Here is a 71619-nt window from a genome sequence, read left to right on the forward strand (position 1 = left end):
ATATAAACTGGGACCTTCATAGTGCAAAGGATTTAGATGGGGCAGAATTTGTTATATATATCTAGGAAGGTTTCTTAAATCAATATGTAAACTGCCCAACAACTGACCTTTCAGTGGGTGAACTGTTAGGGATGTTACGTACCCGTGACACATGACAGTGGTACCCTTGTCACGTGACTGGGGTTGAAGTTATACTGGACTTGAGGTAATGGTCTTGTGATGGTGGAGTGACGTCATTTTCCCGCCAGTAGAGGTCATGTGACAGGTTTTTTTTACAGGGTATAAAAGGAAGACCCACCCTGTCAGGTGGGGCAGTTCGTGACGGGATTTGCCAAGCTGACTTCATGTCCCTGCGTGATTTAATGTGATGACGCAGTTTAGTTAAAAATGAAGTTTTATATAATGCCTAAAGTTTAAAAGTTCATTGCCAGTGGTTTCTTTCCTGGTGGAGAGTGAAGATAAGAATTTGGAAGATAAAAATCGGGGAGAATCGATTTTCGACGGTGGATTGGTTTCGACCTTATTTGATCCTCATTCGGAAGGATTTCGTTGACTGTTCTCGTGTTAATCTCCGCTGGGATAGCGGGAGATTGAGAATAGTGTGGAAGAAGAGGTTAGTGCCATTAAACCATTACGTTTTATAAAATTCTTCGTGGGAAAGTTCGACGCCGGGGATAGGACAACGACGTGGAAGAGAATTTAAATCGCCTTAAAAAGTCTCTCCTTTTAAAAGGACTGTGAGCTTTTGAACTTTCGGCATACCGCTTTAAAGAATTGTTTTTTTTCAATACCGCTTTAAAGACTGTTTGAACTGCAACTGCAACGCCGATGGCATGAAAAGTCATCGGCAAGTAGGATTAAGGTGAATCCCAAGGCATACATACCTCAAGAGCAAGAGGGTGGGACGACTCAGGGATGAAGGAGTCAACATTTGCTTGGATGCAGAGAATGTGAGTGAGAGACTTAATAAGTACTTTGCTTCAGTATTTACCAAGGAAAAGGACATAGAGGACCAGAAGATCAATGCTGAGTCTATAAATACATTAGGGTGCTTAAAGGTCAAAGAGGAGAAAGTGTTGGGTCTCCTCATGAGTATAAAGGTGGATATGTCCCCAGGGCCTGATGAGATTTACCCCAGGCTATTGAAGGAGGCAAGAGATGAGATTGTTGGGCCCTTGACTAGTATTTTTTTGTCCTCTCTAGCCACAGCCAAGGTCCTGGAGGACTGGGTGATGGCTAATGTTGTACCTCTATTTAACAAGGGAACCAGGGAAAATCCTGGGATCTACAGACCGATGAATCTCACATCAGTTGTAGGGAAATTGCTGGAGAAAATTTTTAGGGATATGAGCATTTGGAAACCCCTGGCCCAATTAGGGAGCGCCAGAATGGCTTTGTGAGTGGCAGGTTGAATCTTACCAGCTTGATTGAGTTTTTTGACAAGATGACGAGACAGATTGATGAGGGCAGGGTAGTGGACATCGTCTACATGGATTTTCATAAAGTGTTTGACAAACTCCCTCATGGGAGACTAATCCAGAAGATTAAGGTACATGGGATCTGTGGCAAATTGGCTCTTTGGATTCACAATTGGCTTGCGTATAGAAGACAGAGGGTAGAGGCCGAAGGGACTTATTCGAGCTGGAGGTCTGTAATTAGTGGAGTTTCACAAGGATCTGTGCTGGGACCTCTGCTGTTCGTGATGTATATAGATGACCTGGATGAAAATATAGATGGGTAGGTTAGTAAATTTGTGGATGACATCAAGATTAGTGGAAGTGTGGATAATGTAGAAGACTAGCAAAGAATACAGTATGATATTGATCAGTTGCAGATATGGGCTGAGAAATGGCAGATGGAATTTAACCCAGATAAATGTGAGGTGTTGCACCTTGGTAGGGCAAATGCAAGGAGACAGTACGTTGTCAAGGGCAAGATCTTAATAGTTTTGCTGAGCAGAGAGATCTTGGGATCCAAGTTCACAGCTCCTTGAAAATGGCCACACAGGTCAATTAAGTGGTTAAGTAGGCTTATGGAATGCTTGGTTTCATTAGTTGAGGTATTGAGTTCAAAAGTCAAGAGGTTATGTGCAATTTTATAAAACTCTGGTTTGGCCACATCTGGAGTATTGCATACAGTTCTGGTCACCCCGCTGTAGGAAGGATGTTGAGGTTTTGGAGAGGCTGCAGAAGAGGTTACTGTTTGGTTTAGAGGGCATGGGTTTTCACGAGAGGCTGGATAAACTTGGGATGATTTCTCTGGAGAGCCAGAGGCTGAGGGGAGATCTGACAGAGGTTTATAAGATTATGAGAGGCATAGATAGGTCAGGCAGGGATTATCTGTTTCCCAGGGTTGAAACGTCTAATATCAGAGGGCATGAATTGAAGGGCAGAGGGGGTAGGTTTAAGGGGGATGTGAGGGGTAAGTTTTTTTACTCAGAGAGCCACAGATACCTAGAATGTGCTGCCAGGTATAGTGGTAGAAACAAATACATTACAGGTTTATGGATGTAAGGAAGATGGAGGGATACGGACACGGTGTAGGTAGGATTGGTGTTCGGGCGTTTTTGATTTGCTGTTTAGCTGGTTTGGCACGATATTGTGGGCTGAATGGCCTGTTCCTGTGCCGTACTGTGCTGTGTTCTATGTTCTATTATTTGTTAATTTATTTGTGGTAATATTACTTTATATACACTGTTGTGCACCTTGGTCCTGAGGAACATTGCTTTGTTTGACAATATACGTACCTATGGTTGAATGACAATAAACTGAATTTGAATTTGAACTTCTCCTGACCTGCTGTGTAATTACATTCTCACTCTGCACATCCAGATCATCTTGCACCCTTATCACAATCGATAATCCCAACCAGTACTGGGTCACCTGCAAATTCTACTTCCCTCATCCAAGCCATTAACCCAAGAAATTCCGCAGATGCTGGAAATCCAGAGCAACACAGACAAAATGCTGGAGGAACTCAGCAAGTCAGGCAGCGTCTATGGAGAGGAAATAAACAGTCAATGCTTCAGGCTAAGACACTTCATCAGCACTGCAAATCATTGATGTGTATTGTGAATAGCTGGGGCCCAAGGACTGATCCCTGAAATACTTCCCCAGTTACTGCCTGACATTTTTTCTTTTACTCTGGTTTCTAATGCCACGTGCTTTATTGTTCACACTTCCTCATTGTTCCATATTTCTTCACAAGATATAATGAGAAGGTCATTCGGCCATTGTGTATATGCCAGCCCTCAAAATAATTTCCCATTGTAACCTATTCTCTTTCATTCACCCTTCATCACCACTCCTTCTCTCCCTACACAAGAGGTAATTTACAGAAGACAGAATATACCGGCCAATATATCCTTGGGATATGAGATGAACGCGTGGAAGTGTCGCACACAGAGAGTAAGCTGAGAGAGGAAAAGTCTGAAAGATGTACGAGACAAGTGTTTTACACAGAGTTGTCGGAGCCTGGAGCACACTGCTGGGGCAGGTGGCAGAAGCAGAAATGTTTAAGAGGCATTTAGACAGTCACGAGAGCAGGCAAGGCAAGGAGGGATACAGATCGTGTACAGACAGATAGGACTAGTTGGATTGTCATCAAGGTTGGCACCGACACAGGGCCTTTCCCTGTGCGGTACAGTCCTAGATTCTAAGCCCATCCGTCACATGGAGGATGTACAGCTTTCACATAAACAACACCCAAGCTCAGGATTGAACCCAGGTCGCTGGAGGTATGAGGGCAGCTCCCTCTGCTGCACTGTCACACCCCCCCCCCCCCCCCGTCAGGGATGCCCTGAAGCATGACTTTATCCAAAAATCCAAGAACACCACATCCAGGAATTCTATGCTGTCTGGACTACGTATTACAGCTTCTAAACTCCTGCAGCATAACATGAATAGACGTGATGTTATCCACTTTCCCTTTCCGTACTGAGCTCAGACTATACCAGGTTTTGTTCCGAGAATGCTGTTTTAGCACCTTTACCTTGAAAGACCTTACATGCCTTTAAGCTTCCATGTGGCCCCCAAACTACTATAGCCAATAAAATTGCCTGGATTATCTTCCTTGTTAGAGTCGTAGAGTCAAAGGTTCATTTATTATCAAAGTACACAACTCTGAACTCCCTCTTCTCCTGAAAGCCACAAAACCAAGAAAGAAGAGAACAGCAGCACAAGCGGCAACTCCCAAATCTCTCCTCCCCGTGCAAAGAAAATGAGTAAGAATGGAACAGGCACATCGACCTCCAAATCCCCCTCCCCCACACACACAAAAATGAAGAGAAATCGGGTGAAAAATACAGAATACAGAATACAAAAAAAACATAAGCCTGAAAAAAAAGTCCACAGTCCAACTCCACATCCAAATGCAGAAAACCTGGCAACAGTCTCCCTGTCCATAGTGGAGCGATCTCGCCAGTGATTTTAAAAAAGGCAGTTATAGAGCACTAGAGCACAGAAACAGCCCTTGCAGACGATCTAGGACATACTGAACTATAATTCTCCCTAGGCCCATCGACGTGCACCTGGCTCATAGCCCCATCCATGCACTGTACTTACCTAAATTTCTCTCAAGTGTTGAAATCAAACCCACATCCACCAGTCCCGTTGGCAGCTCGTTCCACACTCTCACCGCCCTCTCTGTGAAAGAGTGCCGCCTTATGGTCCCCTTTGGTATTTCACCTTTCACCCTTAACCTATGACCTCTAGTTCTGGTCTCACCCAACCTCAGTGGAAAAAGCCTGCTTTCATTTACCCTATTTATACCCCTCTTAACTTTGTTTGCCACTATCAAACCTCCCCTCGTTATCCTACCTCTAGGAAATAAAATCCTAACCTATTCAACCTTTCCCTACAGCTCAGGTTCTCAACTCTGGAGAATTTGTGGCTTTTTGTTTAAATCTGGCAGATTTGCCTGTCTAAAGCACACTTGTGACCAAGATGAGCCCTAATGATCATCCACCAGTTTCCTGATCACCAGCGTTTCCGGTATAATCGGGTCTTTCTCGTGGCATTTTTGATTATTTAACTGAATTTAACTCTCCAGCTCGGGGGTGGGACATGGATTCCTCCCCAGGTCACCTAGGCATTCTGGATTGCCAGTCCTACACTATCTTCTCCAATAATGTTACGATTACATTCACCGCACAGAATGCGATACTCCACTCCCCGTCACCTCCGTGTGACCACGCAGCGGAGCGTGAGCAATAAGTCTGTCCTGGCCTATTAATTGCTTTTGATAATTGGTTACAATAGAGTCCTAGGGCAGCACGCTGGTGTAGTGGTTGCTGCAATGCTTTGCAGGGCCAGTGGTCAGCCATCGTGGTTCAGTTCCTGTTGCTGTCCGCAAGGCATTTGTGCCTTCTCTCCGTGACTGTGTGGGTTTCCTCTGCGTGCTCTGGTTTCCTCCCACATTCCAATGACACCTAGGTTAGGGTCAATAACTTGTGGGCTTGCTACGTTGGTGCCGGGAGCAGGGCGACATTTGCGGACTACCCCCAGCACATCCTCAGACTGCGATGGTCGTTGGCGCCAATGATTCATTTCACTCTACGTTTTGATGTTTTTGATGTACCTGTGACAAATAAAGCTGATCTTCAATCTAGAATGATAGAACAAGGGTACACATCCTTTGGCCAACCAAGACTCACACCTAAGCTTGCCATGAGCCCTGCGGCTTGCCGTAGAACGTTGAGCACCCACGTTTACTGATCAATATCTTAACAAGAGTTGTTAAGCCCTTTTGATTTTGGTTTAATCTTGTCCAGTTCATTGCAGCTGGCACATGTTTCCCTCTTTCTATGCTTATTTAAAGAGGACTCTCAGTGCATTGTGGGAGGGTGGGGGTCATTGCGTCAGAGAGAATGAAGTGCCTTGTGGTGCCGCTCCCCGAGGCTCTGTCGGTATCCTGATGTCTAACCTTTAGATCCGTCTCTTCCTGGGGAGCCCGCCATTCCTCCGAGAGCACACCGTGACAAAGCCAGTCCCATTTACCTACCCTTGGCACCCATTGCTCTGAATGATTCCTATCCACCTCTCTGCCCAAGTGTTGGTAATGTAGCTGCCTCGGCAGCTCATTCCAGGTGCTGACTTCCACCGGGGTGAAGAAGTTACCCCTCACGTTTCATTTACCTGTTAAAGTTCTCTCCTCTCATTCTAAAACTGTCTTTAGTTCTTGATTCTCCAGCCTTGGGTGGGGGGGGGGGGGGAACTGTTCATTGACCTTGTCTATGCCCCTCCTGATTTTATGCCCCTCTATAAAATCAACCCGTATTCTTCTATGCTTCAGTGAATGAAGTCCCAACCTTCTCAACCTCTCTCCATAACTCAGTCCTTCGGGTCCCGGCAACATCTTTGTAAATCTTCCCTGTACTCCTTCTAACTTAACAGCATCTTTCCTATAGACGAACAACAAAACAAATGACCACAATATTTCAAAAGTGGTATCACAAACATCTTGAACAAATGCAACCTAACATCCCAAATTCTTCACTCAGTGCCCTGAATGATGAAGACCAGCATGCAAAAAGCTGTCTTCACAGCTTTGTCTGCCCGAGAGCCATGCACTCGCTCTCTTAGAGCACTCTGTTCTGCAGAATTACCCCCATGTATCAGCCCGTCCTGGTGAGAATAGACTGTGCTGTGGAAGTGGGGTGGTCCCAAGCCCTTATCATCGTAGTTGGTGGAAACCGCAGTTTTGTAAGGAGCTGTCAAGTACACCACAGTGGATGGCACAAACTTCAGCCAGCGCTAGGTGCTGGTGAGAGCACACATGCTCAATTTGATTTAATGGCTGCTGATAAGGAGACCATTTTCTCCTGGATGACAAGTTTCTAAAATGGCTAAGAAGCTTTACCTGTCCAGCCAACAGGAAGGTATGAGATCACCTGATGGTTCCTAAATCATAAATTAACCATCAAATAACTTACATGCAGACATCAAGAATTAGACAAAACCCAAGCTATTGTTAAACAAAATGAGGCTGGTTTATTATATGCACGCAATAAGAGGGCGGTCTTTGAATTGCACCAGAGGATGAAGTTGAAAAGGCACGTTAGTGTTCAGCCTCATTTGAGATTCAAGATTGTTTAATGTCATTTCCAGTGCACATGGTAAAGGAGAACAGAATTACTGCTACCCCAGATCCAACACCGGAAGGTAAAGAACACGATAGTGAAAAAGGAGGCAAATTGCTGAATTTTTGGTCAAAAATAGGCCGTGCCAAATGTGATTAATCTATATGGAAACTTAATTAAAGTCATTAACCAGATAATATTGGTTGTGAGTTTTGTCCTCAGTCTGCAACACTATTTCAGCAGATCAGATGCTGTAATCACAATCAACTGAGGACAAATTTCAATCTGATTTGTTTCAGCACTGATGGCTGAGGGATAAATAATTGAGTGGAGCCTGGGAAGAGCTCATCAGGTAATGCCCCGTGACCTGGAATGGAATTTTAATTAATGCTTTATGGAAAAGAAAACACTTCTAATAGTTCAGTGCTCTTCAGCATTGTACTAAAGTGGCATGCTGGATTTTGTGTGCGGATCTCTGGAATAGGACTCAAGTGTACAGCTTTCTGACTGAGAATGCTATTCATTCAGTCAAGACTAACGTGAAACGAAATTAGGTGACTTTAAAGAAACATTGCTAAAGGTGGATCCAAATCCCATTTCAGTGATGGCGTCAGTGTGACGTTGAAGTTAATAAACCCAGTCGATATAAACCAGGAACTGAGAACACAGGAGCTCAAAGACAGACAGCAGCTCTCAGCAACCACCGACTGGGGAAAGAAAAAGTTCGCTTTCACTTCATGAGCTGTTCCTTGTAGGTAAACGGAGATTATTAAATCAAAGTGATTTCTGAGATCCAACTTCAGCGGATGTGTTATACGCTGATGATGGAGAAAGTAGGGTTATTGCTCAGTGCATTAATAGAAACAGATGATTTTTCTCGTGCTGGGTTGTTGCTCCCCTGCTGAATGTTGTGCCATTACCCTGCAGGTATCATGGTTAACGCCGTGCTGCTCTACGCCTGTGCTCTACAGGTCATTCTCTGCTTCGGTGCCATCAGAGCTGAACTGGATCCCAACGCCGTTAGAGATGCGACCACAAACACCGACTTTACATCCCTGAGCAGGGGCAAGACCCTATTTTCTGCTGCAGGTGTGTATTAACCATCTCCATTTAACTCTGCACTCCCTGCATTAATCCTGGTCTGAGGCTCTCAGCATGAGGAATTATCTACAGCTTCAGTCGCAGTTGACTGTTGCATTTTATCCAAGAATATTGAATGGATTTATGACTCCTGTGGGAGTGCATGGTACAAGTTCCACATTAGAAACCTAAAAAATATATTTCATCGGAAGAAAAACGAGTGAGTAGCTGTGTGTTTACAGTGAAGCCAATACTCTCATTCAATGTACATAGGCAGTTTGTTAGAGCAGTCGCTAATTAGCAATGTATGACTCATTTTGGATATCCCTGACATTACATCCAGAACATGCTTCTGTTGTGCTCTGTTACCTTTAGAAATAAGTTACTCTTAGACCTCACTTTACCATTGAGTCAGTCTCCTGTACGGCTGAGAGTCTGTTGGAGATTGACTCTTATTCTTTGTTCTTACAGTTCACTCTGTCAGTTTTGTTTGTTACTACTCGCTTAATTCTTTTGGTCCTTCTCCAAACTTCTGAGGAATGTTAACGTTATAGAACACAAATCCTTTGAGTGGTTCTCATTATTTCCAGTTGGAACAGGTAGAAAGGTGGAGGCCGCTTTGTGAGGCAGCTTTTATTTTAGGTCAATATTATTGCAATCTACCAAGTCACCATTTCATGCTCTGAAATTTAATGTTTGCCTGAACAACAGGATAGACATTTGACGAATTCTGTTAATGTTTTGAATTCAGGTCCACTGACTAAACCCACGTTGGAAAAAGAACACCAAATGTCAGAAATGATGCTCAATCCTGAGGTAAATCCAGTTTAATATATTATTGTTCCAAACGCAGAGTGACTGATATCCAGTAAACTGATTAAGTTTTAATAACATATAAAATTTGACTTTTCATAACAAATACTGTAAAATATAATACGCTTTAAAGCTGAAGCATCAGCAGTTCAATTAAATTCTGTTATTCACTGTTCTGGCCCAACATCTGCTATTTCATATTTAGGATTCTTTAATATGAATTGTATTTATTTATTATAAAATAGTTATAAATTTATTTATTATAAATTAGTTAAAATAAAATAAAATTATGAATGAGGAAATATTCTCACACAATCTTTAATCCCAACGTCACTCTGATACTGGAGTACCTCAGATGTTTCTACAATCATGTTCTGTCTTGTCCAGCACCAACAAGACCTGCATTTTTCAGCCTCAACTCATCTGGTATGAGGTCAGTTCCGTTGCCTTGTGTTTCTTAAAGCAGAGTAACCTGGAGGCATTTGCCTATTGACAGGCTTAGCTCCACCGAATGCCATGACACCCTCCTTTCCCAGGCTAGCTCAGGCTGGTTTAACCACTCCCTCACTTGTTTACGGAAGAGGCAATGCTGGTTTACATAGTACCAGGTTTACGGCATTCTATCTCCTTAAAGAATGAGGAGACCATTTGGCCCACAGGGTATATACTCTGTAGTCCATGCTTAAACGTTAAATGCAACTAGCTATTCTCACTGCAAAATTGGAAAAATTAAAAATGGTACGTGACATTTCATATTCTGTAAACTTTAACATTTTCTCTTGCAGCTGATGTTCGATGCAGTCAAGATGGATAGATCAGAGCGTTCGCCCAGGAGATGCGTCCGACACCTAGAGTCCTGCTTTGGCCATGCCCTGCCTTGCTGTGATCCGTGTGCCATTTGTTACTGCAGATTTTTTAATGCTATTTGTTACTGCAGGAAGATCGGTAGTGACTGTGACCAGGGCAAGAACTAGCTTTGCACTTGTCCTGCTAGTTGGCAACTCCTCTGCTTTAGATGTAAACAGATTTATATTATGTTATGTTGCTTTCCATGTGCAACTTGTAAGTTTGCAATTGAAATAAACGTTTTACTTAGATGAGTGGAGTGCAGCCCAGCTCTTAATTTAGTGTCAGAGAGTCATGGAGCACTTCAGCCCATCGAGTCCATGCCAAACTGGTCTTTTGCCTAGTCCCTAAACAATGCCCTCTATAGCCCTCTCATTCACATACCTCTCCAAACTTTTCTTAAACTCCTGTTGTGATAGGAAATAATGGATCTACCAGTAATTTATCACAGAATGCCCCAAAGTTTCTAAAGACAGAGAGAATTTGGTCATTTATTTGGCCAGTTTAAAGCTCAATTTTTACCGTACGGTTAAAGGGCAATTACAAAATTCCTTAAATTTGCTACCAGTTATTTGAGGGGGGGGGCATTGTTACGTTTTGTAGAATACAAATGTATTACACAGAAGTGTCTTTCTTTGCACTTTGAGCAGAAACTTTAAGAATATCTATTTAAATAAATGAAAGAAATGTAATTTCAATTCTGCAATATCTTACCAATTAAACGTTTAAATATTGGTCATCCTTAGTTGATAGCAATGACCTAGAGGGCACTCATGTTGCTGAAATATATACTCCTGTTTGCGGAGGCTGCTTGTTGAATCTCAGTCTGGTACAAATTTAAGACCAGAGATTGATTATCTCATGGGTTTGGCCTTTTTTCCCTTTATGTTCAATGTAACGCCTCCATGATTTCTGAAGTTACATTTGTGTCGTGGGAAAGTGGTGGCATTAGTCATTTAATTTTCAAAGCTTCATAAGTCATCAAAAGCTTAAAACTTTATTTGCATCTCACTTTACACTATTGAAGGAGGTCATTTGGCTCATCCAGTCTTTAGCAGCTCTCCTGACATTCTCCCATTTATCTCCCTGTAACCAGTTCATTCTCCTACAAAGGGCATGATGCACTATCAATAACTCCAAAAGACTGGAAGTAGAGTAAATACTGAAAGGCTTTTACTAGCAGTAAAATGGAACACGTCCATGCTGGATGACTGTCCTGGACTGTGGGAGGAGCAGAGACACAATCACCTTTATCCAGGGGTCTGTGGGAGGAGCCACAGGAGCAGTCAGCAGAGGGGCGTGTCCAGACAGATATACATAGTTTACCACATTCACCACTCCTTTTTAAAAAGAGAGTCCCGCGGGGTGAAGTAACTGACAATATTTACAGGTTAAGTCTATCAGGCGGTCGAATCTGTCGCTGCGATCTACGTAACACCGGTGGTGATTGCACCGGTGACGGTGGTTGTGCTGGCTCCGGCCTGACTTGAGGTGCCAGCACGCTAGGCATCGGTAATCCCTCATGCGTGTGCGTGGCGCCTGGTATGGGAGTGTCGTGAGGAGTCTGTGTAGGGTTTGGCGTGCACAGTGTCTCGTGGGTATATACATCGGTGGGTACGGGGTTCATAGTTACCGTGGAGTGTTCGGGGTAGCGGTCTGCTGCTCCTGCGGGTGCCAGGTCGCGGACAGAGACCGTGTCCTCCCGCCCATCAGGTAGGGCCATGTAGGCATACTGGGGGTTCGCATGAAGTAGATGAACCCTCTCGACCATCGGGGAGTATTTATTGCTCCTCACATGTTTCTGGAGCAGCACTGGCCCTGGGGACATCAGCCAAGCCGGTAGGGTGGTCCCAGTGGCAGACTTCCTGGGAAAAGAAAAGAGTCGCTCATGAGGGGTGGCATTGGTGGACGTACATAACAGGGAGCGGATGGAGTGGAGTGCCTCGGGGAGGACCTCCTGCCAGCGAGAGACCGGCAATCCCTTTGACCTGAGGGCCTTCCACACAGTGGCATCCTCCCTCTCCACCTGTCCATTCCCCCGGGGATTATAGCTCGTGGTCCTACTAGTAGCAATACCCCTAGCCAGCAGGTACTGGCTCAGCTCGTCACTCATAAACAAGGACCCTCTATCACTGTGGATATAGCAGGGATATCCGAACAGAGTGAAGAGCTGGCGCAGGGCTTTTATGACGGACGTGGCAGTGGTATCGGGGCAGGGGATGGCAAAGGGGAACCGCGAGTACTCATCGATTATGTTGAGAAAGTAGACATTGAGGTCGGTGGAGGGAAGGGGGCCCTTAAAGTCAACACTCAGTCGCTCAAAGGGGCGGGTGGCCTTGATAAGTTGTGCCTTTTCAGGACGGTAGAAGTGCGGTTTGCACTCAACGCAGACTTGACAGTCCCTGGTCATCGTCCTGATTTCCTCAAGGGAGTAAGGCAGGTTCCGGGCTTTCACAAAATGGTAAAGTCGGGTGACCCCCGGGTGGCAAAGATCTGCATGGAGGGTGTATAGCCGGTCGAGCTGTGCGCTGGCACACGCTCCCCGGGATAGGGCATCAGGGGATATGATACAGGATATCATAGTTGTAGGTGGAGAGTTCTATTCTCCATCTCAAAATTTTGTCATTTTTGATTTTGCCCCGCTGTTGGTTGCTGAACATGAACGCAGCTGAGCTCTGGTCCGTCAGCAAGGTGAAAGTTTTGCCGGCGAGATAGTGCCTCCAGTGCCTAATAGCTTCCACTATGGCCTGGGCTTCTTTCTCCACCGCGGAGTGCCGAAGTTCAGGGCCTTGAAGGGTACGAGAGGAGAATGCTACCGGCCTTCCTGCCTGATTGAGGGTAGCAGCCAGCGCGAAGTCGGAGGCGTCACTCTCTACTTGGAAGGGAATGGTCTTGTCCACCGCATGCATCGTTGCTTTGGCAATGTCCCCTTTAATGGGGCTGAAGGCTGCGCAGGCCTCGGCTGAGAGGGGAAATGCAGTGGTCTTGACCAGGGGGCGGGCCTTGTCTGCGTAGTGAGGGACCTATTGGGCGTAATAGGAAAAGAAGCCCAGGCACTGTTTGAGGGCTCTGAGGGTGGTGGGAAGAGGGAGTTCCAACAGGGGGTGCATACGGTCGGGATCAGGGCCAATGACTCCGTTCTCCACGACATACCCAAGGATAACAAGTCGGGTGGTTCCGAACACACACTTGTCCCTGTTACAGCTGAGGTTAAAAGCTTTGGCCGCTTGGAAAATTTTTTGGAGGTTGTTGTCGTGATGCTGCCAGTCGTGACTGCAGATGGTGATGTTATCCAGATATGGGAACGTGGCCTTCAGTTGGCACTGGTCCACCATCCGGTCCATTTCCCTCTGGAAGACAGAGACACCATTCGTGACACCGAAGGGGACGCGCAGGAAGTGATAGAACCTGCTGCCCGCCTCGAAGGCGGTGTAGGGGCGGTCCTCCGGGTGGATGGGAAGCTGATGGTAAGCGGATTTCAGATCTATGGTCGAGTACACCTTGTACTGAGCTATCTGATTGACCATATCCGCGATGCGGGGTAGGGGGTACGCGTCAAGCTGCGTGAACCTATTGATGGTCTGGCTATAGTCCACGACCATCCTATTTTTCTGCCCGGTCCGAACAACAACCACCTGGGCCCTCCAAGGACTTGTGCTTGGCTCAATGGTCCCCTCCCTGAGCAGCCGCTGCACCTCCGACTTAATGAAGGCCCTGTCCCCCGCACTGTACCTCCTGCTTTTAGTTGCCACAGGTTTACAGTCGGGGGTCAGGTTGACGAACAGCGGTGGGGGAGGGATCTTGAGGGTGGAGAGGCTGCAAGTGGTGTCAGTAGCGCGGCTGTTGGCATGGTGCTGGGTGGGATGTGTGGGTCGGTGTGTGTGTGTGGTCAGTATTGGGGTATATGATGAAGTCCCACAGAACTGGGGATTTCTGACAGTAATTGGTGGGAGGGGCCCGTCATACTCCATTGTCACACTTTTCAGGTGGCTCTGGAAGTCGAGCCCCAATAGCACTGGGGCACACAGTTGAGGCATGACCAGTAACGTAAAGTCCCGATATTCTGTGCCCTGCACCACCAATGTCGCTACACAACCCCCCCGGATGTCTGTTGTATGCGACCCAGAAGCCATGGTGACCTTCTGGCTTACCGGCCATGTCAAGAGTCCGCAGCGTTGCACTGTGTCTGGGTGAATAAAACTCTCAGTGCTGCCCGTGTCAAACAGGCAGCTAGTCCTGTGCCCCTCCACCAGGATGTCCATCATTGACCTTGCAAGCTGGTGTGGGGCGCTTTGGTTGAGGGTCATGGAGGCTGAAGTTGAATCGCTGTCTTGGTCCGGCCCGGTGGGGTACCCGGTAAGCACCGGTGGGTCGTAGGCAGTGCGAGGAGGCGCCAACCGAGATGGCCGCCCCTATGCCTTGCATGCAGCAGCAGGCAGGCAAGATAGTGATGGCCAAGATGGCGACCCCCATGCCTCGCACGTGGCGCTGCTTGATCCCGCTCACAGTTTGGACTTACAGGCCTTGGCGAAGTGGCCCTTCCTTCCACAGCTGGAGCAGGTAGCTTCTCGGGCTGGGCAGTGTTTTCGGGGGTGTAACACTTTGTGGACTCATGACTGGCAGCAGCCGTGGTCAATTCGCCGGCAGGTTGTGGGGTCTGTGGCGTCCACGAGGCTGTCGGGAGGTCGTGTGCCTGGAGAGCGTCAGTGTTGTGCAGAACGGCCTCCAGCGTGTTGGCCAGCTCGATCGCCGAATGTGAGGTAAGATCGGCGTGTTCCAGCAGCCGCTGGCGCACCTACACTGACCTGATCCCTTTGATGAAGGCGTCCCTTACTAGGAGCTCCGCATGCTGTTCGGCCATGAGCCCCTGGCAATCGCAGGCCCGCACGAGTGGACAAACTCAGCGCTCGACTCTCCGGGCCGCTGCCGCCGCGTGGCTAAGCGATGTCTGGCATAGACGGCATTTACCGACCGCAGGTATTGTCTTCTGAGGGCGCTCATCGCGCCGTTGTAACTCGGCTGGTCTCTAATCATCGAGTAGACCCGTGGACTGACCCTGGAGAGGAGAACTCTGCGCTTCACAGTGATCTCGGTCACTTCAATCTCCTCCAGGTATGATTCGAAGCGGGCTAGCCAGAGTTCGAAAGCGTTGCTGGCCTCAGGTGTTCGCGGTTCGATGTCCAATCTGTCGGGTCTCAAAACGCTCTCCATGCTTTAAAATTACTGCTAATAAAATTGATGCACTATCAATAGCTCCAAAAGACTGGAAGTAGAGTAAATACTGAAAGGCTTTTATTAGCAGTAAAACGGAGCTCATCCATGCTGGATGACTGTGGGACGACTGTGAGACACAATCACCTTTATCCAGGGGTCTGTGGGAGGGGCCACAGGAGCAGTCAGCAGAGGGGCGTATCCAGACAGATATACATGGTTTACCACAGTGCATTTTTCCACGTCCTCACGGAACTCTGTGTATCTTGCATTTCTTTGCCAAGTTGCGGTAGAGTAAAGGTTGATTTATACTTGTGCATATGGGCTATGCCACAGCCTACACTGTAACCCTGATTTTCACTTCTGCATCGCTCTATGCCGTAGCGAGCATGCGTTGGTGTGCACCAAAATGCCAATTGGCGGTGGAGTTTCCATGCCACTGTGTTGAGTTTCTTCGTGAGAGACATGGACGAGGAAATGCATTTCAAACATTTTCGTGTGTCGGCAGGTAGATTTGACGATTTGGTTCATCTATTTCGTATCGGTGTACGCACGGCCTACAAACATGGCGGAGAAGAAGCAACCGGAAATGCATAGAAGGAAATGCGATGCTGCCAAGTGGGCCAATCACAGTTGTTGCAGTCTGCGTTGCCGTGACGCGTGAGTAACTTTTTTGGAGAGGTGCACGTCACCCTACAACGTAGGGTACGCATTACCTACGGCGTAGATGCGACGCACAAGTATAAATCAGCCTTAAGCACTCACCAAATGCTCTGCCTTTCTGCGGAGTGCCCCAGCTTTTCCTTATTCTTCAGGCAGCCTGTCCCACGCTCACCCCTCCTCATTGTTCAATGCCCCCCCCCCCACCAGGTCTACAAGCGACTCGCATTGAAAACCCTTCTGAACTTGCATGGCTTTCTCTACAGGTTGTTTCATTCAAAGCAACACCGGAAAGCACTGAACAGTTACAACTTCAAGTTTATTGTCACGTGGATAGAGCTAAGTGAAACAATGTCCTTCTGGACCCAAGATGCCAAAAACAGTACATATATCACATACATCACAAATATTAACAGGCAGCATATACGACATATGGTTAAATATACAACAGTACAATGCTACTGGCACTGTCGTACATCATGTGTCCTGGGTGGTAGCAGGGTGTTCAGAAGTCTCACAGCCTGGGGGAAGAAGCTGTTTCCTAGCAAAACATTCCTTGTTTTTATTCTGCGGCACCTTCTACGTGATGGTAGGAGGTCAAGGACACTGTGGGACGGGTGGGAGGTGTCCTTGACAATGCTGAGGGCTCTGTGAACTGTCGAGCAAAAGCCACCAGGAAAGCAAGGAACCTGCAAGTAATTCCTTTCATTATTGTGGCGAGTGCTTCAACCAGGCTCTCTAACACGCGTTCAACCGGACAGCAGTAATTGTATTGTTGGGGTCAGGTCAGCACAGCATCGGAACCGACTTCATGACATAATTCTCCTCAGATTTCCAATGGGGCACACTATCAAAATGGCAGCCAGTAATACAGATCTGAGGTTGTCCAATTAACCCTTACATACTGTTCAGGTCAAATTTGACCCATTTTGACATTTGACAGCAGTAATAACACCCTAAATGCCATTTTTTTGGCTGAAATTTGATGATTTTTCCTGAAGTGACCCAAAATGCACAAAGAATGAAAATATTTAAAAATTTTATACTTTTGTACAGCTGCTACAAATTTTTGTATATTGAGGCTGTTCTGGGTGAAATTTGACCCATATCTATTGAAATGGATTTTAGATCTCTGAAACATGAATTAAGGATTAATCACCCATTTATTAATGTCAGCTCCAGGACCCGCTCTCTATGGAGTTGGTGGTTGCGTGGAGCCTCCTGATGTTAAAGAGGTTGCCATCTAATCTGACGTCCACTGCCACACCGCTGCTGTCCTCAATCTCGTGGAGAAGCTTGGTAACACACAAGAGGAAGATGTTAAAGAGCACTGGTGCTAGCACACACCCCTGCCTCACCCCTGTGCGTACAAGGAAGGGCTCGGACTCTTGTCCCCCTATGGTCGCCTGAGCAGTCATCCCATCATGGAACTGGCGGAGGATGTTAACAAATTTATTGGGACAGCCAAACCTGAGGAGGACATCCCATACGAGCTCTGTTTGCACAGTGTCAAATGCTTTGGAGAGATCGACAAAGGCCATGAACAGGTCTTGATGTTGCTCCCAGCGCTTTTCCTCAAGCTGCAGGGCTGTGAATATCTTGTCGATCGTGCTCCTGTTCTTCCTAAATCCACACTGTGACTCAGGCAGCATTGACTCGGTGATGTTGCTGATGAGCCTCTGAAGCATCACCTTAGCCAGGACCTATCCTGGCCAATTCAAGCTTCTGTAATCCCCTTTACTCCACTGCAATATGGAAACACCTGACTTTAGCATCTCCCTCTCAAATTCCAGGGTGAATTCTATCATATTATGGTCACTGTCTCCTAAGGGTTCCTTTACTTTAAACTTCTTAATTTAATCCTGTTCATTACACAACATGGAATGCAGAATAACCTATCCCCCAGTGGGTTCAACCACAAGCTGCCCTGAAAAGCCATCTCTCTTAAGATCCAAATTCAGTACCAACTTGATTTTCCCAATCTACTTGCATATTGAAATCCTCCATGACTATAATAACATCAGCATGCATTTTCTATTTCCCACTGTTATTTTAAGCCCACATCTGGGCTACTGTTTGAAGGCCTGGATATAACTGCGATATATGACTTTTTGCCCTTGCAGTTCCTTAATCCTACCCACAACGATTGCACATCTTCCAATCCCATGTCACCTCTAAGGATTTGATTTTTTTTTATAAAACGGGGTGGGGGGCACCTGTCTGTCCTTTTGATACAATGTGTATCCTTGGATGTTAATCTTCCTGACACAACTCAGTGATGCCCACAACGTCATAGGCACCAATCTCTAACCGTGCTACACCATCATCTACCTTATTCAGCATACTGCGTGCGTTCAAATACAACACCTTCAGTCCTGTGTTCGTCACCCTTTTCAGTCTTGTCGTCACCGAGTTCGGATATGCAGAGGCACTGAAGCAGGTCGATAGTTTACAGACTTTAATACGAACAGTGTTAAAGGGAAAAGAAAACAATAAACTCTAGGCCAAACAAGGCCATTAACTAAAACTCTCAGATGGAAAACAAAGCCTACACTGCAACGGAAAAAGAACAACTAAGCATTAAACAAATACAGCACCGCAAGTCTTCGGAGTCAGTAGACTCAAGGGTCCAATTTCTCAGGCAAGGCGGAATGTAAGCAACGAAGTGCCTCTGTGTCCAAGTCACGACAAACATTATGACAGAATGAATGGTGTTAAATACTATTACAGTGAAATAATAATGAGCTGAGACGTGCATATTCATGAGCCCAATTGCAGTATCTGCTGCACTGCCGAATCCGTGGTTGTGACGGGGCCCCCCTCCCTAGGCGCAGCAGATCTGTGTCCGTGGAAATCCCGAATGAGGGACTTGTCCAAGATGTCCTTCAGCGATGCTGGTAGATAAGTGCCATGGTGTGACCTGCCAATATTGGGGCCAAATACTTCCACGTAGAGACAGAACAAGAGCTTATCAGAGGTAGCTCGACCAAGTGAGACGAATCATTCTCAAAATGAGGACACTCCGATTGGAGCTAATTGGGCATCTGCTTCAAGAATAAAACTAACACAGAATCTCAGCCTATCAAAATAAACTTAAACAGAAAGCACTAGGAAACCGCATTACAAAGAGAGAATCGCTCGAGAAAAATACAAGAAACTCTTAAGCCATTAATAACTGTTGTTAAGCAACAATTAACCAATTCAGGTGCTCTTAAAAACCTTAGAGCTCAATGCTCTGATGCCCTTCACTTGTCCGCTGTTACACTGCTACTCATCCGCCTGGCCCTCCTCACAGTTTCATAGCAATGGCCCCATCCTCAGCCCTATCACTCAGTTTCCCATCCCCCTACCCAAAGAGTTTAAGCCCTTCCCAACGCTTCCAGTAAAGAAATTGGTCCCCCTCGGGTTCAGGTGTATCCTGTTTCTTTTGTACAGGTGTCAGTGTGACTAAAAATTTCACTGCAAATAAAATGGAATTGGAATTAGTTTAATATCACCTTTTGTACCGAGGTACAGTGAGAAGTCTGCCTTGCCTACTGTTCATACCAATCAAATCAGTGAGGTAAAACAATAACAGAAGGCAGAATAAAATGTAACAGCTCCAGAGAATTTACACCAGGGAAAATAAAAGTTTTAGGGAGATCAGAAGTCCCAGCAGACCCTAAAGCTCCGAGATATAAACACAAAATTGCTGCCTCGGGATTGCGCTGATTTTTAACATCGCATTGTACCTTTTGCAGCGGTGTGAATGCATTTCTGCCCACGATTTAGTTCTGGTCACCGCATTATAGGAAGGATGTGGAAGCTATGGAGAGGGTTCAGAGGAGATTTACCAGGGTGTTGCCTGGATTGGAAAACAAGTCTTATGAGGCAAGGTTAGCAGAGCTGGGACTTTTCTCTTTGGAGCGTAGAAGGATCGTTAGGTATTAATATTGAAGTAGTAAAATGGATTCAACAGTGGCTGGATGGGAGATGCCAGAGAGTAGTGGTGGATAATTGTTTGCCAGGTTGGAGGCTGGTGACTAATGGTGTGCCTCAGGGATCTGTACTGGGTCCACTATTGTTTGTCATATACATTAATGATCTGGATAATGGGGTGGTAAATTGGATTAGTAAGTATGCAGATGATACTAAGATAGGTGGCATTGTGGATAATGAAATAGGTTTTCAAAGCTTGCAGAGAGATTTAGGCCAGTTAGAAGAGTGGGCTGAAAGATGGCAGATGGAGTTTAATGCTGATAAGTGTGAGGTACTACATTTTGGTAGGACTAATCAAAATAGGACATACATGGTAAATGGTAGGGCATTGAAGAATGCAGTAGAACAGAGTGTTCTAAGAATAATGGTGCATAGTTCCCTGAAGGTGGAATCTCATGTGGATAGGGTGGTGAAGAAAGCTTTTGGTATGCTGGCCTTTATAAATCAGAGCATTGAGTATAGGAGTTAGGATGTAATGTTAAAATTGTACAAGGCATTGGTGAGGCCAAATTTGGAGTATTGTGTACAGTTCTGGTCACTGAATAATAAGAAAGATGTCAACAAAATAGAGAGTACAGAGAAGATTTACTAGAATGTTACTTGGGTTTCAGCACCTAAGGTTGAACAAGTTAGGTCTTTATTCTTTGGAGCATAGAAGGTTGAGGGGGGACTTGATAGAGGTATTTAAAATTATGAGGGGGATAGATAGAGTTGACGTGGATAGGTTTTTTCCATTGAGAGTAGAGGAGATTCAAACAAGAGGACATGAGTTTAGAGTTAGGGGGCAAAAGTTTAGGGGTAACACGAGGGGGAATTTCTTTACTCAGAGAGTGGTAGCTGTGTGGAACAAGCTTCCAGTAGGAGTAGTAGAGGCAGGTTCGATATTGTCATTTAAAGTAAAATTGGATAGGTATATGGACAGGAAAGGAATGGAGGGTTATTGGCTGAGTGCAGGTCGGTGGGACTAGGTGAGAGTAAGCGTTCAGCACGGAATAGAAGGGCGAGATGGCCTGTTTCTGTGCAATAATTGTTATATGGTTATAAGGATGAGAGGGGACTTGATAGAGGTCTACAAGATTATGACAGGCATAGATAGGGTGGATAGTCAGTACCTGTTTCCCAGGGCACCAATAGCAAACACCAGAGGGCATATGTACAAAATTAAGGGAGGGAAGTTTTGGGGAGACATCAGGGGTAAGTTTTTTACACAGAGGGTTGTGGGTGCCTGGAATTACTTGCCAGGGATGGTGGAGGCTAAAACATTAGGGGTATTTAAGAGCCTCTTGGACAGGCACATGGATGAAAGAAAAATAGAGGGTTACGAGGTAGTGTGGGTTTAGTACTTTTTTTTAAAGGAATATGTGGGTCGGCACAACATCGAGGGCTGAAGGGTCTGTACTGTGCTCTAGTGTTCTAGAATCAGAGGGAGCATGTGGAGAGAGGGAACGAGCGCCAATGAAGGAACAGCGTGGTAAATTCACAAAATTCAGTGCTGTAGATGCTGGAAGTCACACACAAAATGCTGAAGGAACTCAGTCGAAACTCAGCAGCATTCATTGAAGTGAACATGAATGCTGCCCAACCTGCTGAGTACATCCAGCATTTCGTGTATGACACAACGGTCCTGTCTGACTCTCGACTGCTCAGCTCTCATTAACAAAGGCCAAAATCAGCCTTAAACCCGATTCTGAGGCTTAACAACCAGTCCCGGTAGCGGATAAAAAAAAAGTGTAATTTACGTCATCATTGCATCTGTGTGTGCAAGCCACTGTGTGTTTCTCTGTCAAATACACTGAAAACCAAGAACAAATATGCAGCTTGTTTTGGTGAAAGTTAACTGTTGTACTTTGCAGTGGAAATTCCAGGCTGTGGTAGTTAACTAAAGTTTCCAGTAGGTGGCGCATCGAAGCATTTCTAAGGTAACTTGTCCCACGTTTATCACTCCTGCTACATCACCATTTATTTTGCTTCAATTTCTTTACCAACTTTCGGAGACACCAATACTTTTTATCCAGTCCTCGCCATTACATAGAAGCCTGGGAGGAAAGGGGCAAGAACTGAATGGCAGAGGAAACAAAGACTGGGAAAAGAAGAGAAATTTTCTGACAGGGTTAAGAGTCTAGGGAATAAAGACAATTAAGGGCAGAGGTGGACATGGCTTTACTGAAACTGTGAGAAGTGGGGTCAGGAGTAGGCCATTCGACAGGAAAACTAGCAAATGAGATCATATGAGAAACAAGAGAAAGGGAACACAATGATTGCAATGTTGTTTAGACTAAGGGCAGAGGAAGTACTTTGGCAAATTTCTGAGAAATGGAAAATATCATCAACTGGAGATAGAGGAAGTTAAACTCTTGAAGTGCATTCAAGGGAACATTGTTAATCAGCACATCTTTGCTGATCTCTGAATCTGGGGTAGTGAACGAAATGGCAGTGGAAGAACATATGTTAGACACAGCACAGCTATGGGAAAGGTAACATAAGGGTTCTGCCTGGAAATGATTCGGATGTAAATGCAGGGGCCACTGTGAAGTTTAGCAAGGTGTCTGATACTGAGATAGGCCATAAGACATAAAAACAGAATCAGGCCATCCAGTACATCGAGTCTGATCCACCATTCCACCTTAACTGATTTATTATCTCTCTCAACCCCATTCTCCTGCCTTCTCCCCGTAACCTTTGACGTCCTTGCTAATCAAGAACCTATCAAGTTTTGCTTTAAATATATCCAATGATTTGGCCTCCACAAGCATCGTGGCAATGAATTCCACAGATTCACTGCCCTCTGGTGAAAGAAATTCCTCTTCATTTATTTTCTAAAGGATGTCCTTATAATCAGAGGCTGTGCCCTCTGGTGCTGGACTCTCCCAGTATTGGAACATCCTCTCCACATCCACCCTAATTAGGCCCTTCAATATTCGATGGGTTTCAGTGCGATCCCCCGCCCCATTCTTCCAAACTCCAGCAAGTAAAAGCCAGGTACCAAATAGATTAACCCTGCAATGTTCTTGTGTACCTCCACTAGCTCCTCTTCAATGCTCGCACGTACTTACTTAGATAAGTGGCCCAAAACTGCTCTCAATAAAACATTGTTTAACAGTCGTGGAGTTGAGTTATACAGTTCTCATTACATGCACATTCAGGTCAACTCTTTGAGTGATCATGCAGAAAGTTTGAAGTTAATAACTCATCTCCTTCTACCTTAGGCCACAAACTTATCAATCACTCCTGCTGTGGACACTTCCTGGAGGTCCAGGATCCGTACACTCCACAACTGCTGGATCAAGTGTGTAAATGTAGGAGGGGACTATGTTGAAAAATAAGTATGCTAGGTTTTCTAAAATTGACTCCTTCTACCTTAGGCCATGAACTTATCAATCACCCCTCGTAAATGATATAGGAAAGATCACAACTACAACAGAAATGTCATTACAGGTCAAGGTGGTCACAGCTAGCATTACTCTACTGTGGTAGTGATTAGGGTTGTATGGGTTGGTTCCAGAACTGAATGGTTGAAGGGAAGTTGCTGTTCAAAATTTCTAATAATTAGAGGAAAACCTGAGTTGGGCTCTCCTGAAGTAAATAGAATAGAGTTTCCTATCTTCCACTTCTCTAAAATATTGTGCAAGAAACCGGTTATTTACATAAGACAAGGTCACGTGTATCCATTTACCCGTAGAAAACTTTCTCTCTGCAGCCATTTGATAACCTACAATACTGAATCTCCTGTGCTGTTAATGAACTAACGAGTGTCGTTCCTTTCCAAACAGAAAGTTGCTAATCTGCTTCTTTTCTTATATATTTTGATTATTTAAAGACAAATAATGAGACACTATTCTTGCACTTCCATGGTGATGCAGTTCATATGTGAGATTTCCTGTGAGTTTTCCTTAGGTCCGCTGTGGAAAGCTGGCAGAATTCCTGGGTTGAGAGGGATATTAAATCAGCCGTGATGGAATGGTGGAGTTGACCAGGTGGGCTGAATTATCCTAATTCTGCTCCTGTCTTATGAGCTTATGATCACTCTCCTGAGAAAGTTCTATAGAATTTCTGGTCCATAACAAAACGTGTGAAAATAAATATGTTTCCTTGAGTTTCTGAATCTCTGGTTAATTGGCACTCTGGTTAATTGTTTGGATAAAAAGAAAGGAAGTACAGTTTCTGTCTAATGCTTTTTGATAGAATGCCTGCAGCCATAAAGGCCAGAGAAAGAGAGAGCAAAGGGGACTGTTTTCTGCCCTTTAACCAATGCTTTCCCCATCCTTCATGCTCCCTTGTGTACTGTGCATTTCTGTTTTATAAACAAGCCTCTTTTGTAACACCTTATCATAATCAGTCTAAACAGGAGAAATTCTGCAGATGCTGAAAATGCAAACCAACACACACACACAAAACTCAGCAGGTCAGACAGCATCTATGGAGATGAATAGATAGTCGACGTTTCAGGCCGAGACCCTTCTCAGTTTAAAGAGCCATTCCAGTTCCTACAGGACTATTCTTGGCAGGGTGAAAACCCCCATTCTCTCCAAAATAACAAATGTGATTGATTCTACAAGTAGCAATCAGAAAAACATTTTCATTCTTGATTAAAAAGAGGGACAATATTAAGGTTGAGAAGAATGGGACAGGAAAAGCAAAATATACTGGGTAGTTCGAAGACTTTCTCTAAACAATTTACAGTTGTAAAAGAAGGGAAATATTGAACAAGATAAGAGTTTCCACAGAGAGAAAATGGTAGGAGTGTAGGCAAGAACATAACCTAGAACATTACAGCACAGTACAGGCCCTTCAGCCCGCAAGGTTGTGTCGACCTTTTAACCTACTCTAAGATCAATCTAACCCTTCACTTCAACATATCCCTTCATGTTTTTTTCATCCATCTTCCTATCTAAGAATCTCTTAAAAGCCCCTAATGTATCTGCCTCTACCACCAGACCTAGCGGGGTGTTCCATGCACCCATTTATAAATAGACAGTGTATAACTAGGGCCTTCCTGGATCAACCATCCTATTGAACACCTCCCCCAAGTTTCCTCTTTTATTGACTTTTACCCGCGTAAGCTAAGATTCAAACATGTCTCAGTGAATTGGGTCATCTGTGAGACAATGTCAGGAGCACTGTGCACAATAACTTAAAGAAGAAGTTAATTACATTGAAAACAGTTCAGAAGTGTCATTAGACTGACACCTGGAATGACCAGAAAGGTTGAACAGATTAGGCTTTTATTCACTGGACTATTGAAGAATGAAAGAATGGAGTTTCAAACACAACAGATCCTGCAGAAACGCTGGAGGAACTCGGCATGTCAGGCAGCATCTATGGAGAGGAATACAGTTGACGTTTCATGATAAGACCTTTCATCAGAACTGGAAAGGAAATTGGAAGAAGCCAGAATAAGAAGGTGGGGCGAAGAGAAAGAGTCCAAGCTGGAAAATGATAGGTGAAACATGTGAGGGAGTGAGGGAGAGGGAATGAAGTGAGAAGCAGAGAGAAGATAGGTGGATGATGTAAATAGTTGAAGAAGGAATCTAATGGGAGAGGACAGTAGACAATGGGAGAGAGAGCAGGAGGAGAGGCACCAGAGAGAGAGGTGATGGGCAGGTGAGGAGAAGAGAAGGGTAAGAGAGTAGGCCATGGACTGAAATGTTGGAATGGGAATGGGGATTGGTATTAAAATGGGTGACCACTGGGAAATCCTGTCTGTTGTAGGTCTCGACAAAGCAAACCTCAGTCTTCACCAGGTCTCACCAATATAGTGGGGCTTTGACATGTTCGAAACACATTTGATTCTGAGGGGACTTGATAAGGTGAACGTGAAGAGGATGCTTCCTCGTAGGAGAATCTATAACTAGTGATCACTGTTTAAGAATACTCTTTGCTCAGTTGAGAAAGAGATGAGGGGAGATTTTTTCTCTTTCAGGAGGTCATGAGTTTCCAGGACTTCCTTCCTAAAACAGCATAGGAAACAGAGTTTTGTAATATTTTTAAGGCAGTGTTAGATAGATTGTTGGTAAGCCAGAGGCTAAGAGGTTACTACAGGTAGGAAGGAAAGGGGAGCTAAGGGTCATTCAGATTAGCCATAATCATATGGAACGATAGACCAGTCTCAAAGGGACAAGGGGCCTACTAGCGCTCCTGATTTGTTTACATGTAAGTATTTTTGATACTAAATTAGGTGAATCTAAACACCTATTAAAAATGGAAGTTAAACGAAAATCAGAACTGTGAGGACCTTTTCTCCTACTTACAGGGTATGATAAATATTAGGCACGAACTTCATGCCAGAAAACTAGCATTCCTTATAAATATCATTCTTTGTTATCTATGACACTCCCACTGTGTGGAACCCAGAGGTTCACATCATCAGAAACAGACAGACCTGGATCTCTCCTGCTTCACACTGTGTGTGAGAGTAGAGCGAGTTCCTAGCTCAGTTCTCTGACCGGGAGAAAGGTAGAGGGCCACAAGTGAGGTACATTAAAAGTTTGGGAAAAAACGTTGAAGGTGCTTTAAAGAAATTATCACCAATAAGTTAATATGAGACTTCAGTGAGACTGCTGATACTGATCATTCTAGGCCTGTATGACAACAGTATGTTTAGTTCTGATTCTCAAAGACACCTGGACTTCATTAGGATCGCACTCAGTCAGTACCAGCAATTTCTCCCCCTCCCCTTTCTCCCTTTTTCCCATTCCCCATTCTGACTCCCCTCTTCTCTTAATCTGCCTGTCACCTCCTCCTTTGCATTCTCCCATGTCCACTCTCCTCTTCAATCAGATACCTTCTCCTACAGCCCTTTGTCTTATCTACCTATCGCCACCCAACTTCTCGCTTCATTCCCCCCCCCCCGCCACCCACCTGCCCCTCACCCTGGCTTCGCCTATCGCCTTTTAGCTTGTACTCCTTCCCCACCTTCCCCCTTCCTTTCCAATCCTGATGAAGGGTGTCGGTCTGAAAGTGCGACTCTTTATTCCTCTCCATAGATGCTGCCTGACCTATTGAGCTGCTCCAGCATTTTGTGTGTGTTACTAGGTAACTATATACTGTAGGTCTCCCGCGAGTTTCGCACTTGCCAGGGCTGAGGCCAGCTGATGTGGTCTTCCAGAACAAACTTCGCATTTTTCTTACTGGACCAACAAATGGGGGTGAATCGGAGCAACTTCATGTGAAGACGCTGATGCTCAGGAACTGCACTGACCTGTGCAGGTGTTTATCAGGAACTGCACTGACCTGTGCAGGTGTTTATCAGGAACTGCATTGACCTGTGCAGGTGTTTATCAGGAACTCATTGCGACCATACTGAGGGCTGAGAAGTTATGCATCAAAGACCAGACGTGCGTTATTTGCATTTGTTTAAGATATTTGCCTTTTTTCCAGATTTTTCACAACCTTGTATAATATTTGTTTACTTTGAAGAAGAATAAGTAACATATGCTGTCATTAACTTTTAAACACAGAGCATTTTTTTTAAATTTATGACTTAGAGGTGTAAAGTTCATGGCAACTAGAGCCTATAAAACCAGTCATCAGTCTCTAAAAGAACGTTGTAAGCTCACCATGGCGTTCCTCTGGCTTCTCTCCTGCTTCGCTTTCATTGGAGTCACCTATGGTAATATCACTTGAAATTAGAATTCTGCTTCTAACCATTGGAAGGGAGGGTGTTGCGTTGAATGCGGTTGGCAACGTTTACATAAAGCAGCTGCTTCTCTCCACACAGGTGCAGGCTGTGGATCTCCAGCCATTGCCCCGGTTGTGTCGGGCTACTCTCGGATCGTCAATGGTGAAGAGGCCGTTCCAGGATCCTGGCCCTGGCAGATCTCCCTGCAGGTCAGCTAATGTTATCCAGCCAGTTATTTGATTTTGTTATTTATTATTTATTTAGTGAGCCAATGTGGACTAGGCCCTTCCAGCCCTTCGAGCCACGTTGCCCAGTGAGCCCTGATTTAATCCTAACCTAATCACTAGACTACTTACAATGACCAATTAACCCATCAGCTGGTAGGTCATTTGGACCGTGCTAGGAAACCGGAGCACCGGGAGGAAACATGCATTCCATGGGGAGGACGTACAAACTCCTTACAGAGGACACCAGTATTGACACCCCCAGTGGTAATAGCATTGTGCTAACCGCCACACTACTGTGGCCTAACCAACTTCACATACAAAATATAAATTAACTTAGAACTCAAAAGATGAAGTTATGTGAAAATCTGTCTCTGCTCATTCCTGTTTGACAGATTAAAAAGTAAATATGTTTGCATTTCAGTGGCATTTCTTTAAGTAATCCTGTTTTGCTTTTAGTCACCACGACTCTCAAAGAAATTATCCATTTACCTATTTTTTAATATTACAGAGGTTTTAACGTGAAATGTCTTTAATTTGTCAGGAAGTGAACTCAGCACCATTGTTTGGGATGCAGTTTCCCACTCTGTCCCAGTCTACCTACCCACCTACCTACTTACCTACTTACTCTCTCTCTCACACACACCCTTTCTCTTTCTCACCCTCTCTCTTTCTCACCCTCCCTCTCCCTCTCTCTCTCTCTCTTTCTCACCCTCTTTCTCTCTCTCTTTTCTCACCCTCTCTCTCTCACCCTCTCTCTGTCTCTTTCTCACCCTCTCTCACTCTCTCTCTCTCTTTCTCACCCTCTCTCTCTGTCTCTCTTGTTTCTGTCAATCAACTTTTTATCTGTCCTAATATATGTTTGTCTGTTTTTATTTAACAAGCTTCACGTGAATTACTTTCTTAAAACCTTGATGTAACATTCTTTCAACAATCCTCTGCGAAAGCACTATTTATCTTTAACAAATCCAAGCTGGTTATTCTTAATTAATGTGTCTGAATTCTTACTAATTGTGGGAAATTATAGATTCTCAGTTGATTCATAAATGACTTCATACCAGTTGGTTTACGATTACTTGGCATATCTTTCCCTATCTTTTGATCAGTAATTCTACAGTGCTAAGTCGCAATTTGAACACTAAGATAAAGGAAACTACATTATCCTCTTTTACAAATTATTTCGACTGCATGGAGCTTCTTGTTTCCTTCTTTTTAGAACTGCTCCCTTCCTGCAGTTAAATATCCCTCTATGTAGCATCCGTATATTCATTCCCATTAGTACTTGCATAATATAACATCTTGCCGCCATTTCATCTTGCACAATTCATCTCCATCTCTCGTCTCAGATTGCTCCCAGGCTCTCTTGACTTTAAATATTCTTCAGGAAAATATTTTATATCCCCATAAACTTCCTTACATTATCTTTTATTCATTTTTCAAACTCCCTTTAAGCAATTCTTATCCAGCTTTTCAGATTTCCACATCATTTTCTAAATCCCGCTTAACTGTTCTTGGTATTACAATATTAGCCCTGTTTTTAATCATATGTTTCATTTAACATAAAAGTTTAGTTTTACTGTAGTTATTTATTGCGTCTTTAGAACTTTGTTCTTCAACGAATTTCTTTGAATTCATGATCCAATGACGTTTGTTAACTTCCTTGTTATATTATGAGTCTTGTTTCCTTTTACCCAATTTGCAATATGGAGTCACTGTCAACTTTCAAAAAACTATTTCTGTATGTTAGAGAAAAACTTAAGATGTTTCTATGAGCATCCTTTTTCCTTGTGTAACAGAGTGACTCTGGTTGGCATTTCTGCGGCGGTTCCTTGATCAATGAAAACTGGGTTGTCACCGCTGCGCATTGTGGCGTGAGGTAAGTCACAGCACCTACCAAGAGAGAAAGAAATGAGCTGGTGAATCATTGACTAATTCCTGAGGGATGATGCAGCTTTAATTGATATTTTTGTTCAAAGTGATAAATGAGGCAAAGGAAAATTGCTCTTGTGAGGAAGAACATTGACCTAAGGAGGAAAGATCCTGGCATGAATAGTTTGGGAAATCGTTGACTGGGAAGTACAATTTTCCCTCCGCACTCCCCCCCCCCCCCCACCCCACCACGGATAAAGCTCGGAGTTGCTGGTGTTTTGCAACAAGCAAACTCACTGTCACTGCTTTTGTTTTTCTTTTGCCACATACAGTATGAACGACTTCGTTATTGTTGGTGCCCATGACAAAAGCTCAAAAACTGAAGCCAGCCAGAAATCCATATCTATTGCTAAGGTACGTATCCCCCTGTAAAACTAGGAATTTGTTTAAACTCAGGTCAAACTTGGGCTACAGTTCCGTTAGGATCCAAAATGATGTGCAGCGATGGATACCATACAGACAGAACACAGGATCTTAGTAAGGGGTGTCCAACATTGAAAGTGGTTTCAGTCTCCAATACGCCTCACCATGATAAACTTCATAGCACCAATAACACAATCACTAGATATCGATAACAAGCAAAAGCAAGAATTATTTCAGGTGCTGACGGAGATAATAAAAGATTATAACACGTCACATCCCTCAGGTGTTGGGGCCCCAGTTTTAATCCAATTCAGATTAATTTCCCTCTGCACTAGCCCCAATACCCTGACACATGGCCTTACTGCAATAAATGTTACTTGCAGTGTAGCAAATGAAAAGACAAACTCAGTCATAAGTAGAAACATGAAGCAAACATTTCACATTGGAATGCATGAATTCTCTGGAAATGTCAATGCTGACATTAGGCTCACAGCCAGAACAAAATGAGGCCACTCTCAAGACCATTGAATGCTTATAGCTTGGAACCAACAAAATAAACTAATGTTTTATTCCTATCTCATTTATATAAAGTGAGAACTAACTTAAGTCATTAATGCTTGGTATCACGGCCATTTTAGATCAAAATTAAAAGAGAATATAATATTAGCCCTATTACAGTTTTTCAGGTCCTTAACCACACAGGTCAAAACGTAGGCACATTCTCTAAACAGTCAACACAGGCTGCAAAAGACTAACCCATTGTGCTAAACTCCTCATTCTCAATGCAAGCTGTACTCAGCAGATCAAAAGAATAAATATTTGCAGCAGAAGTGAATAATTCAATTAAAACAGTAGCACACAGCATTACCTCACTAACACATATTAGCAATCACTGGTTAATCACTGCCAAAACACTGGCCATCCTTCTCAAAGAGTCACATGATCAGTCGTACAGTGTGACGCTTGTTGCATGCTATGTATCACGCCAGAGATCAGGACACTTTGTCTATTATTGTAAATACAATGATTACAACTCCAGTCTTGAGTAAGAACTTCAAAGGATCAGCAGGATGAGATGCAAGAATGCAAACCTACACACACAGTCTGGAATCTCAACTGTCGTTACATGAAAGTCAAAGACAAAATTGCCCACACCTTTAGGAGAAAAAATCCTAATTTCTGATAACAGAAATGCAGTACAATAATGGTCACCTCTGATCTATTTTGTCCCCGGTTGGGCCTCACGTTTTTATCACAATCACATAGCAATGCACCTCCTGGAATGGCAAATCCGGCCCTGGACGTCTGCATGGTGATCCTCAGTCATAGGGTCCATCAGCGGCATTTGGTCGTAATGACGAAACCTAATAGAGTTGAGGAATGGGGAGTATGGTGGAAAGAGTTTCACGGACAGGGGTGGATAAGCCTGGAATTTAGAAGATGGAGGGGGGATCTTATTGAAACGTATAAAATTCTAAAGGGATTGGACAGGCTAGGTGCAGGACGATTGTTCCCAATGTTGGGGAAGTCCAGAACGAGGGGTCACAGTTTAAGGATAAAGGGGAAGCCTTTTAGGACCGAGATGAGGAAAAACTTCTTCACACAGAGAGTGGTGAATCTGTGGAATTCTCTGCCACAGGAAACAGTTGAGGCCGGATAATTGGCTATATTTAAGAGGAAGTTAGATATGGCCCTTGTGGCTAAAGGGATCAGGGGTATGGAGAGAAAGCAGGTACAGGGTTCTGAGTTGGATGATCAGCCATGATCATACTGAATGGCAGTGCAGGCTCGAAGGGCTGAATGGCCTACTCCTGCACCTATTTTCTATGTTTCTATGAAACCAGTCACTGCAGATGAGTGGTGGAAAGATATATTGGCTCACGTGATGACATAGTATGGGCTATTGATCCTGATGACCTGTTCACTAAGGGTTGCCTGTAAAGCCCATCGAGGAATGTGATAATGTGTGGGTTGGTATAAGGTCCAGTCTTTGGGATGTATGCCAGAATGCCAGTGTCTGATATGGCTGCACACATGGTAACGTTTGAACCTCTCTGGCCTGGTCACTGGACCGGCACCCTTTGCTCTACCTGATTCGTCCTTTGCCTCCCTGTCTTAGATAAGCTTGGCGTATCAACAGATTACCAACAATCGCTTAATTCATTGCAAAACAGAGCCACTTTGAGTCAATGATTTGGGATTGATTGCTGACACTGCCGAATGATTTTTGCATCTTCTTTTGTCTTCCGAAAATTGTTGTGTCCTGGTGTCTAGTGTTTTGCAAGAAATTCATTAGCAATTGAGACAGATGTACATGCAATGAGAAATGGTTGTCTATTGTGCTGAGGTGACTGCTGGTTTGTTCATATAGAGTTTAGGAATGTGCACATGCACTGCTGTCTTGATCGAAGTGGCCAAGCAACTAAATAAATTATCTCAAAAAAGTTAATCAAATTCAGAAAGAAAAAACTGAAGATGTTTTATACAAGACGACAGCACCAGTGTAATGGTAAACCACAGAATGCAGCCATTTATTTCCACTTCCAGCTTGTAAGTCTATCTATTTTTCTTTAAATTGCTGACTTTCTTTTCTAATGAAGGGCTTTTGAATTCTATTTTTAACATGAGTGCAGCTGCATTGATACGAAACCTAGGAAAGTCTGAAGTTATCTGCCTCAAGCAAGTGCCAACTTTAAAAGATGAGTACTAGGCACAGCCATCATCCATGTTCTTTCTGTTACAGGTCATTACACACCCCAAATGGAACAGCTACACCATTAATTATGACGTTTCTGTGGTGAAACTTGCAACCCCCGTTCAATTCAACAGTCAAGTGTCGCCAGTCTGTCTCGCTGCTGTAGCTGATAACTACCCAGATGGCATGATGTGTGTCACTTCGGGATGGGGAAGGACTCGTGCTTACCGTACGTCAGTTCAAAACTTTACACATTACTGCGTTTTTTTAGTTCTGAGCTCCGTGTCTTTGTACCCTTACCCTGACGGGGAGCAGTGGACAGATTCCCAAGATAATTGACAATCTGAAAGGTTATGCTGTGAATAATACTTCATGGTTGCAACAAGTTTCTCTGATCAAGGAATTGGATGATTCTATTCATCAGAGGGATATTGTGGGCTTCGACAACTAATCCAGTGATGGGGTGTTCACAGTGTCTTATAGATTGGAAATAGGTCCTTCTGCCCAATTGGTCCAAGCAGACTAAGGTAACCCATCCAATCTAGTGCCATTTGCCAATGTTTGGCCCATAACTTTCTAAACCTTTCCAATCCATAGACCCATAACCTTCTAAATGTTTCAAAACTATAGACACATAATCTAAACCTTTCCAATCCATAGACACATAACTTAACCTTTCCAATCCATGGACCCATAACCTTCTAAACCTTTCCAATCCATGGACCCATAACCTTCTAAACCTTTCCAATCCATGGACCCATAACCTTCTAAACCTTTCCAATCCATGGACCCATAACCTTCTAAACCTTTCCAATCCATGGACCCATAACCTTCTAAACCTTTCCAATCCACAGACCCATAACCTTCTAAATGTTTCAAAACTATAGACCCATAATCTAAACCTTTCCAATCCATAGACACATAACCTTCCAAACCTTTCTAATCCATAGTCCCATAACTTTCTAAACCTTTCCAATCCACAGACCCATAACCTTCTAAACTTTTCCAATCCATAGTCCCGTAACCTTCTAAACCTTTCCGGTGCATAGTCGTATAACCTTCTAACCCTCTCTAATCCATGTACCATAACCTTCTAATCCTTTCCAATCCATGTACCTGTCCAACTGTCTTCTATAAGTTGTTATTGTATCTGCCTCACCACTTCCTCTGGTAGCTGGTTCTGCATAGGTACCACCCTTTGTGGGAAAAAAAGGTTGCCCCTCAAGTTTCTCTGAAATCTTTCCTCTCACACCTTAAACCTATGCCCTCTTGTTCTTGATGTTCCAACTCTGGGGAAAAAGATGGAATGCATTCACCCTATCTTTGCCAATCATGATTTTATACCTCTCTATAAGATCATCTTCAGTCCTCTATGTTCCAAGGAATAAAGTTCTAGCCTCTTCAACCTCGCCCTATAATTCAGTTATTCAAATCCTGGCAGCATCCTTATAAATCTGTTTTACACCTCTTCCAGTCTAACAACACCTTCACTACAGCACAGTGACCAAAAATGAATACAATATTCCAAGAGCAGTCTTACCAGCGTCCAATACAACCACAACATGGCTTCCCAACTTTTATACTCATTGCCTGAGAGATGAAGGCCAGTGTGCCAAAAGCATTCTTCACCTCCTCATCTACCTGTGACTTGCACTCTGTTCTACAGCACTCCCCAGTGCCCCGCCACTCACTGTGAAAATCCTATCTAGATTTGACTTTCCAAAATAAGCACTTCATTTTTATCTGAATTTAACTCATTTTTCCACTTTTTGCCCCATTTACTCAGTTGATCAAGATCTGCCTGTAATTTTTGATAACCTTTTTCAATTGTCTGTTATACCATTTGCTTTAATGTCGAATGCAGACTTATTAACTTTGCCTTGTAGATTATTATCCAAATCATTGATAAAGCTGATAAGCAATGGGCTCAAGCAGAGGCCCGAGGCACACCACGAGTCATGTGTTTCCAGTCCAATAAGCAACCTTCTACCATCACCCTTTGCTTTCCACACCAAGACAATCACGTATCCAATTAGCCAGCTCTCTCTGCACTCAATGCAATCTCACCTTCCAGAGCAGCCTACCATGTGGAACCACATCAAAGGCCTTACTGAAGTCCATATAAACTAGATCTACCACCCTCCCCTCATAGACTTTCTATGACACACACCCAGTCAAGTTCGTAAGACATGATCTCCCATGCACAAAACCATACTGACCTAATCAATCCCTGACTTTCCAGATCTACGTACATCTTGTCTCTCAGAATCCTTTCAAGTAGTTCCCAGGTTTTTCTTTGCTCCCTTCTTAAATAAAGGCACAGCATTCGCCACTCTCCTGTCTCCTCATTTGTGGCTAACGATGATGCAAATATCTCAGACAAGGCTCCCACAATTTCTTCTCTAGTTTCCCAGAGTATTCTTAGATAAACTTGGTCAAACCTGGTGATATGTCTACCTTCCTACCTTTTAAGACATTCAGCACCCCATCTACTGTAATGCAGACTATCACCAAGACATCTCCATTTAAATTTCCTGGTTGTTAAGTTTTCATGAATCGCTCTATGGTAAAAAAAAAACAAGAGAGATATTCATTAAGGACTTTGCCTATCTCCTGTGGCTCCACACAAAGATATGTTCCTGTGATCTTTGAAGGGCCTTATCCTGTTTCTACCTTAATATATTTATACAATCTCTGTAGAATTTTGCTAATATTCTCTGTCAAAGTTCCCTCAAGCCCCCCTTTTGCCCTATATCCCTCCAGAGATTTGCTTGATCCCAGCTGCTTGTACCTAATCCATGCCTCCTTTTATTCAGGGTCAGGGCCTCATTATCCAAGCTTCCCTACTCTTGCCTGCCTTTGCCCTTCACTCTAACAGGAACATGCAGACTTTGAGCTCTCACTAGATCACATTTAAAACCGCCCACTTAGCTGCGGTCTCTTTGCCAACAAACTACCTATTTCGAACAATCGTTGCAATCTCCTGTCTCATACTGTTAAAATTATCTATCCTTGCCCAGCTTAGAACTTGAACCTGTGGACCAGTTCTGTTCCTTTCCATTAACCCTTTAAAAACTAATAGAACTATAGTCACTGGTCCCTAAGTGCTACCCCACTGTCACCTTCCCAAGTGTAGGTCGAGCTTTGCCCTCTCCGTTGTAGGGCCCGTGGTATACTGCCCAAGGAAACTTCCTTGAAATCACTTTAAGCCCTTGACAGTATGTATGTTCCTCAGTATTTTAGGAAAGTTAAAATCGTCTACTTCCCGTTCACTATTTGGAGGCCTATAGTGCAATCCCAACAATAAGACCATCCCCGTTTTATATCTCAGCTCCACCGACAAAGCCTCACTGGATGATCCTTCAACAAGCCACAAACCTGATGTAGTTTGTCCATTCCAGAGTCAGTTGTTGGGTACTCAAACATCAGCAAAGGCAAATTTTCAAACGAAAAGCAACTTGGAGATATGTGGTCATGAATCAATTTGCGCTGACATTGGAAAATACAGCTTTCGACAGTTTGTGGAAAGAATTCCTGAGTTAGCTTTTTGCTTTACTTGTTTTAATGTGACCTTATTGCGTCATAGGATAACTTCACTCACCTCAACTCTGAACTGATAGCACAACCTACACGCTCACTTTCATGGACTCTTGAGTCATATACTCTGTATTTATTTATTTGTTTATTTATTTTTGCACAGTTTGTTTTCCTTTGCACAGTGGCTGTCTGTATTTGTTAATGTAGCTTTTTCAGAAGTTCTATTCTACTTGTAAATGCCTGCAAGAAAAATGAACCTCAATTTAGCACATGATGACATATACATATGCACTTTCATGATAAATTTACTGACACTTTGACTTTACTTTTAACCAGACTGAATCAGCTATATGGAGGAGATGAGCAAATCCTAGAGGCCTAGATAGAGTGCCATGGACAGGATGTTTCCTAGAGCGGGGGAGCCTAACAGCAGAGGGCACAGGCTCACAATACACAAATGCTCGTTTAGAACAGGAAGTTCGCTCCAACCCCAGGTCTCTCAGGACCCCCTGTCATTTTTTGGGTCTTCAGAGCCACCATCTTCCTCCCACCCTACCTTCCCGGAACACCCTGCTTGGATGCCAACTCTCCTCCCCCTTCCAATCCCAGCTCGAGTCCTTCCCCATTCCCTCCGACCTTCCCCTCTCCGAGACGGAACGTTCTGTCCCCAGCGAAGGTCTTACGTCTGTCCTCCTTCACCTGCATCTGAGTGAGTTCCGCAACTGGCAGGATGCTGAGCTCCTGTTTTGTTGCCTCTGTCTCCAAGCCCACTTCCTTGGCAAGATTCCCCCACCCTGCACCAATGACCCCTCCTCCCATATCCAATCCTACACCTTCTCTTGGACATCCCACTCTGGTTCTCTGCCAGCTCCAGATCTTTTCACCTTTAATTCCCAATGAAACATCAACCCCCTCAATTTCAGCACTCCTCTCTCCAACTCCAGCCTTACCCCCTCTGAATGCACTTTCCTCCACTCTCTCCACACCAATCACAACCTTACCAGCAAACCCAAAGACAAAGCAGGCGCTATCGTAGTGTGGCGGACTGACCTCTACCTTGCTGATGCCAGTCGGCAACTCTCAGACACCTCCTTGAAAAGGACCATATTCTGGACCCTCAGTGTCGCCATCACTGATCTCATCAACTTTGTGAACTCCCATTCACTGCCACCAGACTCATAGATCCCTTATCCCGCACTGCTTGTTTCTACCTTCTACCCAAGATCCACAAACGTGACTGTCTGGGTAAGACCATTGCCTCTGCCAGCTCCTGCCCCACTGAACTCATGTTCACATATCTCAACTCTTTTATATCGCCCTTGGTTCAGCCCCTTCCCAGATCAACACAGCAACACTTCTCAAGCTCTCGATCTCCTCAACAATGTTCAGTTCCCTGCCCTGACTGCCTCATTTTCACCATGGATGTCCAGTCCCTATACATTTCTATCCCCCATCAAGAAGACCTTAAAGTTCTCTGTATTTTTTTTCCTCCAAAAGACCCAACCAGTTCCCTTCCGCCAGTAGCTTCCTCTATCTGGCAGAACTGGTTTTCACCCTCAACAATGTCTCCGTTGGTCCCTCTCACTTTTTCCAAACTCTAGGGGTATCCATGGGCACCTGTATGGGCCCCAGCTATGCCTGCCTTTTCATTGGCTATGTAGAACAGTCCATGTTCCAAATTTTCCCTGGTAAATCTCCCCAACTCTTTCTGCACTACATTGACAACTGCATAGATGCTGCTTCACACATTCATGCTGAGCTCATCAATTTCATAAACTTTGCCTTCAACTTCCACCCTACCCTTAAATCCACTTGGTCTATTTCTGACACCTCCCTCCCCTTTCTCGATCTCTCTGTCTCCATCTCTGGAGACAAACTATCTACTGACATCTTTTATAAACCTACTGATTCCCATGGCCATCTTGACGATACCTATTTCCACCCTATCTCCTGTAAAAACGCCATTCCTTTTGCTTAGTTCCTTCACCTCTGCCGTATCTGTCCCAGGGATAAGGACAAAGAACGGGGCTTCTCTTCCTCATCTGCATCTCCTCCATTTCCCGGACATCCACGTCCACCCCATCTTCCTGCCACCTGAACAGGGATAGAATTCCTCTTGTCCTTACCTATCACCTCATGAGCCACCGCACCCAACGCATCATTCTCCGCAACTTCTGCCGTCTGCAAAGGGATCCTACCGCCAAAACATTTCTACCTTCCCTCTTCTCTCCGCATCTTCAGCGGGTTCCTACCACCAAACACATCGCTACCTCCCCCCTCCCCCACTATCCGCGTTTCACAGGGATTGCTCCCTCCATGATTCCTTTGTCCGTTCGGCCCTCCCCACTAGTCTCGCTCACATATCCCTGCATGCAACACAAATGCTACACCTGTCTGTTCACCTCCACCCTGTCCCGGAAAGAAAAGCCTTATCCTGAGAATAGATACAGTGCAAGCACAAGAATTGAGAAAAGGGAGACAGGCTGGAAAGAGGTATAGTCAAGGTAACCATGGGAATCAGTAGGTTTATAAAAGGTTTCTAATGGCTGAAAATATACCCTTTTCCTTTCTTTGGAATGTGACCCTTAAAAAAAAAAGGAAAACTGATTGAAGTATCATCTAATGTTTCCACAGCTGCTGAGCGACCTAACAAACTGCAGCAAGCTGCTCTTCCTCTCCTCTCCAACGCCAACTGCGAGGAGTACTGGGGTAGGACAATCACTGATGTCATGATCTGCGCTGGTGGTGTTGGTGCCTCTTCCTGCATGGTATGAAACCTTTTCAAAGCATGTGAACCTCTTTTAAGTTGCAAAAAGGCAATGTAACCAAGTATGGGGCTGTGACTTGTTTACAGGGTGACTCTGGCGGCCCGCTTGTCTGTCAGAGGGACAACGTCTGGAACTTGGTTGGCATCGTTTCCTGGGGCAGTAGCAGTTGCTCCACCAGAACTCCTGGAGTCTACGCCCGCGTGACGGAGCTCAGGGATTGGATCGATAGCACCATCGCTGCCAACTAAATGCAGAACAAAATGTGAAATACAAATGAAAATAAATGGACTCCTTCAACATGCATTTCAAACCTGTGTCGTTCTTTAAGGCCTGTCTGGAAATATAAGTTATTAATAAATCTAAGTAATATATGAGTTTTAGGGAAAGGGTGAATAAGTCAGTAGCATAGGAGAAAGAGGGGGTATTTGCTAGGGGTGTACAAAATTATGAAAGGTATAGATAGGGTAAATGCAAGCAGGTTCTTCTCCCTCGGGTTGAGTGAGACTAGAACTAGAGATCATAGGTTAAGGGTGAAAGGTGAAATATTTAAGGGAGCACTTTTTCACACAGAGTGATGAGAATGCGTAATGAGCTGCCAATGGAAGTGGTGGGGAAATGAGGGGGAATTTCTTCATTCAGAGAGGGGACTGGGTGTGGAACAAACAGCATTCAAGAGAAATTTGGATAAGTACATAAATAGTGGAGATATGAATGGCTATGATTCAGGTCAATGGGCCTAGGTCTAGTTGAGCCAAAGACCCTGTCTCTGTGCTGTAGTCCACTATGACTGTGTAATCTACAGTCAGTTATAGATCTTTAAGAAAAAAGTGCTGGTTTTCAGAACATGCTGCCATCGATAAGTCCAACATCTTGCTTCAACTCCTTGTTGCCCATACGGCTACAGAGATCCAGCACAGGCTCTTCAACCCATCAGGCCTGGCTGATCACCCTGCATCACGTCTCCACCACCTAACCACACTAATCCTACCATCACCCATTTTGTCCAAATTTCCACCTACACCTAGATGAGGACACGCAAATTTACAAGATCAACATGTACAAGCAAGCTGGAGGAACTCAGCAGGTAGGGCAGCATCCGCGGAAACGAGCAGTCAACGTTTTGGGCCGAGACCCGAAAATAGAAGATGTAGACTACACTTGAACATTGAGTGCAGTTCTGATCACTACACTATTGGACCCCAGTGTTTGAATCTTAACTTCATTATCCCTGATAGCATCATCTAAATACCTAGTGGCATGGAGTCAATGTAATTATCGATAGATCCCTGTCATTCCTTCAATATCAATCCCAGCAAAATGGAACATCTATCTCCTATAAAAGCAGGGAGATAGATATTCTATCCCCACTGGTGCACCTCAGGGGTGTGTGCTTAGCCCACTGCTCTACTCTCTATACACACATAACTGTGTGGCTAGGCATAGCTCAAATACCACCTATAAATTTGCTGATGATACAGGCATTGTTGGTAGAATCTCAGATGGTGACAAGAGGGCGCACAGGAGTGAGATATGCCAACTAATAGAGTGGTATTGCAGCAACAACCTGGCACACAATGTCAGTAAGACAAAAGAGCTGATTGTGGACTTCGGGAAGGGTAAGACGAAGGAACACATACCAATCCTCATAGAGGGATCAGAAGTGGAGAGAGTGAGTATTTTCAAGTTCCTGGGTGGCAAGATCTCTCAGGACCTAACCTGGTCCTCACATATCGATGCAGCTATAAAGAAGGCAAGACAGCGACTATACTTCATTAGGAGTTTGATGACATTTGGTATGTCAAGAAAAAGCACTCAAAAACCTCTACAAATGTACCATGGAGAGCATTCTGACAAGCTGCATCACTGTCTGGTGTGGCAGGGCTACTGCACAGGATTGAAAGAAGCTGCAGAGGGTTGTAGATTTAGTTGGCTTCATCTTGGACACTAGCCTTCAAAGTACCCAGGACATCTTTAGGGTGCGGTGTCTCAGAAAGGCTGCGTCCATTATTAAGGACCCCCAGCACCCAGGGCATGCCCTTTTCTCACTGTTACCATCAGGTAGGAGATACAGAAGCCTGAAGGTACACACTCAGCGATTCAGGAACAGCTTCTTCCCCTCTGCCATCCAATTCCTAAACGGACATTGAACCCGTGAACACTACCTCACTTTTTTAATATATATTATTTCTGTTTTCGCATTACTTTTAATCTATTCAATATATATTGTAATTGATTGATTGATTTATTCTCTTCTATATTATATATCGCATTGAACTGCTACTGCAAAGTTAACAAATTTCATGACACGTGCCGGTGAATATAAACCTGATTCTGATTCTAAAACTGTTATTAACTAAACCTTTGTTAACTAAAGTATCAACTATGGGAGCACTAAAACTGATATCATTTGCTATATGAACACAAGAATGTGAATGCCCCCCAACCTCATCAACAATAGACACTTCATTATTATCAGATATTGCAACAGCTCCAGAAAGGAGGAAGGAGATGCTCATCACTATCTTCCCTGGAATGGAGGTCTTTAGTTATAAGGAAAGATTGGATAGGCTGGGGATGTTCTCACAGGAGTGCAGGAATCTGAAGGCTTTATAAAAGAATGAGGGGAAGAGGTTGGGTACATAGTCACAGCATTTTTCCAGAGGTAGGGCATGGATTGAAGTGAGGAAGGAAAGGTTTAAAGGAGATCTGAGGAGAATGTTTTTCCCACAGGGTGGTGGATATGCGGGCAGAAGAAGGTAGAGGTGGTTCAATCCCAGCATTCTTGAAGCATTTGGACAGGTTGATGTGCAGGAAAGGAATAGAAGGATGAGGGCCAACGTGTAGATGAATTTCATGTCTAGCATGGACAACCTGGGTCAAAACTGGACTACTTTAGAGCTCTAAAACACTAGGGGAAGTCCTAACCCACTTATTTTCGAAATGTGAGAACCCGGAGGAAACACACGCTGTTAAAGGGACAACATGCAAACTACACGAGGTCTAGATTAAACCTGGTTTCTGACACTGTGAGGCAATGGCTCTACTAGAGTGGGATAGGACGTTTGCCTCTGGTAGGGTAAACCTCGGGTGACTTGACGTACCGCACTTGGTGTATTGCAGGTTATTTAATGGTGATGTGACTACAATATCTGAGCCAGCAAGGGTGAAGGGTGACTGCAGTGCTTTCAAGTCAAGAGGCCAAGTGGCCCGGAAGAGGACTGAAGCCTGACCAAACTTCCAGGCTCTGGCTGGAATATTAGAAAAATCAATCTCTTCAGGGCAAGGGGAATTCGATTTAAAATTACTCCTGTCATCTAAAGCAAAGAATAATGGGAAATGGATGATTTGGAAAGTGGAACATAAAATCAAAACATGCTGGAACTACTCAGTAGATCTGGCTGCATCTGTGGGAAGAGAAATGCAGTTAATGTTTCAGGCCAAAGATCGCTTGTCACAACTGGGACGGAGAGAAAAGAAGTTTGTCAAGATGTGGGGAGACTGGGGTGGGGTCTATGCTTCAGTTGGGGTAAAACTGGGATAAACGGTAAACAAAGTTATAAAACCAAAAGACAATATTTCTGCCCCGAACTGTAGGGAGTTTGTACGTTCTCCTCATGACCGTGTCGGTTTCCTCCCACAGTACAAAGTTGTTAGTTTAATTAGTCATTGTAAATTGTCCTGTCATTACGCTCGGGTTAAATCAGAGGCTCGTGGGCCAGAAGGGCTTATTCTTCACGGTATCTCAAGAAAAAGAATTTTAAAAGACATGGGAGCAGAATTAGGCAATTTGGTGCATCGAGTCTACTCTGCCATTCGATCATGGCTGATTAGTTTTCTCCTGCAATTTCTAACTTAATGCAATGCCTAGCCAGAAACAAATTCCCCATTGTGCGCTGTTATGTACAATTAGCAAATTTGACTTTTGCTTTCACTGGACAGCAGATGAATATGTACCCATCCCCTTCCCCACGACGTGCCACGGGAGATAAGTACACTCTGGTAGGAAGAGAAGAGCATTTGATTGCTGGGAAAAGCTAGTGCATGCCAGATATCTGGTCAATATGTAAATGGAAACAGTTAGAGAGTGAGAATACACACAAAAAATTCGAGGAGTTGTGCAATGCAGAACAGGGAGACATGCCTGACAAGTCAGGCTGGGCTTGTCCTCCACTTCCAGAAGGGAAAAAAGGAAAAACAGGAGAAATTAACAAATAAACTAAGCCAAATTCACTGGTGCATGATTGATACTGACTGAAAAAATCTAGTTTCCTGAAGCTGTAGAAGTGAACACTGAGGCTGCCACATCACCAACAGAGAATGAGGTATTTTTCATTATGGTTATGTTGGGCCTCATGTAGCAGGACTGATAGGTCATCTTGGGAATGGGATGGGGAATTAAAGTTGAAACCACAGAGAGGCTCAGGGTCATCCTGTGGACTGCAAAGCAGTCATGCCACCTGCATTAGGTGTCTCTAATGTTAGAGGGAAGTTATCGGAAAACACAAGGTAAGCTGACTGTTTGTATATTCGAGGAAATCTGCAGATGAAGGAAATTCAAACAACAACACACACAAAATGCTGGTGTGCTGGTGGAACACAGCAGGCCAGGCAGCATCTATAGGGAGAAGCACTGTCGACGTTTCGGGCTGAGACCCTTCGTCAGGACTAACCGAAAGGAAAGATAGTAAGAGATTTGAAAGTAGTGGGGGGAGGGGGAAATGTGAAATGATAGGAGAAGTCCGGAGGGGGTGGGATGAAGCTAAGAGCTGGAAAGGTGATTGGCGAAAGTGATACAGAACTGGAGAAGGGAAAGGATCATGGGACGGGAGGCCTCGGGAGAAAGAAAGGGTGGAGGGGGGGGAGCACCAGAGAGAGATGGAGAACAGGAAAGCAATTAAATATGTCAGGGATGGGGTAAGAAGGGGAGAAGGGGCATTAACGGAAGTTAGAGAAGTCAATGTTCATGCCATCAGGTTGGAGGCTACCCAGCCGGTATATAAGATGTTGTTCCTCCAACCTGAGTGTGGCTTCATCTTGACAGTAGAGGAGGCCATGGATAGACATATCAGAATGGGAATGGGACATGGAATTAAAATGTGTGGCCACTGGGAGATCCTGCTTTCTCTGGCGGACCGAGCGTAGGTGTTCAGCAAAACGGTCTCCCAGTCTGTGTCGGGTCTCACCAATATATAAAAGGCCACACCGGGAGCACCAGACGCAGTATACCACACCAGCCAACTCACAGGTGAAGTGTCGCCTCACCTGGAAGGACTGTCTGGGGCCCTGAATGGTGGTGAGGGAGGAAGTGTAAGGGCAGGTGTAGCACTTGTTCCGCTCACAAGGATAAGTGCCAGGAGGGGAAAAAAAGAAGAAAGGGGGGGGAGGGAAAAATGTGCTTGTGCTTTCCCTTCCCCCCTTTCTGCTTTTTGCAGGGATCGCTCCCTACGCAACTCCCTTGTCCACTTGTCCCCCCCATCCCTTCCCACCGATCTCCCTCTTGGCAATTATCCTTGTAAGCGGAACAAGTGCTACACCTGCCCTTACACTTCCTCCCTCACCACCATTCAGGGCCCCAGACAGTCCTTCCAGGTGAGGCGACACTTCACTTGTGAGTCGGCTGGTGTGGTATACTGTGTCTGGTGCTCCCGGTGTGGCCTTTTATATATTGGTGAGACCCGACACAGACTGGGAGACCGTTTCGCTGAACACCTACGCTCGGTCTGCCAGAGAAAGCAGGATCTCCCAGTGGCCACACATTTTAATTCCATGTCCCATTCCCATTCTGATATGTCTATCCATGGCCTCCTCTATTGTCAAAATGAATCCAAACTCAGGTTGGAGGAACAACACCTTGTATACCGGCTGGGTAGCCTCCAACCTGATGGCATGAACATTGACTTCTCTAACCTCCGTTAATGCCCCTCCTCCCCTTCTTACCCCATCCCTGACATATTTAGTTGTTTTCCTGTTCTCCATCTCCCTCTGGTGTTCCCCCCCCCCCCTTTCTCCTGAGGCGTCCCATCCCATGATCCTTTCCCTTCTCCAGCTCTGTATCACTTTCGCCAATCACCTTTCCAGCTCTTAGCTTCATCCCACCCCCTCCGGTCTTCTCCTATCATTCCGCATTTCCCCCTCCCCCCACTACTTTCAAATCTCTTACTATCTTTCCTTTCGGTTAGTCCTGACGAAGGGTCTCGGCCCAAGACGTCGACAGCGCTTCTCCCTATAGATGCTGCCTGGCCTGCCGTGTTCCACCAGCATTTTGTGTGTGTTGTTGCTTGTATATTCTTTGTGATACAGTGAATCGGAATCACTTTATTGCCAGTATGTGAGACCTACCAGAACTGACTGTGGTTCAGTGCCAAGCGTAAAGCACAGGACAATGCCATAACAGACAACAGATTAACAACCAACAATTTCCAAGACAACAGAGCGAACAGCCACAAGCGACCGACAATTAGCAGAAAGGTCACATGCACAAACGTCAACAATTAAACTTAAATAAATGTGAGCATCTGCACAGATTAAATAATTATCAACAGAACAAGGAAAGCAGAAAAGACCATTTAACGGATGTTGTGCACGGACAGTTAGAGTATTCCACCTGAATGAGATTTGTTGAGAAGCTGGACAGCTACAGGACAGAAACCTCGGAGATGACGTGTAGTACTGGTGGTGGTGGACTTGTAGCATCTTACTGATGGCAATTTGGTGAATAGGTTACTGCTAGGATGGGTGGAGTCAGCAGTAATTTTTTAGATCTTCTCTTCACTCTGGCAATGAACAGGTCTTCTATGATTGGTAGCTGACAGCCAATGGTCTTCTCCGCTGAGTGAACCGCTTGCTGCAACCTGGACTTGGAGAGGGAGAGGGAGGACGTGGCCGGAAACCAAACCATGATAGAGGTGGTCACAACACTGTCAATGACGGCTGAGTAAAAATCCAACAGGATACGCCCTGCGATGTTACGCGTCCTAAGCTGGCGTAGGAACAGCAACATCTGCTGGGCTTTCCTAGCAAAGAGTGGAACGTGCTTGTCCCACTTCAATGTATTGGCAATGGTAGTCCCAGGAATCTGAATGACTCAAGCACAGACACAACGTGACCATTCATTTCCAAAAGGGGCAAGGTAGGGTGTCGTCGGCGGAGTTCATCTTCATTTCCTCTGTCTTGATAGCATTAAACTCTGAGTTGTTACGAGCACACCATGCTGCAAAGTGGTCTACCTCTCTTTGATAGCAGGTCACGTCATTATTAGAGGTGAGACCAACGACGGTCATGTCATCTGCGAACTTTAGACGTTTTAGTGGATTTGTCTGTGGAGGTACAAACCCTCCACAGGATTTAAATGATATAAATGATTTATCAAGTGAGAGAACACAGACCTGGGGCCAGCCTGTGTTCACGGACATTGGATCGGACAAGGTGAAGCTCAGCCTCCTTCCTGTCAGAAAGACTGTAATCCACAGTCCCCGTAGGGTACAGCTCGCAGTGGAGCATCTCCAGCACAATAGTGTTGAAGGCGAAGCTAAAATCCTCAAGTAGATGTTGGAGGGCTCCAAGTGTTGAAGAATATAATGAAGACACAAGACAACTCATCCTCAAATGAACTGAAGAGAAGTTCTCTTCCATGCACCCTGTGCAACCAAGATCCACAAACACAGTTTGCAGAACGGAAACATGTGAGCACAGTGAATGGATTAAATAGTTCATCAGGCCATAAGACCAAAGGAAATCAGAGCAGAATTAGGCCATTCAGCCCATCTAGTCTGCTCCGCCATTCAATCATGGCTGACTTTGGATCATACATTAAAAATTCCAAAAGGAGTATTTTTTAATAAAAGAAAATGCTAAAAAAAAGTTCAACATTACTTGTTTCAAGCCTGGAAGCCTTTATCAGAAGTGAGCATCTCATGCTCTTGAGAAGCCAGTGGTAAGATACTCTCTTAAGCTGCTGACCTCTCTCTCATGAAGGCTTTACAGAGTTTTCCTGAATTCTAGCCCAACGAGGAAGCGCACACGACATATTTCCAAGTCAGCCCAGTGTGTGCTCGGGAGGACTTTCTGTAGGACCTGGCATCACCACACTCCTGTTCTGGGTGGTGGTGATCGCAGCTTTGAGGCTGATGGGGGTGGGAGGGTCCAAATGAAAAGCAACTTAGAAATAAAGAGAAAGGTGAACATCACGCAGAGTCCTGATGAAAGGTCTCTGTCCGAAACATCAGCTATTTACTCCTCTCCGTAGATGCTGCCTGAACTGGTGAGTTACTGCAGTGTTTTGTGTGTGTTACTCTGGATTTCCGGCATTTGCAGAATTCCCTGTATTTAGCATTAGGCAAAGTATGGCTACGTGAACGGGACAGAAAAGGACGTAGGACAATTGTGCAGCAGCAAACGAGACAAAGTCAAAAATAGTAATAAACCAGAATGAAAGCCTCTATCTGAATGCACGAAGAATTTGTAGCAGAATAGGTGAATTAGTAGCATAAATACACTCAGTGGACACATTATTAGGTACAGCAGTGTGGCAGAAGAACCCAGTCTGTTGCTGGAGCCCATCCACTTCAGGGTTTGACGTGTTGTGCATTCAGAACTGCTCTTCGGCACACCACTGTTGTAACATGTGGTCGTTTGACTTACTGACTCCCTCCTGTCAGCTTGAACCAGTCAAGCCATTCTTTCTGACTTCTTTCATTAATAAGGAATTTTCATCCACAGAACTAGATGCTTTTTGTTTCTCGCATCATTTTCTGTAAACTCTAACGACCGTTCTGTGTAAGAATTCCAGGAGATCAGTTTCTGAGATACTCAGACCACCCCGTATGGCACCAACAATACTTCCACAATCAAAGTCATTTAGATCACATTTCATATCCATTCTGATGATTGCTTTGAAAATACAACTGAATCTCTTGACCATGTCTGCATGCTTTTATGCACTGAATTGCTGCACACGATTGGCTGATTAGATATTTGCATTAACTAGCAGGTTTACAGGTGTACCTAATAAAGTGGCCACTGAGGGTAGAAATAAAGGGGTTTGAGGTGCATGCTCTATCGAGAGGATGCTCCGGTAAAAATAGCAAGAGGCTGAATCAGCATGATATTTTGGACAGATCAGCAGAATGGAAAGGCTGGGGTTGGGAATGAGAGCACGGGATGATATGAGGGCAATACAGAGATCTCTGCTCAGCAAAGCAGGAGGAGGCATGGAGAGGGTGAAAAAGCATTACTGGGAGCAATGGAAACTCCAGCATACGATATTGTCACTTCAGTTTCAAAATAATTCATTCAAATATGACATCTATGTCATGATTAATCTTCAGAGCATTTATTATGACAGGAGGGAAGGAAATGCTGGTTCTGCTAGAACAGTGGGTAAGCACCAAGGCCTTTCACATCCATCAACCTTGGGTCCATGGTGAAGATTTCACCATGTAGTCTCTCTCAAGAATCTCAGCCCACTGTTGTACTGAATAGGTGCTCAATTGCTGAAGGAAATATTTTTCAGAAGCGATGGGTATAATGGTGAATAAAATGGACCCCATGATGTAGGCTGAGAATTTGCCTCTAGAAGCTGCCGCTTTAGACAATAGACAGTAGGAGCAGGAGTAGGCCATTCGGCCCTTCTAGCCAGCACCGCCATTCACTGTGATCATGGCTGATCATACACAATTCCTGCCCTCTGCCCATATCCCTTGACCCCGCTATCTATAAGAGCTCTATCTAACTCTCTCTTGAATGTATCCAGAGACTTGGCCTCCACTGCCTTCTGGGGCAAAGCATTCCACATATCCACCACTCTCTGGGTGAGAAAGTTTTTCCGCATCTCTGTTCTAAATGGTCTACCCCTTATTCTTAAACTGTGGCCTCTAGTTCTGGACTCACCCATCAGCGGGAACATGCTTCCTGCCTCCAGCGTGTCCAACCCCTTAATAATCTTATATGTTTCTTATATGCTTTACTGAGCTCAATATTGCAGAAGGCTGTTTTTCACTTTGCTTCTCTAAAGTACCTTTGTCTCCTCGTTCAGAAATATGGTGCGCACACAGCCACTGTGGTAGTGCCCTGCAGTACAAGTGAGGCGGCCCAATAGTGTAGCTGTTAGCAAAATTATTTCATGGCACCAGCCTGTAAGTTTGGGGTTCAATTCCCGCCACCGCCCATAAGGAAATTTGTACATTCTCCCTGTGACCGCGTGGGGCTCATCTGGCTGCTTCAGTTTCTTCTCACATTACAACGACACACGCTTAGGGTGGGGTTCCTAAGTTGTGGGCCTGCTGTGTTGGCGCCAGAACTGTGCTGGCATCTGAGGGCTGCCAGGCAAACGATGCATTTCACTAACAAGAGAAAGCCTGCAGATGCTGGAAATCCGAGCAACACACACAAAATGCTGGAGAAACTCAGTAGGCCGGGCAGCATCTATGAAAAAGAGTCCAGTTGAAAGGTTTCAGCCTGAAAATTTGATGCATATGTACATGACAAATAAAGTTAATCTTCAAATCTTAAAAAAGCAACTGAGCAGTTGTTTTACCATCACTACCATTTCTCAGCACCAATCTGACGAGAAATATTCAACACTCAAGATTCAGGTACATTTATTATCAAAGAATTTATAAATTATACAACCTTGAGATTTGCTTGCTCACAGGCAGCCACAAAGCAAGAAACCCGGAAGAATCCAATTGAAGAAATAAAAATAAAAGACCAACAAGAGAAAGAAGATAAAGAATACAAGTCGTGCAAAGAATTGAAGTTAACAACAGCATTCCAACCAAAGCTGGGCCTCAGTTCCGAGGCCCAAAGCCCACCTTATCAGTTCATCATATTAGTGAGCATGGAGCACAGCCACCGGGGCAGTCTCCATTGCCTCAGCGCCATGGAGATGACCATAGCAGAGAACGAGCGAAATCAGCCCTCGTCCCAACCAACACCTTGTCTTTTCAGTCTATCTGGGCCAGCATTTAAATTGACCCAACAACAGAACAGCGACAGGCACTGGCGCCTTGGATAGAGGAGTGAACATCTCAGAGAGCGAGTGAAATCAGCCCTCGCCTCTGATCTGGGCCGGCGTTTAAATTGTCTAAAAGCACACCACACCTGGCGTTAGGACCCAGGCAAACTGCTGCAGAAGGCCCCGGGCCTAGACCACGCTGCCCGTGGTCTCGCTCCGGGCCCAGATTTCGTCGCCCAGCCCGAAGCCTCTCTCACGCTCTTCAAATGAGCTCGGCGCCCCGAGCGATCCAAGTTCGCTCCCCGGATAGCTGTGAACTCCGTCTACTTCATTCATCCCCCGAACCCGCCTCGTCATCAGTCGCCCCTTCACTATTTGTAGAGACAATGTAACACAACTTTCATCAGAAAAGGTATTTTTAGTGATGTTTGTAGTCGAATTCCTTAGCTTTTTGACTACCAGGAAGCTGTCACGCACGTTCAGTCAAGCCATCTTAACCAGAATAAAGTTAATCTTTAAATGTTAAAAAAAAGTGACTGAGGAATGGTTTTACCATCTCTCCCTGCAGTTGAGAAATATCCAACACTCAACCACGTAAACAACTTGAAAGGCCATTTATTCCGCAGTGCACTTCTCAGGCTGCCTGCATTAAGTACCACAGCGGACATATCCATGTGCTGTAAGATGCCCAAAGGCCTGGAAAAGTGCACTAACAACGTAACTTCTTACTTTCTCTGAGACCTCAGTTTGAATTCAGTCCTGGTGTAAGGAGAAACACCTCCCCTGGGTGGGAACAGGAGATGAATCAAGGGGGACCCAACTAAACAGAACATAGATGCTTCTTGGCCTGCTGAGCTCCTCCAGCAATCTGGGTGTGTTGCTTGGATTTCGAACATCTTCAGATCAAAATCAGAAAAATAATTTGGCTAAAATGATCTTGATAATCTTATAAACATTTGATTTGTTTGTATTTATTTTCTGGGAGTACCAATATCGGATACACAGTGATCAGCGCTTGGTAGCCCAGGGCAGCTAGATTGTTAGAGGTAATATTGAAGCTGGAGTCATAAGAAAACTTGTGCAGTAAAGGAAAGAAAGAATCCCTGAAAAACATGATTTCCTTTCACACATTAATAATTTAATAAATCACAGTTTCAATGCCTTTTCCCCTCATTATAGATAAATTGGTTAATATTACACTTAACAAAGTGTCAGGTGACCTTCTGTCCAGTTGTTTGTTTCAGCTTCGTTCTCATACATCTCGATATTTGCTTCAATGCCATTAACTTCACTGATATCTTCACATCAATGGTGGACCTGGTGTGTCCATGTATGTGGTAAAGACCATCGTATAAATGCAGTACATGGATGTAACAGGTTGAGGAGGAGATAGAAAGAAGGATCAGCCAATGGCAGAGCAGACTCGATGGGCCAGAGGGCCTAATTCTGTTCCTATGTCATATGGTTTTATCTGGCTGCTTCAGGATGTTGTACTGTGACCCTCAGAGCACTTTTGTATGTCCCAAGAGCTTTTTGGGGAGAAAGTACCAACGATAAGTCACATAACAAGACATAATGCGGCAACCAAATGCTTGAGAAGAGAGGCAGGATTTAATGGGGCACAAAATGAAAAGAAAGATTGAAATGAAAAGTTGCAACATAACTTTCCTGCTCTTAAACTTAATCACTCCAGCAATGATGGACAACCTTACAATTGCCTTCTTGATAACTTGTTGCACCTGCAAAGCAACTTTGTCTGACTTATGCAAAAGCACTTCTCAGAGAGCAGTGAATCTGTGGAATTCTCTGTGCAGGGAAGCAGTAGGGACTACCTCATTACATACACTTAAGACACAGATAGATTTTTGTATTGCTGGGGAATGACAAGTGGGCGGAGATGAGTCCACAGCCTGATCAGCCATGATCTCACTGTATGGTAGAGCTGGCTCGATGGGCCAGACAGCCTACTCCTGCTCCTGTATCGTAGGTTAAAGTGGTGAATTAAACTGAGAGGGAATTCCACCTCCTGTACACGGGCAGCTAAATTTACACCTGCTAACGAAAGGTTCAAAGGTTGTGCCCAAGTACAACTCTGAAATGTGTCTTCTCCAGATAGCCACAAAACAAGGAAAGGAACAGTGAAGCAAGAAGCCAGAAATGGAGGATGCAGGCATCTCTGCTGTAGAGCTTGAGGAATTCACAATGAAAGGGAACGCTGTGGCCACAACCTGACTCAAATTAGGGCTGGAACTTAATCTTGAGGTACAGCTGTAGCAGGAGCCAAAACAAGTGATAGAGCCAAAGTGTGTCAGGTGAACAAGAGGTGCTTCGAGTTAGGAGGACGAGGAGAGCAGAGTTTTGAATGAATTCAAGTTAAACAGTTTGAATAACTGGAGTCAGAGGAACACCAAAATGGTTTGTCATTCATTTCAAGAACATAAATGTGCTCGAAGCAGAATATGTACAGAATGAAGAAAAGCAGTTAGTGTATTCCTTAGCAACACATGGAGGAACTCAGCAGGTCAGGCAGCGTTGATGGAGATGAATAAACAGTTGATGTTTTGGGCTGAGACCCTTCGATAGACTCTTTACCGGTCCTGATGAAGGGTCTCGGCCCAAAGCATCCTCCAGCATTTTACGCGTGTTGCTCTGGATTTCCAGCCTGTGCAGATTTTTTGTTTATAGTTTATTGTTTATTGTAAATCCCAACACTAAATACAACTCAAACACAATGAATGAAAATCCAGAAAGACTGCAGGTGCTGAAAATCTGAAATAAAACAGAAAACTGCTGGAAACACTGAGCACCAATCCCACGGACACCGGCTGGCTCGCAGTGTACATTTTTCTGCCTTTATTTCATGACTTGTAAACACCTTCCTTAACCTCAGCATATTGCTCTCACTCCTGAACAACATTCTTGAAGAAAGTTGTGGGCTTTATTGCCACTGTTTTGCTTTCTCATTTGAACTTTTTTGTTTGGAAAAAAATTGCCAAACTAACAGATTTCAAGTTCATGTACACAGAAGTTATTCAAAACAGGTTTTGAGTATCTCACCTGTGGAAGGATTTGATGGGGCCCAGCAAATTCATCAAAATGCTTCCAAGACTTTGAAGATTAAATAAATGTGTTCTCTGTTCTTCACAGAGCTTCTTGGGCTGCTCCTTCTTCAACCATTGGTTCGTCAGAAACTCCAGCCAAATCACTGCTCCTCTTACCTCCCTCACCAAGCTACCTACCTCACGGATAACCTGGTCTGCTGCTACAGACCACACTTTGAAGGAACTCAAAGAGACGTGTCACCACCACTCCCTTTCTCCACCTTGTGTGATAGGGGTAGAGACATCTGACGTGGTTGCAGGGGCCATTCTCTCCCAGCGAGGAATGGACGTGAAGACACAACCTTGTTCCTTCTTCTCCCACAAGTTCAACTCTACACAGCACTGTTACAGAGGAACAGGCAGGGAGCTATTCGCCAGTAAATGGGCCTTGAAGGAACAGAGACATTGACTGATGGGAAACACTGATCTGGACTGAGCACCAGAACCTCATATCCATACAACAACTCAACCCATGTGAGGTTCGCTGAGCCCTTCTTCTTCAAGCAATCAAACTTCACCATCTCCTACTGACACGGCTTCAAGAACACTAAAATGGACGCCCTGTCACAACAGTTCAACTCAGCTGAAACAGAGATCGACCTCAGCCCATCATTCCATCCTCCCAGATCCTCGTCCCAATCCTTCATGACCAGATCCACCAGACCCTACAGCACAAGCCTGCTCTGGCCGGCACCCCTGACAACCACATGTATGTGCCAGTGGCCGTGCGCTCTGGTGGGCCCTGTCCGGCCAGCACGATGGACGCTGGACTTTCTGCTGTGCCAGTTCTGGTGGCTCACCATGTAGGTCAGTTCATCGCTGCCCGCCCTCAATGCGCCCAATCCAACTCCTCCAATCAGCGGCCCTCTGGGCTCCTGCAGCCCCTACTTGTCCCTCAACCCCCGTGGTCTCATACCGCCTTGCCACCTTCAGATGAGGCCAATGAGATCACAACTGTGGTGGCCCCATTCACTGCCCTCCCTAAAACTTTGCTGATTCTCCAACGTGTAGTTCGCCACCATGGTTTCCCTCAGGACATTGTGTCATATGGGGCCCACAATACACCCCTCACTTCTGACGAGCCTTCTGTTCCCTCCTCCACACTGAAGTGAGTTGCCCTCTGGCTATCATCCACAGACCACCGGGCAGTCAGGAAGAGCCCACTGGTAAGTGGAGAAGTTTCTGAGATGCTTCACCACCTCTAAACCTTCCTCATAGAAGAAGTATCTGCTCCGGGCCAAGCTGTCCCACAATTTACACACCTCCTCTGCCACAGGTTTGTAACCCTTTGAAGTGCTTCATGGCTATCAATTCCAGTCGTTCCCCACAGAAGAACCAACAGTGGAGGTCCCGTCCACCAGGGCCCTAAACCATCGCTGCCAGAAGAGGGCACAGGGGGCGTACTAGTTGCCAACCATGCTTACTGCTGCCAGCTGACTGCCGGTGGTCCCCAGCCAGACTACTCCCGTCTGGAGGCCATATCTCGCTTTCCACCCGAGATCTGTCCCTGCACACTGATTCTGCGAGCTCATCAATCCCTTCCTGATTACCCATCGCATCAATCCAGTCACTTACCATCTCCAGCTGCCGCTGTCCCTCAGGATCACACCTACCTTCCATGTGCCCAGCATCAAGCCTGTTGTCCTTGGACCATTCAACCACCTGAGCCCAGGATGGAGGAAGGTGATCCAGCATACACAGTTCACTGGTTGACGGATTCGTGTCACTGTGAACCGGATGTGCAGTACCTGGTCAACTGGGAAGGGTATGGCCGGAGGAGAGGTCTTGGACACCATCTAGTTTCATTTTGGATCTCACACTCATCAAAGTGTTCCAGCAGACCCATCCGGATCCCCACGGGCAGTTGGGTGCTGGCTATAGGAGTGGGGTGCTCCTGTCAGCTGCCTCCCAATCTCCACCTAGCTAACAGGAACCACTTGCCACTCGTCTCCAACTCGTGACCTGCAGCCTATTCAAACCCAGCTCTCTTCCACAGCCCTTTGTGCCAAGCAGTTCCACCTGAATTCTCTCATCAACTGCCCTGCTTGGTGGTGCAATAATATCAGCACCGGACTCGGGAGCGAAGGTTCCCGAGTTCGAATCCAGGTAGGGTTGAGCGTCAAGCTAGCAAATCGGCCTCGTAAAAACAAGAATAGCTTGCTACGGAAACACCATCACAACGGTGCCCCGGTAACTCCACTGCCGAGTTAAGGGTTCTTCTTCTTCTTCTTCTTCTTCTTCTTCTTCTTCTTCTTCTTCTTCTTCTTCTTCTTCTTCTTCTTCTTCTTCTTCTTCTTCTTCTATCAACTGTCCCACACACCAGACAATTCTGCACATAAAGTTGTATGGGGAGTTGCACCCCCTGCCTGTCATGTTTTCACCAATCAGCTTCCATTCCCTGACTGCATGAGCCAGTCTTCAAATTCACTCCGTCCTTAGTTAAAATAGCCTCATAAAAAACTTATTCCATTCTTTGTGGGCCTAATAATCTCACCTACATTGCACTCTTCTCCAGTGCCACTGCCAGCAGCAATGTCACCTCCTTTTCCTCGCATGGGAATGCTTTTCTCCATTCTGCACCGACTCCTGGCTCCATGTTGATATTATTCACTCTCAGGAACAAAGCACAAATGGCTGAGAGTTCCTGTAACACTTATGTTCATGGAAATCCCCACCACATCTACTGCCTGCCATCACTACTGCTCTCCTTGAAGGACCTGATTCTCTGTAACTTCAAACTTGATAACAATAACTTCTCAAGAATAAAAGTCCCATACTTGTCTGTCCATAAGCTTGCCTGTGCTGGTTTTCACTAAGGTGAGTAACAGGGTGGTGGGAGTAAAATATCGTCCTTCAATGGCGGCAATCAATTAACTGCAGCTGGTGGGACAACACTGTACCACATAGTCCTTTCACACACGCTCAGCGAGTGGCCACTTTATTGGGTACCTTGTTTGGTCTGAACAACAACTGAACCTCTTGACCATGTCTGCATGCTCTTATGCAGTGGGTTGCTGCCACATGATTGGCTGATTAGATATTTGCAGATGTACAATAAAGTGGCCACTGATTGTATACTATTTCAGGACCATGATTTTAGATGACAACCCAGCCATTCAGGAAGTTGCACCTTTTCACACAAATGGCAATACATTCCTTGAATTCTTGCTGATAACAACCTCTGGATATAGATATTATTAGAGAGCTCAGAACTAATGTGGGCAGAACGTTGCCATGCATGGATAGCAATTGTTAAACAGGGAAAGAACAAAGGTGGAATAAGTGCCCAGGTCAGGAAAGTCTGGCACAAAGATGGAGAATTGTGACGAGCTTCTAATGTTTCCCTGTAATACTCTTTGAAGTACTCTAAACAAGGAATTCACAATCTTTGCTTGAACTCAAGTAGACAATATCACCAATAAAAACACAAAATGCTGGCAGAACTCAGCAGGCCAGACAGCATCTATGGGAGGAGGTAGTGACGACGTTTCAGTTCTCCTGATGAAGGGTTTCGGCCCGAAACGTCGTCACTACCTCCTCTCATAGGTGCTGTCTGGCCTGCTGAGTTCTGCCAGCATTTTGTGTTTTTATTCATTTCCAGCATCTGCAGATTCACTCGTGTTGCCCAAGACAATATCACCTAAATGTTGTCAAATCTTCCCCCCAAAGAGGTGAAAGTCAACAATAAACTTTCGTCATCCAGATGCAATATCTGATCCAAAATTCCTTTGGGAGTTTTCCTTCAACCTCCATATGTCACTCATGAGTTTTACTAATCAGTATGTGAAAATTGACAGCCGAACTAATACTGGTACATTGGGCTTCAGAGTAATTTGGTTTGTTTCTTATCTATCAATCTATATAACCTGCTGTTCCATAATACCAGAATTAAAAGGCTTTCAAGCACACACATTAGCAGAGAACTGTTAGTTTAGCTCTCATTATACACTTTGAAATACAGTTAGGTCATGATTCAATTAGCAATCCTAAAACACCCAACGTCCAGTAACTGTTAAGTATGGCCATATGTCAAAAAGAGTAGCTTAATACTTACTCTAGACTGATTGCATGTACATAAAGAAGGAATTTGAGCAGAACTTTCTTTCAAAAGGTGAAATGTAACCTTTAGTAGAGTAGACTTGGAACAAATAGTTTTACACTATCGGGCCTTATTTCTCTTCATATGAGAAATGGTGATTGGTGTCATAGGGAAGGACTGTTTTACGGTTATAAGTAGCATTGAAAACAAGCAACCAGAAATATTCTGGCTCTCCAATACCATTTGGTTGAACAAGTCACAAAATACAACCATCATGCTACAGAAGCTGATGATTTGAATATATTATACATACAAATCATGGATAAGGGAAGATGAGACTTGCTATAAGCCAATTAAAAAACATAAGTTAAATTAGAAAAATAAATTAATTAGAAATTAGTACAGAGATAATCACAAGCAGATATCGGAGAAAATAATGTTGGATTTCAAGAATTGGCCATCTGTTGAATCTAAGTCTAAATTTTAATAACCAGGATGACTGAACTGTCAGAGTTTGAATTTATATATCCATGGAACACCAAGCCTCAATACATAAGTCTATCCTTTGAACTAGCAGAGACACAACTATAGACAATTATTGAGAAGCATTTGGACCAAAGTGATAGTGTGTCAACAATTCAGCTTCCAAACAACCTAATCCAAAGTGAAGATCAAATCCCAGATACATAGACTACACAAAGGGCACCAGGGTGAATCAAACTAAAGGCACTGTTGCTGAGCATTCTATTATAGGACACAATGGGCATTACTAAACTTCGGAACTGTACTGGGATTATCATTATATGAGATCTATTGTATATTAAAATTATATTGGTAGTTAGTTGTAAAATAAATACAGAGAGGCACAACAAGACAATTGTACAGAATATTGGCTTGTTATGCATTGTAGACAGACAATATATCATAATGCAATACAGTTTAGACTCATGCCACTCTCCCTCTATAATAAGGTGCTTCAAATTATTCTCCTCTTGGAATTGCCTTCAGCTACTTGATGTGGTGTTTCATGTCTCCTCAGTATACAGTACAATCGAATTACTGCTGTGTGGTCACCAGCTCGTTGCCGAGCTTTGAGGTCAGGTCTTATAACACTTTCTTCTGAGGCTACGTTCATTTTATTTTGGTATTTTCTTTAATGTGGTGCATTACAGGAAGTGAATTAGGGTAGGCAAAAGTCCTTCAGCAACCTGTTCCCAATGCAGAACGTCACTCTCTGTTCATGGTGCAGATTACTTCCCATATCTTGATGACAAAGACAATCACTGATGATTATTTCAACCATTGACTCCAGTGTGGGTGTTGGCCCTCTGAAAGAAGGAGTGATTGAACAAACATTTTGCTCAGAACTCTATTACAGCAAGAGGTTTCTAGCAAGACAGTGATAACACTCAGAAGACACACTTGGGCCTCCTAAAATGTAAATTACTTAGACACACCAAACAAATGGCAGCCATCAAACCATTCCTCCAGCCTTATTTATGCTAAGGAGCCCTACCATTAACTAAGGGGGTCTGTGGACCCTACGTTGGGAAGCCCTGGTTTCTTAGCAGCAATTTCCTTCAGTGTGGCAGTCATCCTTCAATCCAAAGGTTGGGAGTTAATGACTCAGCACACTTCAGTGCAATTTTGGGCGCTTGACCATGACTGGAAAATCTGTTCAGAATGGAGGTAAATTAAGTTATGGAATTATTTGTGAGAGTTGAGGATTTAACTCTTTAACCACAATAAAAATAGAGCTGATCTCGTGACTTAACTCACTACTATTGATGTGTTCTTGTTGTTTGAAATTTATTTTGCTTATTTTCCTTAAAATAAACTGTGATCTTATTAAATGGTGGAGCAGAATCAATCAGCAAAATGGCACCTTATTTTTCTTATGATTTTACCCTTTTTTATTACCTATAGTACTTGAAAACACTGAATGAAAGACATCTTATAAAGGTAAGGTCTTGCCTATCAACAATATGTCTCACATTTCTTTTTCAAGTTTTCTTAAAATAAAGATCTTTGCATGCTTCCTTTTGCTTATTTCTCCACTACACAAAGGCTAAAAAAATCTTTGCTATTTCTTTACTATTTAAAATATTTCAACTCAAGATATTAAAAACATGCTTCTCAATTTATATTCAAAATGCTCATTGGAAATAAACAGGTTCTTCAGCTGAATTGATTTTTTAGCCGACAACATGGAAACGTTTCAAGGCCAAAGGCTTATGACATTCCTATCCGAATGTCAAATCATTTACAGAAACCTTTGATATATATCCAATAATCCATATTCCATGCCTGAAACAGCATGACATTTCCCACAGATGCTTTATTTAAAGATATGTACACTGATCAGTTTAAGTACAGTGTAATTAATCAACTTATTTTGGTGGTAATCTTGCAAATTGCAGATTGGTTGAAAGTTTCAGACTTTGACCTACGAGATATCTGGAGCCAAGCTGGACTATATAAAGGGTCCAGTGTAACACCCAGACACCTGCAAAGCCATGGCTTTCCTTTGGATTCTCGCTTGCCTTGCCTTCGTTGGCACAACCTATGGTCAGTGTCAATTATAATAAGCACCAAGTATTTTAAGCTTTGAATATTTTAATTATGTGAGACTAAATCTGTTGTCTTTCATTCTAGGTTGTGGTGTCCCGGCCATCAGTCCTGTAATCTCAGGCTATGCACGAATTGTGAATGGTGAAAATGCAGTTCCTGGATCATGGCCTTGGCAGGTCTCCATGCAGGTAGGTCGAAGCAAAGGCTCCAAGTCTTGGTAATTCCTAGCATGACTTACATACCGTGTCTGTTTATAGAGATGGTCATTCCCACAAAGATCCAACATTCTCGGTCAATTTTCACTGAAGGTATCGGGCTAATTTTGGTAAACTTAGTGTAGCTGAAGGCTGAAGAGTACATAGAGGTGAAGTAAATTATTTTGCATTTGATAATTCAACAATGCTAAAGATAGATCATGATCCCGAAACAGAGAAATTTCGTTTCAAGGATGGAAAACCCATAATGTGACCTAATCTAGACACTTAGAATTAAGTGTGATCTTATCAAAGTAGGTATTTGCTGAAAAGTCACACCTCCAAACGAAGGGTTAAACACACCCATGTCCATTGGGACAAAGGTAACATCACGATTCAACAGAAAAAGCATTGCAAAAACAAACAGCCTGTCAGAAAAATCTTGAAGTTCATTATCAAAGACATCATGACAGGATACCTGGAAAATTAGACATAGCATCACACAAAATCATGTTTCGTAAGTCTAAGAAAATTTTGGGGATATAAATAACACGGTAATATTGGGGGAAGATACAGACTTGAGCTGCTTGTTCTTTGAAGGATATTTGTAAAGGTGCAGCACATATAGATACTAAACAAATTTTAGGTTTATAATAGTGATTGGAATATGACAGGGCATAAAATGCAGGAAAAAGTGGATAAGTTTGACCAACTATGGATGCCAGAAGAATCATTTATTTTCCCTTAGAAAAAAGAGCAATGGTGGATGAAATGAGGTTTGCTAATGATACACATAGGCTGTGAGTAGTATGTAAAGAGACAGTGAGAAGGAACAAACAATTCACTGGACAAGAGAGCAGCAGATAGTGTAAATTACAAAATGAGGCTTGGTAGGAAGAAAGGGGAAAGGATAAGTTGATATGCAGAGATATTTAGTGTTCTACGTGAAAAAATAACTTTGAGGTATAACAGCAACTAGGAAGGCAAATGGTACGTTTTATGGGGAATTAGTAGGAGAGTTTTGCCACAATAGTATGCGATTTCAGAGAGCTTATATCTGAAGTATTTACATGCATTTTTGTTGATGTATGCATGGAGGGACATATTTGCTGTAAGAGTAAACTAATTCTTCAGTGAGGGGATTTGAATAGGATGGGCCTGCATACTCTGTGCATAGAAGAAGGAGGTGATTCTGGATGGGATGAACTAAATAGATTCTGCTTAGCCTGCCAGGAGAGCTAGTATTAGGGACATTATTGTTTTAAACTGTGGGGCAAAAAGAACCTACTAACAGAATCTAATGGGTCAAATAGCATCTGCAGGGATTACAAGAGGATCAAAGCAAAGGACTAAAGAGATTTTATTGCAGTTATATTGGTGCCGATGCAACTGGAACATTGGGTATGTTTCGGCATTCCTCAGCTAAGAAGGAATCTGTTTATCCTAGAGTGGGTGCAGCTAGCCTGGAGCTAGAGTGGACTCACTAGGCTGCTTCCAGGCACGATAGGTTTGCCAGCAGAATCAGAACCAGGTTTATTATCACGGAATTAAACTTGCAATGACATTGCCCCAGCAAAGATGTAAAATTACAAAATAGGGCAAAAGAAAGGAATAACCAAGTAGTTCATGGACCATTTGGAAATCTGATAGGGCAGAGGAAGAAGTTTTCCTGAATTGTTGCATGTGGGTTGGCAGGTACCTGCACCAACTCCCTGACAAGGGCAAGTTCCTGGTTGATAATGGCCCCTAATGATGGAGGATGTCCTCACAATCAAACCCCATCATGATCTTGCACTTTGCTGACCTGCACTTCACTTTATTGGCATCTTCTATTCTTTATTCTGTGTACCTTATTCGGCCTCAATGCACCGTGTAATGGTTTAGTCTGTATGAACAGGCAAGCTTTTCACTGTGATAATAATAGACCAATATCATTACCAATGAGTATAATATGATAACGTAGTATGAGGAGAACAGGAGAAAAGCAAGCACAGGTTTCAAAAGCTCGCCGTATCTTTGAGCCTGATCGTGTCACTTAGTAAGAAATGTTTTTTCAAAGTCTTGCATAACTTAGACTATATTTTTATTCATATTTCTTTGGGTTATGGTTTTTAGTAACTTTACTATTCAACATTGTCAATACATTTTCATGTTATAAATAGCATTAATTAAAATCAATTTACAAACTAACTTTAGAAAAATTAAATCCCATTTTGCCTTAAGCCAGTTACTTAAAAGAAATTTGTTAAGTTTTCCTTGAGTTTTTTTAAAATTTATGAAAGGGAAAAACAGAGATTAATTCCCAGAAAGGTTAGCTAAACTGCTCTTTTCAAGAAAGGTTGGCTAAAACTTCACTCTCCACTCAAAAGAGCATTGACAGTTATTTTTGGATTTTTGATTCTACAACTTCCTGGTGACGCTAACTGTGGATATAGTAACTTTTATGCAGGGGCTCCCTGAGACCGCAAAATTATTTCAAGGGTTCCTCCAGGGCAAGAAGTTTGAGGATTTCTCGAGTTTGAGGATTTCATTGGAACATACAAACCTCTTGCAGAGCTCAGGAAGTGGATGCAGGGAGGTATGTCCCTTGACTGACCCAGCGAGGATATCTCCCTTTCCATAGCTTTGACATAAGGGCACACCATCTGGATCTGCGATGAGGTGAAACTTTGCTGATAGACTATCTTAGGAGTTATCTACCCTGGAAGATTGTGGAAAGACTGAACAGAAGAGAGGGAGGAGGTGAATAGGCAGGTGTATCACTTCTGTCACTACAGTTTCTCATGAGGAGAAACTTACTGGGTTTGAACCCTTGTGAGATTCTCTATTCCAAAGGACTGGGGATGTTCAGCTGAGTGTATTCAAAGCTGGACTCAGGGGTATAGGGCATGGGCAGGAAAATGCTGTTTGGTTATAAGGTCAGCAATGACTTTATCGAACAACAGAATGTACTCAAAGGGCATTCAGCTGTTCCTATATCCTATATTGCCATAAAACTTGCTGCTTCTTCATAATCCTGCCCCTCCCCCTCCGGTGCAAAGCTGGGTATTTGATGTAACTGCTCTCATGCAATATAACCTTAATAATGAAAATCAAAAATATGCAGATGGTGGAAATGCTGAAACACTCAGCAGATCAGACACTGCTCGAATGAGGAAACAGCACCTCACCTTCCACCAGGCAGCGTTGCAGCCTTCCAAAGTCATTCTCATTTCTATAACTTCAAATATCTCACTTTCTCCGTCGTTATCAGAACGGGTCATTTCTTCTGTTGAAACCGTCTGTTTGTAACACTGGCTCAGCTCCTCCCTTTCCGTTAGCACAGGCTGCCCTGCTGGGCACGTAGCACTGCTCCGCTTTTCACGGCATCTCCCTTCTGTTGCTGGCTCTCTCCCTCTCTGACCACCGCCATTTCAAAGCTTTTAAATTGATCAGGATACCTACGTCTAACAGTTTCCATCAACCATTATTGGGATGATCTTGCTTAAAACATATCCTCCTGGCATCTTCAGCCTCAGCCTATCAGAGATATTCCCTTTGTCCTATCCATCCCACCCCTCTCCAACAATGTGCTTTCTCTCTCACCCATCCGAAGAGGGAGTTCCTCTTTCTCTTTCTCTTTTTCCACCAATGCTTCCCGACCTGCCTTATATTGCTGTTATCATTTTCCATTTCAACAATAATGTTGTGCTTTCCGGATTTAATAACTGTTTCGCTTTCTACATTAGCAAACAAATGGCTTCCATTTCTGTGGTGGTTCCCTGATTAACGAAAACTGGGTTGTTACTGCTGCCCACTGCAGCGTGAGGTATGTTGAAAAAGCTTGAGAGCTTCAAAGTTTGTACTTACAGCACGAGGAGATACGGCAGTCACTGAATCTGATTTTCCTTCTGCAGCACCCGCCATGTTGTGGTTGTTGGAGAATACAACAAATGCTCACCAGATGCCAAAGCTCAGTTTATCCCTGTTGCTCAGGTAAGAATGCTCTGACTTTTATTGATGATTTGGAGAGAAGAGTTTAAAAAATGGATCGCCGATAGATTTTTAAAGAACTGTGGATGGTGTTCCTGGCAGAGTTTGATCATTTGTTTATTTGATCACTTGTATTACAGCATCACTTTCTAGTTAAACACCACACTCCGCACTAACAGCCCACGGGTTTCTCTTGCTGAAACAATTGCATGACCACTTTTTATTGAGAGTCTCAAATACATGCTCACTATCGACAACAAAAGACCAGGACCTACAACATCCTCACTGAAAGTTATGTGTGCGGTCATTTGTCAGGGCAAGCATGTCTATGAACAGCGAAAGACAAAGGTCAAGTTCCATGATATTGACCATCACTGGGGAAGGGTTGATCATTTCCATCAGATGAAACATGGGGAAAGGCTCAAAACACAGAACATGATCGAGTAAATATCCCAGAGCCATGAACAGAGGCTGTATGACAGGAATATCATCAGGGGCTGGTCAAAGCTATCGTGCAGAACGTGACCAGAAGATCACAAAACAGACCATCAGCTAGGGAAGGTTACTGACCGAAGCCCATAATACAAAGCACTTGTTGAATTAGAAACAATAAAATTGGAAGAGTTAATGGGGAAATGTTGGAGAAGCGCGAAGAAAGAACTGATTGTAACCTCATGTCTTACAGGCCATTACTCACCCCATGTGGAACCCGAGTACCATTGAACACGACATCACTCTTGTCAAGCTCTCAAGACCTGTTTCATTCAGTGCCGAGGTCTCTCCTGTCTGCCTTGCTTCAGCATACAAAACATTCAGTCCTGGCAAGCTGTGTGTCACTACCGGATGGGGTCTGACTCGCTACAACGGTACGGTAACAACACGGTTTCAGGGAGAGCAACAGCTGTAGGGAAGGGTCCCAGCCCAAAACCTTTACCGTTTACTCCCCTCCTGCCTGACCCGCTGAGTTCCGCCAGCATTTTGTGTGTGTGGAATTGTGGAGCTGGATCTCCCTGTTGATGTATTAAGTATCGATTACAAAAACTCTATTGATGATAGCATAGAATAATTTTATATATAATTCCCCCTTACATTGAAGAGCTACTTCCAAATGGCATAAACCTAGTTGAGAAAACGTTGTGTTGCCCAGTGCTCCCAACGGTTCTCTCTCTCTCTCTCTCTCTCTCTCTGCTTCGCTGTGGAGTAACTGATTTCCTGCGTCTGTGCACGATGCGAAAGGGGCTAGTGGAAGTCAGGCAAAAAGGGCACGGGGCAAATGCAAGTGAGGGCATTTCAATCACCCTATTAAAAATGTAGGATCACAGAGCTGTCTGAGGGAGGATGGAGGAATTGTAAAAAGGGAATGAAAGTAAGAAGGAGTCACTGCAGGTTTTCCTTGAAAAAACTGAATTAAATTGGTTAAATTTATTTATTTACTTATTGAGCTACAGTGTGGAATCAGCCCTCCTGGCCGTGCCGCCCAGCAACTCCCCCCAATTTAACCCTCGGCTAATCACAGGACAATTTACAATGACCAATTAGCCTACCAACCGGTACATTGCTGGACTGTGGGAAGAAACCAGAGCAGCCGGAGGAAACCCACGCAATCACGGGGAGAACGTGTAAATTCTTTTCGGGCAGCGGTAGGAATTGAACCTGGGTCGCCTATACGGTACGCTACCCTGAAGTATGTTGCAGACATGTTCTAAATGTAGTGGGGTAGGGGTATCAGAGTCATCGAGCACTACAGAAACAGGCCCTTCAGCCCATCAAATCCATGCCAAACTATTATTCTGTCCACTAACCTGCACTTGGACCATACCCTCCATATCCCTCCCGTCCATTAGCCATCTCATTTCTGGCGCATCAATCATTTGTAATGTGTGATGTCTGTGTAAGAATAAGGCATTTTTGTTTGTGTACATACTGCAGCAAAGATCCATATGTTCCTAGAATAAATCTTTAATAAACACCAATAATATTTTTATCGGGTCAGGAAAATCTAACGGTATATTTTATCTCCTTTCACCACACAGCTTTTCTTACACCTTGCACCCTGCAGCAGAGCTCTCTCCCTCTCCTGAGCAACGCTCAATGCCAGGAGTTCTGGGGCAACAAGATCGCTGAAACGATGATTTGTGCCGGTGCTGCTGGTGCCTCCTCCTGTATGGTAGGTTAACATTCCCCTCGGGAAAGTTTCCTTCAACTTCTCTCGGCACAGCAACTGAATCTCGTTTCTTTGTTTCCAGGGTGACTCAGGTGGACCGCTCGTCTGCCAGGACGGAGGAGCCTGGTACTTGACGGGAATTGTCTCCTGGGGTAGTGGCCGCTGCTCTACACAGATACCTGGAGTTTACGCCCGAGTGTCCGAACTCCGGACCTGGATCGATCAGACTCTCGCGAGTAACTAATAGGATGTCTATGCTATTGTGAACTTCAAATAAAGATTAATGATCAGCTATTTATGGTTTGGTCTCTGATATTTCTTTGCATTCTTGTTGTGCAGTGCGTTGAACTGAAACGATTTTTCACTAAACCGGCGTGATAGGTGCACAGTAAGTGGAAGGGAAGTCAAAAGGCTCCTGTCACAAGCCCAGCCCTAAAGTTCCTGAACCCACAACATCACATGTGAGTGCTGAGGTTCCACACCGTCACAGGAGCAGCAATCAGATTCAGACTTGGCCAGGAACATGAGAATGGAGTGAGCCACCGGCTCCTCATCACTGTTGTACCAACAAAACCCCATTGATTTATGCCTGCCTTTTTGTTGGCTTTGTGGAACAGTGCATGTTCCAACTCTATACGGGTATCCGTCCCCCTCTTTTCCTTCGCTACATCGACGACTGCATTGGCACTGCCTCCTGCATGCATGCTGAGCTTGTTGACTTCATTAACTTTGCCTCTAACTTTCACCCTGCCCTCAAATTTACCTGGTCCATTTCTGACACCTCCCTCCACTTTCTTGATCATTCTGTCTCCATCTCTGGAGACAGCTTATCTACTGATATCTACTATAAGCCTACAGACTCTCACAGCTACCTGGACTATTCCTCTCCCACCCTGTCTTTTGCAAAAATGCTATCCCCTTCTCACAATTCCTCCGTCTCTGCCGCATCTGCTCTCAGGATGAGGCTTTTCATTCCAGGATGAAGGAGATGTCTTCCCTTTTTAAACAAAGGGGCTTCCCTTCTTCCATCATCAACTCTGCTCTCAAATGCATCTCTCCCATTTCCCGCACATCTGCCCTCACCCCATCCGCCCACCATCCCACTCGGAATAGGGTTCCCCTTGTCCTCACCTACCACCCCACCAGCCTCCAGGTTCAACGTATAATTCTCCGTAATTTCCGCCACCTCCAATGGGATCCCACTACCAAGCACATTTTTCCCTCCCCCCCCCCCCTTCTGCTTTTCACAGGGATCGCTCCCTACGCGACTCCCTTGTCCACTCGTCCCCCCCATCCCTTCCCACCGATCTCCCTCCTGGCACTTATCCTTGTAACTGGAACAAGTGCTACACCTGCCCTTACACTTCCTCCCTCATCACCATTCAGGGCCCCAGACAGTCCTTCCAGGTGAGGCGACACTTCACCTGTGAGTCGGCTGGTGTGGTATACTGCGTCCGGTGCTCCCGGTGTGGCCTTTTATATATTGGTGAGACCCGACGCAGACTGGGAGACCGTTTCGCTGAACACCTACGCTCGGTCCGCCAGAGAAAGCAGGATCTCCCAGTGGCCACACATTTTAATTCCACGTCCCATTCCCATTCTGATATGTCTATCCATGGCCTCCTCTACTGTCAAGATGAATCCACACTCAGGTTGGAGGAACAACATCTTATATACCAGCTGGGTAGCCTCCAACCTGATGGCATGAACATTGACTTCTCTAACTGCCGTTAATGCCCCTCCTCCCCTTCTTACCCCATCCCTGACATATTTAGTTGTTTGATTTTTCTCTTTCTCTCTGCCCATCACCCTGCCTGTTCTCCATCTCCCTCTGGTGCTCCCCCCTCCACCTTTCTTTCTCCTGAGGCCTCCCGTCCCATGATCCTTTCCCTTCTCCAGCTCTGTATCACTTTTGCCAATCACCCTCCAGCTCTTAGCTTCATCCCACCCCCTCCGGTTTTCTCTTATCATATCGCATTTCCCCCTCCCCCACTACTTTCAAATCTCTTAGTATCTCTCCTTTGTTAGTCCTGACGAAGGGTCTCAGCCCAAAACATTGACAGTGCTTCTCCCTATAGATGCTGCCTGGCCTGCTGTGTTCCACCAGCATTTTGTGTGTGTTGTTGAATTCTATCTCACATCCATTTCATCTGTTTTTCTTTCCTGTAATATCTCTTCCACAAAACTTCATTTAATCCAGTCCCAATGGTGTATTGGTGAAAGATGACTGATCTCCCCTACACTGTAGCTGAAGAAGCCCATCCTGCTATCACCCCAAATACAAATTAAGGTTGTGAACTCTTGCTTTGAACTCTAACAGCAAACAGCTGGTGGCATAGTGGCATCAGCGCTGGACTTCGGGGTGGGAGGTTCCGAGTTCGAAGCCGGCCGGCTCCCTTACACGCTCTCCATCCGTGCCTGGGTTGAGTGTTGAGCTAGCAACTCGACCTCGTTAAAAAAAATCCCGGAGAGGGATGGGCTCCGTCAGGTTTCAGATGCCCAAGACACACCGTGTGATAAGCAATCACCAAAAAGATCAGTGCAAAATGCTTGTCATGACGGTGCCCCGACGACTCCACCAGGAGTTAAGGGCGCACAAACAAAATGGTTTCAATTAAATCGAATCCTATAATACTCTGAACATCTGATTCAGACCTGCCATTAATCTTGTGTACTCAAGGGGCTATAAGACTAGTGTTTATAAATAACTTTTTTAGCACCAAAATCATTCTGGTGAATTTTGCTTCTTGATGTGCCCAGAATGAAAAGAAAATTTCCAGATCTAATCAGAAACAAGAGAAATCCAAGCAACAGACTCAAACTGCTGAAGGAACTCAGCAGGCCAGGTAGCATCTATGGAAAAGAGTACAGTCGGCATTTTGGGCCGAGACCCTTCAGCGGGTCTGGAAAAAAAGATGAGGAGTAAGAGTTAGAAGGTGGGGGGAAGGGGAGGAAGAAACACAAGGTGAACGGTGAGTCCGGGGTTGGGGGTGGGGGGAAGAGGGGTGAAGTAAAGAGCTGGGAAGTTGATTAGTGAAAGAGATACAGGGATGGAGAAGGGGTAATCTAATAGGAGAGGTCAGAAGGCCATGGGAGAAAGAAAAAGGGGGAGGAGCACCAGAGAGAGGTGATGGACAGCCAAGGAGATAAGGTGAGAGAGGGAAAGGGGGATGGGGAATAGGGAAGGTGCAAGGACATTACCAAAAACTTGAGAAGTCGATGTTCATGCCACCAGGTTGGAGGCTACCCAGACAGAATATAAGGTGCTGCTCCTCGAACCTGAGTTTGGCCTCATCGTGACAGCAGAGGAGGCCAAGGATGGACATGTCATGATGGGAATGGGAAGAGGAGTTAAAATGGGTGGCCACTGGGAGACACCACTTTTTCTGGCAGATGGAGCGTAGATGCTCAGCAAAGCGGTCTCCCAGTCTACATTGGGTCCCACCGATATACAAGAGGCCACACCAGGAGCACCGGTAACAGTAGATGACCCCAACAGACTCACAGGTGAAGTGCCGGCTCACCTGGAAGAACTGTTTGGGGCCCTGAAGGGTAGTGAGGGAGGAGGTGTAAGGGCAAGTGTAGCACTTGTTCTGCTTGCAAGGATAACCAGCCCTAAATTTCTGCAATAGCATCGTACAAAATTACAATTCACTTTTTGGAATACTTCTTGTCACTGTCCATTAGCTTTGAAGATTTCTGTGCATATACATCTTCCAAGGTATATGTTAGAAAATAATTTTCTAGGAAGTTTTGCCAACATTCCTAATCTATTGTCGTGAATTTACTGAATTGGGAACAGTGCTAAACTCAGCTATAGGGTACTTTATTCTTCTAAAAGTCTGGATGGAAATGGTGAAAGGTTGAGGTCCCAGCACAGATCTGGGAGACACTGGTTTGCACTGCCTGCCAAATGGAATATGCAATCACCATCACCAACAAAGTGAATTTAAAATAAGTCTGTGCAAACAGTGTAGAGTACAAACGTGAGGGAAAGGAAAAGGCAAGAATGGTGCTGCCTGTTGGACTATATGAATACGTAAACCACAATTCCCAAGGGCTTTCCTCTTGCTCATCGCCTGCTCCATCATTCTCAGCTCAGACTGTGGACAGATAAATTCAATTTTAGAGTGTGTATCTTAACATTAATATTCCTTGGAAACCTGCTGCATTAAACTTGGGCTGTGGGCTTTCAGCCATCAGCCCTGTTGCCATTAATTACCCATGGGTTGTAAATGGTGAAACTTCTTCCCAGGATTCTAGCCTTGGCAGGTTTCTCTACGGCTAACAACACACACAAAATGCTGGTGGAACACAGCAGGCCAGGCAGCATCTACAGGGAGAAGCACTGTCGACGCTTCAGGCTGAGACCCTTCGTCAGGACTAACCGAAAGGAAAGATAGTAAGAGATTTGAAAGTAGTGGGGGGAGGGGGAAATGCGAAAATCTCTACGGCTATGTCAGTGCTGTCAATGTGCCAGGTAGAATATTATTTTTGACACATTTCCTTTAGAAAATAGCAATAAAATCAAGGGAAACACTCAAAGTGCTGATGAATTTCATGGTCTTTCTTTACTTTGAATCTGCTTTGTCGTTTTTCCTGTTTTCAATGATTTTTGCGGTTTTTCAGCAAAATGATCAACACCAAGTTTGTGACATTGACTGTCAAGAATGATGAGGGATTTCCTCTTCTCTGTCTGGACTGTAGAAGATTTCACCTAATGAGAAGTCTCCACACGTTGCATCATCTATGTCATCCACTGGTCGCTGTGCTTGTGTTGAATGAACCTCAGTAATAGAAACACGGATAAAGCACTTATCCCCATCCACCTTCTCAACAGGATCCTGCTGCACCCCTCCTCGCACTATCTGATAGTTCCTGAGTTTCTCAATATTCAACAATCTATCAATCTCTGTTCTGAATATCCACCGTGGCTGAATTCATTCGTCCTCTGAATAAAGGATTTTTTTCCTCACCTGTTTTGGAAGGTTGGCCCCTCATTTTGAGATTATGATCTCTGGCCCTAGTTGTTGAAAATATCTTCCCAACATTTACTTTGTCGAGGTCTGTGGGACTTCATTCTCCTAAACTCCAGAGAGTATAGATCATACCCATATAAAATCTTCAGTCTCCTTCATTTCTGGCTCAGGAATCCTCCTAATGGGTGCACAATTGACAGGACAATGTTTCTGTCTCCATCCGTAAAACTGTTTGTTTTGTTGACTATTTACTGACTGCTCAAAGAATTATGCAATATCCCAGTAACATCCAGATATTTCCAAAATTATACTTCACCAGCTGTTTCTGAAGGAACTGGATAAGTTTAGGAAGCATTTATAATAGTGGGAGTTTGGGGAAAAATCCAGAGAACAGGTCCAAGTGGAATTCCTACTGCACAGTACAGTGGGGCTGATGCATCAAATATACTTAAGTGGAAGCCAGAGAAGTACATAAGGGAAAATAAGAGAAGGATATGTTCATCCTGAAGAGGATAGAGGACAAAGAGCTAGAGTTAAAGTTCAAGTTTAATTGGCATTCAACCATACACATGCACACAGCGAAACACACCAGTGCAGCCAAGGTGTAACACTACCTCCAGTCACACACAGCACACAGCTCATATAGTTACGATGGCACATACAGTCTCAAAATAATATTAGCACCAGTCCCCGAGTGGGATGGCCTGAAGATTGATGGCGTATGGGATCACAAACAGAGAAAATCTGCAGATGTTGGAAATCCAAGAAACACACACAAAATGCTGGAGGAACTCAGCAGGCCTGCCCGAAATGTCAACTATACTCTTTTTCCATAGATGCTGCCT

General features: G+C 44.4%; 3 protein-coding genes across 4 annotated transcripts; all 3 read left to right on the forward strand.

Moving 5' to 3' along the window:
• Window positions 1–7635: 7635 nt before the first annotated feature.
• Window positions 7636–10071, forward strand: LOC140740975 (agouti-related protein-like). Of its 2 annotated transcripts, none has more exons than XM_073070616.1 (4): window positions 7636–7829; window positions 8006–8167; window positions 8910–8974; window positions 9757–10071. In XM_073070616.1, the coding sequence occupies exons 2-4, from the start codon at window positions 8011–8013 to the stop codon at window positions 9943–9945; spliced, it is 411 nt and encodes a 136-aa protein (XP_072926717.1). In that variant the 5' UTR covers window positions 7636–7829; window positions 8006–8010; the 3' UTR covers window positions 9946–10071. The 2 variants fall into 2 exon arrangements, with proteins under 2 accessions (XP_072926717.1, XP_072926716.1); XM_073070615.1 differs by having other exon boundaries at window positions 7682–7833.
• A 16757-nt stretch (window positions 10072–26828) lies between these two features.
• On the forward strand, window positions 26829–39110 carry LOC140740598 (chymotrypsinogen A-like). The gene is made up of 9 exons (XM_073069889.1): window positions 26829–26896; window positions 26929–27000; window positions 27151–27275; window positions 27384–27493; window positions 29305–29384; window positions 29710–29791; window positions 32544–32724; window positions 38667–38800; window positions 38887–39110. The coding sequence occupies exons 1-9, from the start codon at window positions 26844–26846 to the stop codon at window positions 39046–39048; spliced, it is 999 nt and encodes a 332-aa protein (XP_072925990.1). The 5' UTR covers window positions 26829–26843; the 3' UTR covers window positions 39049–39110.
• Window positions 39111–59310: 20200 nt separating this feature from the next.
• Window positions 59311–66089, forward strand: LOC140740599 (chymotrypsinogen A-like). Its single transcript, XM_073069890.1, has 7 exons — window positions 59311–59462; window positions 59550–59653; window positions 63388–63467; window positions 63556–63634; window positions 64317–64497; window positions 65665–65798; window positions 65878–66089. The coding sequence occupies exons 1-7, from the start codon at window positions 59411–59413 to the stop codon at window positions 66037–66039; spliced, it is 792 nt and encodes a 263-aa protein (XP_072925991.1). The 5' UTR covers window positions 59311–59410; the 3' UTR covers window positions 66040–66089.
• Window positions 66090–71619: the final 5530 nt, after the last annotated feature.

The sequence above is a fragment of the Hemitrygon akajei genome, chromosome 17, assembly GCF_048418815.1.
Source record: "Hemitrygon akajei chromosome 17, sHemAka1.3, whole genome shotgun sequence".
Taxonomy (NCBI): Eukaryota; Metazoa; Chordata; class Chondrichthyes; order Myliobatiformes; family Dasyatidae; genus Hemitrygon; species Hemitrygon akajei.

Bases quoted from the DNA above. Each gene is read 5' to 3' on its own strand.
- LOC140740975 (XM_073070616.1), top strand. From the start codon at position 8,011: ATGGTTAACGCCGTGCTGCTCTACGCCTGTGCTCTACAGGTCATTCTC. The intron at 8,168-8,909 runs GTGTGTATTAAC...TTTTGAATTCAG, and splicing joins GACCCTATTTTCTGCTGCAG to GTCCACTGACTAAACCCACG. The intron at 8,975-9,756 runs GTAAATCCAGTT...TTTCTCTTGCAG, and splicing joins AAATGATGCTCAATCCTGAG to CTGATGTTCGATGCAGTCAA.
- LOC140740598 (XM_073069889.1), top strand. From the start codon at position 26,844: ATGCTCAGGAACTGCACTGACCTGTGCAGGTGTTTATCAGGAACTGCA. The intron at 32,725-38,666 runs GTACGTCAGTTC...ATGTTTCCACAG, and splicing joins GGGAAGGACTCGTGCTTACC to CTGCTGAGCGACCTAACAAA. The intron at 38,801-38,886 runs GTATGAAACCTT...ACTTGTTTACAG, and splicing joins TTGGTGCCTCTTCCTGCATG to GGTGACTCTGGCGGCCCGCT.
- LOC140740599 (XM_073069890.1), top strand. From the start codon at position 59,411: ATGGCTTTCCTTTGGATTCTCGCTTGCCTTGCCTTCGTTGGCACAACC. The intron at 63,468-63,555 runs GTATGTTGAAAA...TTCCTTCTGCAG, and splicing joins GCTGCCCACTGCAGCGTGAG to CACCCGCCATGTTGTGGTTG. The intron at 64,498-65,664 runs GTACGGTAACAA...TTCACCACACAG, and splicing joins GGGTCTGACTCGCTACAACG to CTTTTCTTACACCTTGCACC.